The following is a 69,478-nucleotide window of genomic DNA, read 5'->3' on the forward strand; positions in this document are numbered from 1 at the left end:
ATCAGAGGTGGGCAAACTACAGCCCGCGGGCCACATCTGGCCCGCAGGACTGTCCTGCCTGGCCCTTGAGCTCCCAGCTGGGGAGGCTCACCCCTGGCCCCTCCCCTGCTGTCCCCCCTCCCCTGCAGCCTCACCTCGCCGCACCACCAGCACTCTGGCCCGCCGCTTCTGCCGGGCAGCATGGCGGCATGGCTGGCTCCAGCTGGGTGGCAGGGCTGTGAGCTCCTGCTGCTCTGAGCCACATGGTAAGGGGGCAGGGAGTGGGGGGGGTGAATAAGGGGCAGGGTTCTCAGGGGGCAGTCAGGGGACAGGGAGCAGGAAGCAGAGGTTCTGGGGGGGTGTGATCAGGCGGCGGTTGGATGGGGCAGAGGTTCTGGGGAGGCAGTCAGGGGATGGGGGAAAGGAGGGATTGGATAGGCATGGGAGTCCCAGGGTGGGCTGTCAGGGGGTGGAGGTGTGGATAGGGGTCGGTGAAGTCAGGGGACAGGGAGCAGGGAGGGTTGGATAGGGGTAGGGGGCGGTCAAGGGACAAGGAGCAGTGCAGGGTTGGATGGGTCGGGGGTTCCAAGGAGGGCAGTAAGGGGGCGGAAAGTGGGAGGGGGCAGATAAGGGGTAGGGGCCAGGCTGTTTAGGGAGGCACAGCCTTCCCTACCTGGCCCTCCATACAGTTTTGCACCCCGATGTGGCCTTCAGGCCAAAAAGTTTGCCCACCCCTGGCATATATGCTTTTGAAAGTGTCTCCCATTTTGTTTGAACTAAGAATCCCCACCCTGAAATTGTGTGACAGGGTAAATGATCTTGCAAACAACACAGGAATTTTGTGGAGGTATTTTCACAGGTATTTTCCTTTATACTGCCAAAATGTTGCTGATAACTAACCTCTTCAAAAAGAAAACAAAAATGTCCTGGCCCAGATCATATACATTGCAGCAGGGTCCCAATAAGTCATATTCATGCTCGAAGTAGTAGCAGTCAAGTCAGCGAGGTGCAGCGGTGGTTGATTTATCCCACTCTGTACACGTGTTTAATATTTCTAATTTGCAGATAGCTTTCCATAGGATAGAGCTTTGTTCTGACATTTTTATTCTTTGCAATGAGACATTAAAGAAAAATAGGTTAAAGAGACATCCTACCAATCTTGGTCCAACAGGGACCTTTCAATCTATCTCTAAGGTACCTGTCCTGGGGTTGGGATATTGGACTGGGTTCAGTTCCCCACTAAGCCAGGGATTTCCTATGTGACCTTGGGCAAAGTCACCGTGCCTTAGGAAAATGGGGGACATTGCACTGCCCTCCCTCACTGAGGTGTTGTGAGACTAAAATCCATTAATAAGTGTGCAGCACTCCAAGACTGTGGTCACAAGGGCCATAGAAGTGACCTAGGGAAAGATATCAAAATGCCACCCAATTCCTCTCCCCAGCACATTCACCAGGGCTGTGCAGGAGCCAGGTCTGTGAGTGTTTGTAGCTCCTTCCCCAAGGCCTGGCTCAAGCCTTCTCCCTGGTGCTTGCTATGTGTAGCAGCTTCTCCCCTCTCCTCACATGGGCTGGGTCCTGGGTTCTTCATTTTTCTGACTCCCGGCACCTCCGCCCAAGTCTTGGGCCCGGGACACAAGGGGTACTGGGATACGGCACAATGCCGCTAACGGGCAAGAAGTATAAAATCCAGTGCACAAGAAACACCAAAGTACATTAATACAAACCCCAGCAAAAGAATGACACCCAAAATAACAGTGTAACAAAGGGGCCTTTACCGGGAGCAGGAACATAGATTCTGGAGAAGAAAAGGGTCAGGGCTGACAGGTACTGAGCATCAATGCATTCCCTACCTCCCAACCCCACAACTCTTCCCAACCCCTCCCTGTCCCATCTGGAAGGTGCCAGGCAAATGGAACACTGGAGACAAGTGCCACAGGGCTGTGAACAGCTGAAACAAGAAGGGTCCATTTACTGTGTCTCCGCCCCTGGGTGGGGCAGGGTCTTCTTCTGGCTTCCTGGTCTCGTGTCCTATGGGGGTCTCATCTGGCTCTTGGTAGCTGGCCCTGGGTTGGTTCCCTGCCACTCTGACACTGGTCTCTGCTGGGCTGGAGCTGCCTGACCCATGCAACCGGATCCCACAGCAATGCAAAGATGTCCCCTTTGCACACAGGGTGAGGGGGAGTCAAGCAGAGATTCCCTGAGCTGCTTTGCTTCTCGCAGCTCCCAAACTCAGAGCTGAAACTTAACTAAACAGTCTCTTAGCCAGGCTGTTCTCTCACCCCAGGGGCTGAGCCGCCCTGGCTCATCGTGTGCCCAGCAAACAGCTTGTCCAGAGCACCCCATGCAGAAGCCTGCCTGTTGGCCTCAGCAGAAGTTTCTAGTCCATTCTGTCTCCATCCCTGATGCTGAGCTTGCTGGGAGATGGTGTCAGAGGGCTCTGGTAGCCATGACAGTTGTAACCCCTTTGCTAGGACCCCAAAGAGGCTCAGTCTGGCACTCCACAAGCTGGCAATAGGGTTGCCACCTGTCCAGGCTTTACCAGGATTGTTCCTTATGAGGTTGCTGTCCTGGGGAATCTGTGGGGGGGGCTCAGGACACACTGCCAGCTGTCTGGTTTTAGGGGCTCAGGATCATCATGGAGGTCCTGGGTTTTTGTACCTGAGAGGTGGCAGCCCTAGTTGGAAAAATCCAGGTGGGGGTGACATGAATATCAGTCTTCTTCCCACAGCAGCAAAGTAGCTTCAGGGCTGCCCCCTCCCCATACACACACATTCCACTGGATCCATTGGCTCCTCAGTTCCACATCCTACCTCTGAGCAAAGAATCCCTACGGAGACCATTGTCTGTGGTCTGTGCTGGGAAGCAGGGATGGACCCCTGGGGCAGGCTCCTTGAATCTTCCTTCCCCAGCAGCAATCCTGCTGCATCCAGTGCCTTCCACAGCTGCAGGGAGGACAGCAGGATTTCCCCCCAATATTTAATTCATACTAAGTTGGGAGAGAATCAGATGTTTGTTTCATACCATCCCTCTCCTACAGTTTAGCATGTAGATCCTTTCCAATCCCCAGCTTTGTTCCCCTTCTTGCCTCCTCCAGTGTTTAGAAATGTGAGGGCCCCAAGCCAGGCGTGTGCAAACCTCCCCACGCAGCTCAGCCCAGGCATCTCAATCCTGACCCGCAGCAAACCTGCTAATCCAGCTCTTAGCCTTTTGGAAGCAGAGGCTGCCAATTACAGTGAACTGTGACAATTTGCAAACTAGTGGGAAAACTGAGGCAAGGAGGAGACCACCAAGCTCATTTTCACTCACAGCCTCACTGGGATTTGAACCCTAGTCCTGAAGGGATGTTTGTTTAATTGCATTTCCCCATTTGTTTGCTCGTGTGTGGAGCCTTAGTTTATGCATGCAGCAGATTTTGACTTGGCAAGGTCCAGACTAATGTAGAGCATACTTGCATTGTGCTGAGTTTCAGTGTTGCACCATCATGTGGCTACTTAATGCTGTGAACTGCAAATTTAAACACACACAATGAAGGGGGGGGAACCACCCTCTATTTGAACTTTTATCCATTGCACCTTTGTACCAGCGATTGTGGTATTGTGCGAAGCATCATTTATTTTCTCTGTTGCTCTGTGGTATTTATATAGTGCCAATCACTGGAATTTACACTGCATATTGACACATTCAAATCCCACATGTGGACATGTGTGTGCTCCAGGGCAATTGCAAGCGTAAGTTCCCCTTTTCCACCCACAAATAGTAATTTGCTTGTTTTCCCATAAGCACTGCATTTTTGAAAGTCATAAAAACAAATTTCTTAAAGTACCAAATAGAATTAAAGCCACTAACCTGAGCACATCTGTCTCAAAGGAAAATAGAGGGAGACATTTTATGTCATTCTAACTTACCACTTAACAGAAATATATGAACAAGCTGGACAACCAAAAAGATTGTTTGTGTAAAGGACAAACTCTAACCCAAACACACAGCTCAAACCCCCAATAAACCATAATGGGCTTCTCACCTTCCTTCTCTGTATCACCTATTAATTAAGATATAAATTTTTAACAGTGAAGCTAATTAATCACTGGAACAATTTACCAAGGGTTATGGTGGATTCTCCATCACTGGCAATTTTTAGACCAAGATTGGATGTTTTTTCTAAAAGATCCATTCTAGTTCAAATAGGAATTATTTCAAGAAAGTCCTTATGGCTTGTGGTATCCAGGAGGTCAAACTAGATGATCACAATGGTCCCTTCTGGCCTTGGATTCTATAAATTGGTCCATTTTTTCAGATGATGCCAGTGAGAGGAGAGACTGTGTCCTAACAAAACCAACCCCCCCACCAGGCAACCTCCCTACCCAAATGAATATTCTTTATAAAGAGGTTTGTTTTGAAACTGAGTAACAGTGAATATTCTTCCTTTGCTTCTGCTGCTTGCTTGAGTAGCCTCCATATCCAGTTTACTGATGCCATCTTCTGGTTACTTACTTGACTGCTTTATGTAGTCCAAAGCTTTAGTATTTATCAGTGCTGTTAAAGAATTTTCTAAAAATCACATCCCAAAAATAGTTTTCCTTCCTTATTTTTAAGCATGTTGATCAAATGAAATATTAGAAAATTATTAGTAGCATGTAATCATATTCAGCATTTATGAATACTGTAATCATCATATTTTACAAAGACAGCTCTGAATGTATGAGTCCAACAATTTTGCTATGTTTCCCATCGTTGCCCATTAAGAAATGGTGCAAATTTGATAATATTTACAGTGTATCTTATTGATGGCATTTTCTCGGATATGACACCAGATTATCCCAAATCGCTGGACGTTCTATCCTTTGAGAGAAGGTGAGCAAGAACAAACCACATGTAACAGATGTCAGGTTGGTATAAGAACCTCTATAGAACAGAGTTGTTCTTTATGTGCGGCTGGGAATTTTAGGTGTGTCGCAGAGTTGGGGGTCTCTGTGCAGCTGCGGGTACTGCCTCTGAGGAGATGTGAAACTGAGACCCTGACTACTTGTGGTCATTAAAGATCCAGTGGGATTTTTTGTATTCTCCCTAGTGCCCTGGCCAAATCCTGCGTCAGGTAAATACATCCCGCCTATCAAAATCTCCCCCTACGGTTTCAGTTGGCTATACTGAACTTCACTTCCTGATCTAAATGTATGTGTAGTGTTGCTGAAATAAAGCGTTGATGATATTACCATTTTTGGCCTAAGTGGCTAAACAGCCAAAAATTCAGGGTCCAGTAGGTTGTTCCAATGGGAAGTAGAAATTGATGGAGTCTGGTATTTTCTTTGGTGCAGTTTTGTTTATTTCCAAAGAAGGTGCAAAGTCCTGTGTCTCTGAGCACAGAGGAACTCAAATGACAGGAAACAGCTTCTTTTGCTCACAACACCAAGAGCACTCATTCCAGCCTGCACCTCAAACCCAAAAACCTCTTTCCAGGTTTCTTCCTAAGTCAGCTACCATGCTTTCAGCTGCTCCTTTAGGTTGTCTGTCTCACTCAGCCTGTTCCTGTCTGATCTCAGTTTCTGTGTGATCTCTCTCTACACACACACACACTCCCCTACCCAAAAGAATACTCAGCCAAAAAACCCCATGGGTGGATTCTCACACTTCTTTTGTCTTAGGTAGGGCTCATGTTTACAGTGATCTTAACTGAAAGGTGAGTTTGCACCTACCCATCTCACTAGGGTTTTAACTCAACTCATCACAATAATTTCCACCCAGCTCGTAAGAATATGTTGCAAGCCAGAAGTGACTGCACTTCTGTAGGGGTGAGATGATCCTTCTATAGCAGGGATCGGCAACCTTTGGCACGCGGCCCGTCAGGGAAATCTGCTGGCTGGCCGGGACCGTCTGTTTACCTGCAGCGTCCGCAGGTTCGGCCGATCGCAGCTCCCACTGGCCGTGGTTCGCTGTGCCAGCAGCAGTCTGAGAAATGCCCCAGTCCCCGGTACAGTACCGGGGGGGGGGGGGGTTGTTAGGATACAGTTAAATAACGACAACAGGCATTTTGGAGCATTGATAACCGTTTACTTTGGAACAAGGAGGATGTGCCCCCTGTGTCACTGTGATCAAGGTCGGTGGGCTACGCTTCAGTAAGCAGAGTCAACATAGGGAAGTGGGAAGTTGCACAGCAGGCCAGGGGTAGGGAGTCCTCTCCTATCCCACCTAGGGTGCTGAGGGTCAATACTGCAACCTCATGGCTTAATTATTCTCGGATGCCCCCTTTTGTGGGAGGAGAGATCCCTGATGCAGTGTGGGATGAAACATCTCTCCAACTGGTAGTAAGACCGAGGCACAGTGACCAAGCAGGTTATTTACCTATTGTCTGTGTGACAAATTCCCAGCTGTGCATTCTCTGCGAGCTGGTTCCTGGCTGTAGTACCAGGAAGTCCCCTCCAGCCCATCAGGGAACAAACTTCCAGAGCCCGTTTGGCGGGTCATTTTGAACTGTGGACACTGGAGACTGTCAGCTCGTACATCCTCAGCCAGGCATTTCCAGCTTCAGTCAGACACTAATGATTTTCAAAATGCATAAAGTAAAGGGGAAGAAAAAGATCAGACAAAAAATGCACAGAGAAGTGATGTTACACCAGTGACTCGTATGTGGGCTATACTCCCTTACTCGCCAGCTTTGCAATCAGAATGCAATTGCACGCTAAGCTGGGAAGCCACATTTTTAATAACTTTCTCATTATTGTCAATTTTCAGCCCCAGCACACATGCAAAAAAGAAGAAAAAATGCCATTTTTGGTTTCTTTAAAGGTGCTAAATGGCTTTGCACTGAGTTGTGAATCTTTGCCACTAGCACAGTCGCTGCAAAGTCTGTTTGCCTCTTACTATCAGAAAACCCTTGGAGAAATCCTCACAGGCCTAGGTGTGCTTTTTATGCCACCCCTAATTCAACACTCTGTTGTTAAGTGTTTAATTATTAAGACAGTGAAATATGAAAACAGCCAAGATGTTAATTGAGGAAACTAATTACAGTTCACCACACACCTGGGTCACCCTCAGCTTAAAAACCCACCTGTCATTATCATCTAGTTGTCCTTTGGATGGCTCCTGATGTAGTAATCTCTTAATTTGGACAAATGGCTCCTTCAGAGGGGAGCAGATGACTCCAAGTTGATGGAGGAAAATCTTCGTCCTACAGCAGCACCTTAACGGTCCTAAGAGATCCCCTGTCTGTGCCACCACACAGAAAGGCAAGGCTGTGGGAGAAGAGCGGACAGGAGGAGCTTTTCCCTTGGAAGATCTGAGGAGCCTTATTATTGCCCTGCATCCCAGTGTGGAACATGTGGAATTCACATCAGCACATTGTAGGTCTTTGTCCCCCTGTAACGGCAGGACCATATAAGAGGTTTATGGATCAGCTGCTGCTCCTAGCTATTAGGCATAGGCCCTGATTCAGCAAGCTGCTTAAGCATGTTAAACACATGAACAGTCCTATTGCCTTTAAACATGTGAGCCATTTAATTGAAGTTAAGTGCATGTTTAAGTGCTTTGCTGAGCTGGGGTTTTAGGCCTTTGATTCGGTGAACAGCAGTGAATATAACTGACTGACCGTCTCACACAATGTGAGTTTTGTGAAAAAATGTGAGTTTTGTGTATGTAAATGTCTGGGCCAAAAAATATTTTAGGCACAGTTAAAGGAGACCTGCTGAATATGGAGCCCTGACTTTTAATGGGGAATGAGAAAGCAGGGTCTTGAACTTTAGATCTTGGGGGTGGACTTCAGTGTTTGCTTAAGGAAAGAAAGAAAGAAAGAAAGAAAGAAAGAAAGAAAGAAAGAAAGAAAGAAAGAAAGAAAGAAAGAAAGAAAGAAAGAAAGAAAGGCCTTTGATTGGAAGCTTGAAACAAAAAACCAGGAGATCACACCCAGCGCTTGGGAGACTGATGATCCTGTATCATCATTACAGGCAGCAGGACAGCCGCTGATGGTGCGAACAGTCTCACAGGCACAGACGGGGATGTCTTTCCAATAGAGCTACATGTATCGAGTGGCAAGCGACACAAGAAAATGTGCTGCCTCCAGGCGCCCCCAGACATGCCTGTCTCTAGATTCTTACTCGGTCTCCCATGATTAAGAGCCATTTCTTGACTGGCTTCCTGCCGTCTTGTCTGCAAAAGCGTGATGGATGTAAATGTGTCATGTGGGTGAGATGTGCCCTGATTTATGCCTCTTTCTCACTAGTTATTAATCATCATGTTGCTCGAAAGCCTCCAAATAATCCTTTTTGATTGTAGTAATCGAGTGGAGAGGACAGACCTCATCAGCTTGGGCTCCCCTGCTGCCAAACTATGCTAAAAAGCCACTCATGCCTTGAACAGATGTTGCTAGTTTTTAGACCAGTAGGAGATTAATGGAATAATTTAGACTCCCTTTTGAGAGCAAATGCCAGCTCAGTCAAAATCCACACATTGACTGATAAGGGAGGGAGTGTTGTCCAGGGGTTAGAGCAGCGAACTGGGAATCCCACTTCTCTTTAGCTTTGCCATTGTCATTCTATGAGCATTTGGGCAAGACACTTCACCTGTCTGTGCTTCAGTATCTGGGATGACGGTGTTCATTTGCTTTCCCTGAAATGTCGGGAGGCGTTTGTAGGTGTTTGTAATGTGATTTGAGATCCTTAGATGAAAACGTGGATGTCACTAGTGAGAGGCAGACAGCCACTTGGAAGAACACTGACAGATGTTCAAATAAATTGAGCATCGAATTATGCGATTAAATTGCACATGTAACTATCACAATTATGTGCACAAATCAGGGACCAGTGTGGCCAGCAGCATGCATTTAGGTGTGAAATTATCCAGTTTGTGATCAGAAATGGATGATAGCAGAGTAGGAATCCATTTTGCACATGTAACTGCACAAAACTGGCAGGCCTGAGAGGAAGGACGGTCTTGTGGTGCTGGTTCCTGGGTGGGAGATCTGGGCTCAGTTCTCCACTCTGCCGCAGACTCCACCTGTGGCCTTGGGCAAGCCATTCACTCTTGGGCCTCAGCTCCCTGCCTGTAGCATGGAGATAACCGCCCTGCCCTACTTCAATGGAGCGTTGCACGGATAAGTACACTAAAGATTGTGAGGTGCCTGGACACCACAGTAATGAAGCCCATGTAAGTACCTTAGACAGATAAAAAGTCTGGTTGTAAGAGGCAGCATTAGAGGCAAGGAATCTGCTCTAGTCACTGTGAAAAGGAAAAGAAAGGTCTTGTACTTAAAACCCAGGACTGAGGGTCGGGGGAGCCAAGTTCCATTCCTGGCTTTGACGCAGGCATGTTCTGTGTCCTTGGCCAGGGAAGGATCTGGTTTTTGCCTCAGTTTCCATTCTCTGTAGTAGGGGTGTTACTTCCATAGCTCACTGAGTTGTTGGAAGGTTAAATTGATTTAGCGTGTGTAAAGGGCTTTGAGGTCCTTTGCTGGGAGCACTGTAACACTCACTGGTATTATTTTATGGAGAAGGTAAAGGTTGGCATAGTACACGTGATGGTGAATGGCCTGTAATGGTGGGTCCCTGTCATTTATACAGCCCTGTACTTTCTCTTAGCTCAAAGATGGTGGGTTTGACCCCCTCTTATGCCCATCGAGTCTGTGTGTGTTATATCTGACTACAGTATGCTACACACCCAGTACATGTGAATAGTGACCGTACACACGCCTTTCTTTATTGTGTGTGTGTGTGGGGGGGTGTTTGTTTGTTTGTTTTTAATTTTATTTTAGTTTTCAGCACCCTAAACAGAAAAAGGACATCCCAACTCAAATCTCACTCCCAGGGGAACAGTTTGTAATAAAACAGCCCTCGTAGGTATTGATACTTTGCTGGAGGCTGACTAAAGCACTGGGCTTGATCTAAAGGCTCCCAGCTGCAATGATTAGTTACAGGCAAATTATCAGAGTAATGATTTATTGTATTAGCAGATCCTGCCTCGGGCATTTAGAAAACTTTAGCTCCTTGCCCATCAGTGAAAGTTCTTTGATCACACTGGATTGAAGGTTTTCAGTTTTGAATATCGGATTAATGGCATCTGAGCGAAGGGATTGATAGGTGGAGTAAACTCTGAAATGAGAGTGTGGGATCTGAGATACTGGACTTCAGATCTACTTCTGATGGAGCATTTTGCTTTTCTCATGAAGAAAGAACACAACAGAGAAGTGAGGTTACAGCTGACTCCATCTTCTGCACATGTTCATTCACTCGTGGCTGTGGAGTAGCTTTTGCAGATATCCTCCCTTTCCTCATTCATGAACATCAGTGTCATAACACAGCTCCACTGTCATGTTAGAGTGCGTGTGTGTGTGCACGCATCTGTGTACACTGCACACTGTTATACAATATATACTATCAGTGTAGCCTGAGGAAATCTCCATGATCCTTTTCTTGCTTTCCCATTAGTATCAAGAGTTTTGCAATGATGCATGAGGAAGCCTATTGCATTTTTTCTCCATCACAATTAACATGTAGTTTCTCTCTGTGTAAACAGGTGTTTTGGAGAAAGCGGACAGTCATGCCCACTGCTGCTGTTCATGGTTCTTAGCGTTAAGAAAACAGCAGCTTTAGCAAGTTTCAGAGTAGTAGCCATGTTAGTCTGTATCCGCAAAAAGAAAAGGAGTATTTGTGGCACCTTAAAGACCCTGGAAATGGCCTGCCTTGATTATCACTACAAAAGGCTCCCCCCACCCCCGCTCTCCTGCTGGTAATAGCTCACCTTACCTGATCACTCTCGTTACAGTGTGTATGGTAACACCCATTGTTTCATGTTCTCTGTGTATATAAATCCCCCCACTGTATTTTCCACTACATGCATCCGATGAAGTGAGCTGTAGCTCACGAAAGCTTATGCTCACATAAATTTGTTAGTCTCTAAGGTGCCACAAATACCCCTTTTCTTTTTGCAGCTTTAGCAAGTCACTTTTTACTAAGAGCGTTACATTCACAAAAGTGTAACAACATGGACAACCACCAGGTGGCAGCGTACCTGTGACATCACAATGCAGAAAGTGCACATTAATAGAGTCCTGCACGGATACAAAATTTGTATCTGCATCCTATCCACAGACGTGGTCTATGGATATCCATGGATATAAAGCAGCTATCCACAGTTTTGCAGGGCTCTAGATACAAAATTTGGATCTGCATCCATCCACGATCTGCAAACATGGTCAGTGGATATAAAGTGGATATCTGCAGATTTTCAGAGCTCTACGTATTAATATGTTTCAGAGTAACAGCCGTGTTAGTCTGTATTCACAAAAAGAAAAGGAGTACTTGTGGCACCTTAGAGACTAACCAATTTATTTGAGCATGAGCTTTCGTGAGCTACAGCTCACTTCATCGGATGCATACCGTGGAAACTGCAGCAGACATTATATACACACAGAGATCATGAAACAATACCTCCTCCCACCCCACTGTCCTGCTGGTAATAGCTTATCTAAAGCGATCATCAAGTTGGGCCATTTCCAGCACAAATCCAGGTTTTCTCACCCTCCACCCCCCCACACACAAACTCACTCTCCTGCTGGTAATAGCCCATCCAAAGTGACAACTCTCTTCACAATGTGCATGATAATCAAGGTGGGCCATTTCCTGCACAAATCCAGGTTCTCTCACCCCCTCGCTCCCCTCCAAAAACGACACACACAAACTCACTCTCCTGCTGGTAATAGCTCATCCAAAATGACCACTCTCCCTACAATGTGCATGGTAATCAAGGTAGGCCATGTCCAGCACAAATCCAGGCTTTCTCACCCCCCCCCCTTTTTCCCGGGGGGACACACACAAACTCACTCTCCTGCTGGCAATAGCTCATCCAAACTGACCACTCTCCAAGTTTAAATCCAAGTTTAACCAGAACGTCTGGGGGGGGGGGGAGAGTTGTAGGAAAAAACAAGGGGAAATAGGCTACCTTGCATAATGACTTAGCCACTCCCAGTCTCTATTTAAGCCTAAATTAATAGTATCCAATTTGCAAATGAATTCCAATTCAGCAGTTTCTCGCTGGAGTCTGGATTTGAAGTTTTTTTGTTTTAAGATAGCGACCTTCATGTCTGTGATTGCATGACCAGAGAGATTGAAGTGTTCTCCAACTGGTTTATGAATGTTATAATTCTTGACATCTGGTTTGTGTCCATTTATTCTTTTACGTGGAGACTGTCCAGTTTGACCAATGTAAATGGCAGAGGGGCATTGCTGGCACATGATGGCATATATCACATTGGTGGATGTGCAGGTGAATGAGCCTCTGATAGTGTGGCTGATGTTATTAGGCCCTGTGATGGTGTCCCCTGAATAGATATGTGGGCACAGTTGGCAATGGGCTTTGTTGCAAGGATAAGTTCCTGGGTTTGTGCTGGAAATGGCCCAACTTGATGATCACTTTAGATAAGCTATTACCAGCAGGACAGTGGGGTGGGAGGAGGTATTGTTTCATGATCTCTGTGTGTATATAATGTCTGCTGCAGTTTCCATGGTATGCATCCGATGAAGTGAGCTGTAGCTCACGAAAGCTCATGCTCAAATAAATTGGTTAGTCTCTAAGGTGCCACAAGTACTCCTTTTCTTTTTACATATTAATATGTTGCAATTTGATACTATATGGCAGAGATGCTACAAACCTTTCAAATAATTTTTCGAAGATGCTGCAAAGGCATCGGATAAAATTAATTGTAATTGTAGTAGCAGTAGAAGTACGTTGCCTTTTAGATAGTCATACACTTCAAGGCCAGAAGAGACCATTATGATCCTCTAAACTGACCTCCTGTATAGCACAGGCCACAGAATTTCACCAGTGATTCCTGCATCTAGTCAATCACTTGTGATTGAACTAGAGTGTAGAGTTTTAGAAAGGCATTCACTCTTGAATTAAAAACTCCCACTAATGGAGCATTTATCATATCCCTGGCTACTAGATCCAATGGTTAGTTACCTTCTCTGTTCAAAACGGTGTCTTATTCCCCGTCTGACTTCTGCTGCCTTTGACTTCCAGCCCCTGGCTCTTCTTTTGCCTTTGTCTGCCAGATTAAAAAGGTTCTTTGGTGTCAGATAATGCCTGACTGTGATCAAGTCATTGCTTATGCTCTCTTTAATAAGGTAACTAGTTTGCGCTCCTTTTGTTTCTCACTATAAAGATGGGTTTTCCAGATAACAGATGATCTCTCTTGCTGCAGAGGTGCAAGCAGTGAGTGTAGGAACATCAACAAGAGGCCTGGGATTTATAGGGGTAACATACTACCATGACATAGTGTTTTATTTTTTAGCACTTAGTGTTGCAGCAGACTGAAGCTCTGAATGAGACACAACACCACTGAGCCATTATCTCTATGACTCATGAGACTAGATAAGAGGATAGAAAAGCTTAAATCAAGAACACAGAAATGGGTGTGTGTAAAAGCCCTATAGCAAAGTAGCCAGCCATTATGTTCTGTGGCTGTTTCATTTAGTGATATGCCCACGTTTGGTAGAAATTGAGTCTCTGCAAAGCGACACAGAGGTGTGCTAGCATATGGTGTTCACTTCAAGTCCACTCCACTGTCACCTGGTGCTAAAACCGGATGGGAATTTGAGAAACAGATTTGTAAACAGAAGATGCCAACCCCTGGCAAAATGGAAGTGAGATGTTGAGTCCCTATTGTGTGGCCCCTCTGCACCCTCTCCAGCAGGTGTGCAGGACAGTCGGACCTAGAGTAAACAGCATAAAGACACAGGACAATGTGAACAGGAACATAAAGGGTTGAGTCTTGCCCTGAAGTGTAACAAAGGTGGACCTGGGTGGGTATCAAGCAGAAGAGAATTCCACATGGGGGCACTTGTGAGAGGAGGTCAGGGGTCGTGCACGAGCAGGAGCATATGTTTATTTTAGATACATAAAAAGCCCGATTCAGACTGCTAGGCTCTGATAGAGGCCTCTCTACAGGATAGGGGAGCAGGCAGATACTGGACACAGTGTTCGTATATAATACTCTAAATACTTTTATTGGTTACAATATAAATCTCACTCACTCCACATTCACACCCTAAACATACTGCACCAGAGTCTGAAGATTAGAACCAAGTCCCAATGGCCAGTTGAGGTCCGCTCCAATCAATCAAGGCATGGGGAGCAGGCTTGCACACCTCTTCAAAATTAGGGCTCTGGATCGATGTCTGACTCCAAGTTACAGATGTATATAGATGTATAGTCCATTCCATCATGTCAACAGCCCTTTGTTTCTGTTCACTGGGCCTTTCACCCACAACTCCATCCTGGGCATAATCCAAGGTGTTTCATTTCCCCCAATTTTTGTCCACGGCTCTAACGGATACATTGCTATGACAACACCACCACTGTTATTCCCTTTTCTGCTGATTCTTTATCTTTCCCCTGGACACAACAAATTGTTTCACACGAACAGTCCTTGGCCGCTCACAACCTTAAATCCTTGCTTCTGTTGCCAGCACACAACTCACGTACTCATGTCAAGCGCACTTCACTCACACAAGGCCTCAAATAGCCTATAACGTATTACAACATATTTATATATGTGTATACATACGTGTGTGTGTGTGTGTGAACATATGAGGTTATCTCCCAACAAGACTCCCCAAAGTATATGTACAAAAGAAAACATCTAAGTCATTAACAAACTCACTAGTGTCAATTAAAATCCACTTCCAGACTCAGAAAGTCACCTGCCCCAAAAGAGTTACATGTTCCCCACCCAGGCAGATCCTTGTTCAGACAGGACAAGACGCTGTGCTCATCTGTCCATAACAAGACTAAGTTCTGCGCTCACTGTTGTCAGATTGTAACAAGTCACATACCCGCAGCAATCAACCACCAGCCATGCTGCACCAAGCAGCACAGATCAGAGCTTTGTTCCTCCTGCTCCCAACATACAGGCTATCCAACAGGAGCTGAAGGAGAATCCCCTACTCCCCTGACTGGCTGCTGATATATCCCCTGTGAGTCTCCAGACCCTGGAGGCAACACATGTATGTACGTTCAAGTGGGTCTCCCACACACTGGCCAGTCCATTACACTCTGACAAACTAGCATTTCACTGAATGGATGTATTTTTACTGCAATCTTTGAGAGACCTTTCTCCCGCACCCTCAGATCATCTTATGCATGTACCAAGATTCCCATTTCACCAACATGCATCTGCCCCAGCGAAGAGCTCAGCATGTCCCTGGAACAGTGCAGCCAGAAAGTTACTCAGTTAGCATGCTCTGGTTGGGAACCTTGTGGGCACTTCCGTCTGTTTGCTCTGCCAAAGCAAACCACCCCAGGTACTGAGCCACTGCTAGGACTTTGCTCCTCTCTAGCCATACAGGGGAAACTTTCAGGGCCCACCTCCAGATTCTGCATGCTTGCTTATGCAACAGGCCTGGACACACAGAAGTGAACTGATGCCTATTTTGAATGTACAAAGACAGGCTTTGCCCACACAAAATGGGTGCGAGCCAGCATCTGTGGGTGGGAGATGAGCCAGCTGCCTCTCAAATTCAGGACTAGCTGGAAACAACCTTTGCTTTCTTATTAATCAAAAACCTAGCATTTACCAGAATTTGTGCTTGCTTTGTGATCTGAACTCCCAGCAGATCTACTGTAAATATCATCAGGATGGTGGCTTTTCATCCATTTCTACAGCCCTACATGGGCGTCAAACACCATGGATTTTAAAACACCTTCATATTTCTAGATTATTTCAATCTCTAGGTCTCTGAGGGGTGAGATCAAATACCTGCAGGACTCAAGAATGATACAGGGCCCAAACAATTGGTGACCTGGTTTCCTCCGACATTCCAATTCGTGGGCTGCCCTAGCCCCTCCACACAGAAGATGAAGACACAATATTCAGCGCTGGCAAAACAAGGGAAGGCTGATAATAATGACAGGTCTTTCTGTATCTCATGGGGGCAGGAGGAAAAAGGTCCCCACCATTCCATTGTTCCTATGAGACCGGCTGCGACTGAAATCATTTCCGGCAGATTTCATCCAAAGCAGCAAACTTTGGTCCCAGGGTGTCCAAGAAGTCCTTGGGCAGTTCATCGTCAACAGTGAGCAGGGAACTGAAGGAGCCGCTTATCTCTAGCTTTCCCTCCTCGGCATATATGTGAGGTTGGTACATGACCATGTTCTCCTCCAGGTTGCTGAGGTGATAGAGCCTCTGAGGAAGGGAAAGGGAACACATAAGAAAACAAAATCTCCCTGGAGACTCCGTCTTTCACACCCCTTTGGAAACCAGTGGGATTCATCATAAGTAGCAGGTCAGCAAGAAGTCCCATGGTGATACTATAAGAAATACTCGTCACTCCCACCCAACCAGCCAGCCCCTTTAAGGCACAGTATGCAGACAGGCACATCGGCTATGCCAAAGAGCGCCCTGGGAGCAGCGCTGCAATAGAATAGCACAGGGAAGCTATCATAAGAAATACAAAAAGCATGAAAAATTACAAGTTCCCCCGCCAGTACAGAACGGAAAGAGCAAGGAACCTGGCTTTACCTATGCACCTGCAATGGGAAGCACTGCAGTGCCCAGTGCCTGTCCCGAAAGGAAAAGGTGCACATGTGACGGACAGACAAGTGTCCAGGTAACTTGTAGGTGACCAGAATGGCACAGAAAGAAGTGCTGGAGACACGAACTCTTCAGCAAAGGCTCAGAGAGCGTTGTAAGTAGCCCCTCCTCACACTCCCCCCACTTCTGTACCTTGCTCCTAGCCAGGGGTTTGGATTCTGCTGCGAGTTAATGCCCGTTTTACATACCCTAGCCCCTTTTGCCATTCCCGGCAGGTGTGTCTCCCCTACGAGCGGCTTCAGCCAAAGTGGAAAGTTCCCACGGCAGCCCGTGCTCCACAGCCAGGACCCACGGACAATACCACGGCGTTCCAAACCAGCCATTCCCTACCTGATTCAACATGTCACCCGCTGTTCGTACCATCTCATTGCGGGGTCTTCTGTGGAGTGCTTCCACGTGCCTCGAATACTGGACCCCCTGAAAGAGAGACAAACCCTTGGACCTCGGCAAGGCCATAGCCCCTGCATCAAGATTTTACAAGTGTCATTCTGGTCTGAACAAATTCCTCGGCACTCACTGTATGGTATAGCCATTTCTCCTGTGCATGTGTAACCCACACACCTCCTAGGTGTGGTGTCCTGTCCCATCTAGTGGCACCAAGACCACTTCGACAGAGAGGGGTAAAAATGAGTCTGCTCTACAGCCTTAGCTAACAGGCAGTTGGCTTTTAGCTCATGCAGTAGAGGCTCATGTACTAAACTCCAGAGGTCCCCGGTTCGATCTTGCCTGCTGATGACAGGGGTCTGTCGGCGTTACACGTGTCTTGTCTATTTAGATTGCAAGCTCATCTGGGCAGGCACCATCTGCTACACTGTGTTTGTACAGCACCAAGCACGATGGGGCCCCAGTCTTGGTTGGTCCTTTGGGACGACTATCATAAACATGGTGAATCAAAAGAATTCACTGCATTCCTTTTAGTTAAAGACACCAAAGGCAGGACCTGATCCTGCCAATATTTACTCACACAAGTAGTCCTTACTCACAAAGGCCTAGTGTTTTAAGTGAAGTTTACCAACTCAGGGTTATGCTATCCAAATAAAGGCGTTATGCTTTGCATTTTTTTTAACCTGTCCCCAGACAGAGATAGTTTGTGGAGCCCATTAGTGAGCATAACACAGTGAAAGGCATTCTACTTACATGGGAACTGTGGTTGCCGCTTACTGGTCTGGACTGGACCATTGTGCTGGCACCCTTTAAAAATTAAAAACAGGGAACTGTTGCATGATTCCAGGAAAGTTATTAGGGGTAAATACAGGGGTCTCAAACACGCGGTTATTTCCTGCAGGCCACCAAGCTCCCCCGGTCTCCCTCCCTCCAGCGCACTGCGTCCCCGCTCCTCTGCCTGTCTCCAGGCACTTCCCACTGCCAAACAGCTGTTTGGCGGCACTTAGTGCTTTCCAGGAGGGACGGGGGAGGAGCAGGGAGCTGTGTGCTCAGGGGAGGATGCGGAGAAGAGGCAGGGCAGGGGTGGAGATTTGGGGAAGGGGTTGGAATAGGGGCAGGGAGGGGGTGGAGTTGGGGTGGGGACTTCGGGAAGGGGCTGGAATGGGGATGGGGAAGGAGTGGGAAGAGGTGGTGCAGGGGTGGATCCTCATGGAAGGGGTGGAATGGGGATGGGGCCGGGGGCAGCGGGGGCGGGGGGTGTCAGTGATGCGGCCCTCAGGCCAGTGTACTAGTCCTCATGTGGCCCTCCTGGTGATTCGAGTTTGAGATCCCTGGGTTAATAAAACCCACCACAGTTAACCTCTCATCCCCCCCGCCCACCCAACACCCACACACACACAAAATACTCTATGCTAGTTTGTAGAGTGTACTTACACATAGACCTTGGTCACAGTGTCCTCGACTGGATGTAAGGGAGGGAGATGGTGCCATTACATTTACATCCTACAATGACAAACAACAATCTCACATTGCTAAACTATCCGGCTGGACAGGTAAGAATCTTGTAAGGGGAAATAGTTTTATTCTGAATGGAGACTAATCTTGAGAAACGTCAGCCTCAGACAATGATCAGTGACTAAGCACAGTGCTTCGAATGGCAGTGCAATCTCATTTTAGTTAAAGGTTTATTATTTTCAAATAGGGGCTGTCTTAAGTTATTCTTTTCACTGCGGTTCATGTCATAGGCCGCGTGTTAGGCACATCTGTGATGTTGGCAGACCAGGTGCCAGCTCATGCCAAAGCCCCACGTCAATTCACTTGTGTATTAGTATTGATCAAAGTAATTGTTAAATGTATAAGAATGTATTTGGTGTTTAAGCATTATGAAAATGGGATGTTACATGCATTTTTTTAACTTATCTGTAGCCTGTTATAATGTAATAGCAAACATTTACATTGTAAATACCCCTGTAACTAAATAACCCTTCAAAGAAGCTTTGTGGAATGCTAATGAAGGACTTTAACAGAAAAGTGCTAATTTCAAAGCAAGTGGCCATAGTATGTGATGACTGGAGGTCAATGACTCAAAATTCATTCCTTACTCACTGTCAGAGGAAAAGCCCAAATGGGTAGAGACACTGTCAGCTTGTTTTGTGTCAGAAGCTATTAAAGATGGATTCAAGAAAAGATCCTTGATCTCTGGAGTACAGAGAAGTGTACCAGATGCAAAGCAGAGATCGCCACAGACTAATGAGGAGAGGCTGAGGGAACTGGGATTATTTAGTCTGCAGAAGAGAAGAATGAGGGGGGATTTGATAGCTGCTTTCAACTGCCTGAAAGGGAGTTCCAAAGAGGATGGATCTAGACTGTTCTCAGTGGTGGCAGATGATGGAACGAGGAGTAATGGTCTTAAATTGCAATGGGGGAGGTTTAGGTTGGATATTAGGAAAAACTTTTTCACTAGGAGGGTGGTGAAGCACTGGAATGGGTTACCTAGGGAGGTGGCAGAATCTCCTTCCTTAGAGGTTTTTAAGGTCAGGCTTGACAAAGCCCTAGCTGGGATGATTTAGTTGCGGAGTGGTCCTGCTTTGAGCAGGGGGTTGGACTAGATCAGTGGTTCCCAAAGCCGGTCCGCCGCTTGTTCAGGGAAAGCCCCTGGCACGCCAGACCGGTTTGTTTACCTGCCGTGTCTGCAGGTTCGGCCGATCGCGGCTCCCACTGGCTGCGGTTCACCGCTCCAGACCAATGGAGGCTGTGGGAAGCAGTGCAGGCCAAAGGAAGAGCTGGCCGCCCTTCCCGCAGCCCCCATTGGCCTGGAGCGGTGAATCGTGGCCAGTGGGAGCTGCGATCGGCCTAACCTGCGGACGCGGCAGGTAAACAAACCGGTCTGGCCTGCCAGGGGCTTTCCCTGAACAAGCGGTGGATCGGCTTTGAGAACCACTGGACTAGATGACTTCCTGAGGTCCCTTCCAACCCTGATATTCTATGATTCTATGAGACAATCTGGGTATCCTGAGAAGACTTTTGGGAAACTGGCGGTGTGGTTAGTTGACTATAGAATTGGCTGCCAGTGTTGTCTTTGGTGTATGATCTGGAGTACCTATTGATATGGGGTAAGTGACTGGTCTCTTGGGACTGGGAGCAACCTGATGTGGTGTATTTTTGATTTGTGACCTTTTAATCACAAAGTCCAGTTTGTCTGGGTGGCAAGATAGACTGGAGACTCTATGGGGACTGTCTATGACTCCATGGTAATACTGATGGTCATTTTCCTGCCACATTCTGCTGAGAAAGGGAGGAGTGTTCTGCTCAACACCAAGTGACAGGTGACATGAGTGATAAGACCAGGTGGTTGATAATCTGGGCAGACAGGTATCGAGTTGGCAGGATGCTCACAATAGGAAGGTGGATACATGCTCAGTTGCTCACCTGAGACAAAAAGTTTTCACTCTCTTCATTGTACTTGATTAAAGTCTGGTTGCCTTCTTCAAAAGGGAGATTGGCTTGGCTTTTCCTGCTTTCAGACCCACGTGAACACTGCAGCAGAAGACAGCCTGCCACTGAAACAGGAAAAGAATGACCAGAATTGCCACTGACACCTCACAGCCTTTCAAAGCAGCCCCACAGGCACCTCACTGAGCTCTATGAATATAGAGATCAGATTTCAGATCTTTTTTATTCTGAAACATGAATGAATGAATGGTGACATAGAAAACATCAGACTGGACTAGACCAGGGGTCCAGCTAGCTCAACATCCTGTCACTGACAATGGTCAGCTCCAGATGTTTCAAAGGAAGGTGCAAGAAACCCCACAACAGGCAATTGTGGAGTAACCTGCCGCTATGGGAAATTTCTGTCTAATCAACTCTCCAACAGCACCTACTATGAAGAACTCAAAGAAGACCCCACACCACAGTTTACCCAGGAATTTACGGATATCATCAAATCCTTTCCCCAAACAACTTCAAGAGAAACTCTACAAACCCATCCCCAGAGAACCCACCACTGGGACCTTCTGCATGCTTCCCAAGGTACACAAACAAGGGAACCCAGGCCAACCCATCATATCTGGCAACAGTACTCTCAGTGAAGGAATACTGAGACTCCTAGAAACCATCTTCAAACCAGTCACCACACAAAAAGACTTCCTCCAGGACACAACCAACCCACAAACTCCACAACATTAACAATTTCCCTCAGGACCCCATCTTTGCCACCATGGATGTCACTTCCTTGTACACCAACATCCCCCACAATGACAGCATCGCTGCCACTGGACAACACTCAGATCTCCAACCTGAACCCATTGCCAAACTCATCCATTTCATCCTGACCCATAGCAACTTTACATTCAACAACAAATGTTTTACCCAAACCATAGGAACAGCCGTGGGTACTAGGATGGCTCCCCAATATGCCATCCTCTTCATGGGCCACTTGAAGAAGAGTTTCTGGACAAATGCATCAGAAAACCACTGATAAACCTAAGATATGTCTATAATATTTTCATCCTCTGTATAAATGACTTAAACTCGCTCATAGATTTCCACCACAACTTCAACAGCCACCATCTGTCCATTATACTTTCTTTGCAACACTCCCGCACTAGCATCAACTTCCTGGACACCAGAGTCAGTTTCAGCAATGGAACCCTACAGACAACTATGTACAAGAAATCCACAGATTACCTCCACAAATCTAGCAACCACCTCAAATACACCAAGAAAGCTGTTATCTACAGCCAGGCACTCAGATACTACAGAATATGCTCCAAGGAGAAAGTCCAGGATATACACCTTAACGCACTGAAAACTGTCTTCACCAAACAAGAACACTCCACCAGAGAGGAGGATCACATCGTTGAACCCGCCCAGAAAGAACCTGCTTCAATACAGAAATAAAACACCCTCTGACCACACAACCCTTCCTGTCACCTACCACCCATACTGGAATCCATAAGAGGCATCAAATAACTACAACCCATACTCAGTAGGACCCCATCCTAAATTAAATCTTTCCTGAAAGCCCTCTTCTGGCCTTCAAACAATCCCCCAGCCTCTCCAAGCTCATCATCAGAAGAAAGATCCCCACAGACTAGGACACACCAACTCACAGCTGCACCAGACCCTGTCAGAACAGATGCAAAACCCACAGACATATCTCCGCTGCTGCAATGATCAACCCCTACCTCCACTGATATCATAATATGTCGTATACCTCATTCAGTGCACTAAAATGCTCAGTAATAACACTTTTCACAAATTTCAGAGTGGTAGCCGTGTTAGTCTGCGTCAGCAAAAAAAAAATGAAGGGTACTTGTGGCACCTTAGAGACTAACAAATTTATTTGGGCATAAGCTTTCGTGGGCTAAAACCCACTTCATCGGATGAAAGCTTATGCCCAAAAAAAAGGGGTTACTTTCACAAAGTGATCACGCTATACCTGACTTCTCAGTCCTCATCTGCGAAGAAAACCTGCACAACACCATCTAAAGACAAGCCTGGGAGCTTTAATTCATAACTTTGCTAGACACTAAAAATCATGGATTGAACAGAGACACTGGATGTATGGTTTATTAAAACAATCTCTAACCCACCAACAAAACCTACCCCACTCCCAGTTTCCCCCACTTTTCCTTTCCCCCTGTGATGGGAGGTCCCTTGAAATCTGTGTTAACTTAGGCTAAACAATCTGTTCCACCTTGTACTTAGCTGTGACATTCCGTATGTTTCCTAGACCTCAACAAAAGTTCTGTGTAAGGTCAAAAGTTCGGCTCTTTCACCAACAGAAGTTGGCCCAACAAGAGATATTACCTCATCCGTGTTTTCTCTCTAATATCCTGGGACTGACAGAGCTACAACAACACTGCATATCTATTCCCAATTAATTAGGGCTTGGCGAATGCCAAAAGTTTTATCCTTATACGTTTTAACTTCATCCAGGAATCTTCTCACTGTCCTTATAGGTGCCTATATTCTACTGAAACTTTCTCTCTCCCTACAGAATTCTTCTTGGCCTCAACGATATCAGTGGCAGTGAGTTCCAGAGGTTAACTACATGCTGTAAAAGAGAGAATTCCCTTTTATCCATTTCAAGTGTCCTGCCTTTCCATTTCGTTGGATGTCCCCTCATACTAATATGAGAAAGGGTCAGCAGGAGCATGTGACATACATTTCACACTCCGCCTTCATCTCATCTCCTCTCTAAAATACGCAGCCCTGAGCTTTTCACTCTCTCCTCAGATGGAAGACTTTCCAGGACTGTTCATTTCCACTGCTCATCTCTGGACCCTTTCTGTTTTCATTATATTTTTGAGACGAACACACTATTCCAGATGAAAGTGTCCAAGCTCTCTGTGTGATGCCATTGTAGAACTGACTGTGTTACTCTCTAACCAACTCTTCATACAGCCGAATATTGTTTGCTTTTCCGATCATGACTGCATGCTGACCCAGGTTTCCATTGAGCTCTCCACAATAAAGCCCAGGTCCTTCTCCTAAGATGCTACAGTTAATTTAGAGTGCCCCCTCCCCATCCATATGAGCCATTACCCTTCATTTGTCAGCACTGGATATCATCTGCCATTGTGCTGCACATCATGGCATTTCTGCCAAATCATTTAGCAGACTATTCTCTTGGTTGCTGGAGATGAAGACTGCAGTGGTCATTACACGAGCACAGCTATGGTTCCCACTGCAAGGCAAAGGTGGCTCCAGAATGTAATAAGACTACTGAATAGTGGTGACACAAAAGAGCAGTTATTTAGTTCCACCGCTACAGCACTCACACATATTGAGAGAGTCAAATGGCCATTTTACTGCCACTTGTTTCGTTTAAAGGCAGGTGCAATATGCCACATATTAATAGGTTGCAGCTCCCATGAGGTCTTATACCCAGGTGATGAGTAAGTGAGGGGTAAATTTTAGGAGGTATCTTGCCTAGAAATAACAGGAGAGCTGCCAAAATCACAGCAATGGCGCCAAGACTCACTGACACGGAGTTCGGTTCTTCACATACACGTCCATCTGGGCAATGGCAGAGCCTCACAGACAGATTCTGCTTCATTGAAAATCCCTGCCTGTCCAGAATTAGGAGAGGCACCAAATACTTGCCACGTGGGAGGCTTCTCAACATTAAAAGTTCAACTGAGTCACCTAAAAGAAGAAAGGCAAGAACTCCTGAGCCTTACATAAAAAAGCAATAAACAGCCTGAAAGCACAGTGTTGATGGAGGAGTGGCTTTTTTCCATTTTGAGCCCTTCTGAATTATACAAACTGAGTGGGGAAATTGATTGGAAGCACAAAGGGACAGAATGTCAGTGAGGTTAGGTTCACTATTTGGTGTTTAATTTGCACACACCGCTACCCAGACAGCGAGCACAAAGTGGATAACTGCATGTGCCAGTTCTTTAGTGCCTGCCTGTACCTGATAACGCTATCCAATAAAATAGATCACTTTCCAATATGTGTAATGCTTTCAGTTCCACAGTGACGGTGTCAATGATCCCAGCAGAAAACTGTTTCTTGCCATATGTGAGATTTTAGAGGCCTCAAAGCAGGAAGTTGAATGGTACAAAATCCTATTGAGCCTATAATCATGGACAATTGTATTAAAAGACAGATTCTGACCTCAGTTTACTCCAGTGACTCCACTGAAGTGAGAGTGGACTTACTCTGAATCTATTCCGAGGTAGGAGTGCAGAACTGAAAACACTGAAGTGAGAATAAATAACAGATGGTAAATATGACTATGCCTGTGTTAAACGGTGACAGGCTGACGAAGTGAGCAGGGGTTTCACAGCGTGTGTTGGAGGAAGAACTTACCAAAACTCTTTCCTAATCTCCAGTTTTGCTTTATATTTTTTGAGTCATCAGCGAGTTTAAATGTAAAAGGACCAGAAAACGGATGGGAGTCGTCATCCTCCGCCTTTACGATGAGAGGAGTCAGTCTCGCTTTGTCACAAACTTCCAAGGAACGTGTAACTAATGTTGGCATGCGGTCATTGGTGTCAGACAGATAGAGCAGAATGGTACCAGTGCCCGTCTTTGGCGGGACGCCTAGGTGGAGAAAACAGAGCTTGGCCAAGATATTGGCAAGAGTCTGACATGATTCCCCCACCCAATTCGTTTCCTATTAGTCCCTGTATAAGTAAATACATTAGCAAGATGTAAGGACATTAGGATTTTCTGTACTGATCCTCCACTCAGATTCATGGTCAGTCATTTCATAGTGTGTCTTTGACCTGAGAATATGCTTTATTAGTAATAATCAATTCGCCAGGAATAATCAATTAACCCTTGATACTTCTGTCAAGTAGATACATATCATCTTCCTCTTCTTCTTAGGGGAGATACCAAGGAGTTAGATGCATTTCCAAAGGCACACAGCAAGGTCACAGTCAGGACTAGAACATATCCTCTCTCTCATTCCCCCAATCTCCTGCCCCAGTTATGAGATTACAGAAGGAAGTACAAAAGGAAGGTGGAGGGTGCAGTACTTAGGACACCTGCTCTGCCATAGATTTCTTGTGTGAGCTTGGACAAGTCAGTCCATCTCTGTGCCTGCATTCCCATCAGTACATGAGGGATTGTAGCACTGCCCTACCCTGTAATCCATCACCTGTACTGCAGCAGATTAGTGTCTGGGTGAAATCAGAGGTGTCGATTGAGACCTGCAATGCCCTACCTCTCCCCCTGTAAGATCCCAACACAGTTACAATCATCTGAGGTGCCTGAGCTGACAGCAACCTTGTCTGCTAAGCGAGGGTAGAAGCGGGCCGTTCTCACTGAGGGGGGCCTCCACTTGTCACGTTCCCTTGGTCCTCTAGAGCTCAGATCTGGTGAACTTTAGGGCACAATACAAGTCTGACCTGTTTTCCCAGGTGCTCACTTGAGGCACTGATTAGGAGACAGAGTAGAGCTCATTTTAGAGCAGGAAGGGTTTAAGCGGGAGGGTGTTGGGAAATTTCTTTTCTTTGAATGTTTATTTGCCATATTGTGATGGTAGTTGTGCCTTTATCCTTCACACATGTGCGTGGAGAATTTGACAGGAGTCACTGAAAATCTGATCCTCCGAATAAATATGCAAATGAGCAGCATTCTGGATACAAAACAAGCAGGGAGTCCTGAAAAGACAGACTTAGGGCTAGTCTACACTGGCAACACTAAAGCCCTGCCCCGGCAGCGTTTTAACATGCCTGGTGTGGTCGCGGTGCAGCGCTGGGAGAGAGCTCTCCCAGCGCTCTAAAAAAACCACCTCGATGAGGGGCGTAGCTCCCAGCGCTGGGGCACTGTTTACACTGGCGCTGTTAATTGCCAGTGTAGACAAGCCCTTTCAGACACATATCAACAACTGAAGACCTTATCACTGTGCAACTGACTTGAGTATCCCCACTCTTCCTCTACGGGGACTATTTTTCCCTCTCTACAGTGATGCTAACACTCACAGCACATACTCAGAAACTGTCTCATTTGCTACCATCTGAGCAGAAACTCACCATCATCTATGGCATGAACAATGATGAGGTAAACACTGTTGTTCACATAGGAGGATTCCCGATCAAGTTCTTTCACAGCAGTAACAATGCCAGAGTTCTCATCAACAGTCACCCACCCTGACGGATCATGAACTAGTTTGTATCTGAACAAAACAAGACAAAAAACCCAAGGCCACACAATTATTTAAATGTCTTAGGCACTCAAATAAAAGCTCCATTACATCTCCTGGTATCTTTTTAAGCCTCAGGTATTTCCACTCTGGGACTTTACTTTTTTGTTTGTTTGTTTGTTTAATGTTTCTTGTTGATGAAAAGTGATGAGGTGGGGTGGCTTCACTAGGGACTCAATTTTTTTTATCAGCCAAAACATTTGCAGTGTAGCTGGTGGCAATGCAAGATTCCCCACACCAGTGCTAATATGCCTCACCTAAGAGCCTGGAGGGACCACTGTTAAGGGTGAGACGATAGTTTAGTCTCCATTCCAGTTCAATTGTGAGGAAGTCAATGGGAGTTTTGACCAAGCAAGCACTGTATGATTTGAATCATTCTTTTTACTTTTTCAAAAGCAGAACTAGATATTTCCTGTCTAAGGACTTGTTTACACTACCATGCGCGATCGATCTAAGATACGCAACTTCAGCTACTTGAATAGTGTAGCTGAAGTCGACGTACGGAGATCTACTTACCGCAGTGTCTTCACTCACTCTCCCGTCGACTCCGCTTGCACTCCTCATTCTGGTGGAGTACCCGAGTCGACAGGAGAGCACTCAGTGATCAATTTATCGCATCTATACTAGATGCGATAAATCTACCCCCGCTGGATCGATCACTGCCCGCCGATCCAGTGGGTCGTGTAGACAAGCCCTAAGTCTGGAGGGTTGGCTGTATCCAGTCAGTCTAGTGATCCAATATACAGTTTAGAACAGCTGCACTAAGTAGAGATTTCTTTGTTAAAGTTAAAAAGCTCTTTCCTTTATGTTCCTTAACAATTTCCCCAGCTCAGAATTTATAGTGTCTCCACTCACTTTATCTTATTTGGCACCACATCTGGATCTACAGCAGAATATACTCCAAGCCTTGTCCCAGGCTTCACGCCTTCTTCTTTTTGAAAAGCAAGCGTGGGAGGGTGAAATTCAGGAGCATCATTTGTGTCTAGGACTTTCACAGCCACAGATGCACTAATGGGGAATACAGGAGGGCTCCTCGGTTTTCCTTTATGACACGAAGATAAAGGTTCTTCGTTTTCAACAGAAATGACAAGTCTCTTCTCTGAGTCACCTTCATAGTCCACAGGCTGCAAACCCCAAAGAGAAGCTTCCATTAGAAATTATGGCTTTTCCTGTGGAAAGATCATCTCTCGAAAAGTGAGAGCAGTAACTGATCCCAAATTACAAGCAGCTCCAACTACTAACATTGCAATCAATCTGTACATGCTCCAAAATGCCATATTGTAACAAATCCATGGCTTCAGTAACATTACCTTAATGAGACTTAAAATGCCCTCATTTGTTTCAGGATCAGTCTCAATGATGAACTGTTCCTTTTCATTGCCTTTCACTATTTTGTACTTTGCTCTCCAAGCAGGTGTGTTTGGAGAATCTTGATCTTCCACCTGGAGCCTTAACACTCCTGTCCCTACTTTGCCTTCTGCAATTTGCAGCTGATACTGAAAAAAAAGAGGATTGTCTCAGCAATGTCTAACCAGGAATCATCACATTGAACTAGTCTATCAATCCAGGTTCCCATCACACTTCCAAGCCCTGAAGATCCACTTCACAGAGGCCTTGTTCCTCTGCCCTAGCTTTAGGGTCCTACTCCTTGGCAGTGCAGCTCTAGTGTAGACACAAAACTAGGGCCTCTCCTACAGCTTCCTCCAGGACCCCATTCCCCAGGATGGCAGCGGCTCTGTGGATATGGCCTGAGGTTGAGTAATCTCTGAAGATCTGGGTGGGGACATAATTCTGCACAGTGTAAATATCTCCATGATAATAGTTACTTCCATCAGATTCTGTATCTTCTGCTGGTAATTTTAATTTTTTGTTTAGGGCTCAATGATGCCTCCCTTACTCACACAAAATAGCATTTTACTCTGCAAGCTGACTCACTTATATCAATTAAACTACTCATGAAACAAGGTCCTACTCAATGTGACTAAGGGTGGTAGAATCTACACTTGTATCCTAGAGCTTATCTAAAGCACCATCCATTGCCAGAGACCATTGCAGCTTCTCCACCCCCATGTACCCCACAGTGCCTCTCATACCATTTGAAACCACACATAAATACAAACCCTGTTACCCATTTGGAGTGAACAAATCACAATGGCTACAAAGGACCATAGAACTTAACCAGCATGTTTTACCCCCACAAAGCCCAAACCTCACGCAGAAACCTGCTGGAACAGGTGCATTTTTGCTCTATGCCCTGAAGCTTTCAAACTCTAGCAAACAATCCTGGGAGAGTGAATTACATAGGCAGAGGTCTGCCATGGCTAAGTCTTAGTCAGATGTTTCTTTTGTGCACTTTGTGGCCACTGCAGCAACGTAAGACCCTTTTCTCCTGGTCTGCACCTTAACTTCTTAATACCCACACATACCCTGTCAAGCCTCCCACTTTCATTCACTAGAACAGGCAAGTTACAAAACCAGTTTTAACCTTTTCTTATTAACTGGACTAGAACCCTAAAATCCTCAGCTGACTCATAAACTTTTCAGATTTCTTTCCCCAAAACCAAACAACAAAGGAGGAGACAGCAGAGGGGAAATGGAAACAGCGTGCTGGTTGCAGATTGGGTGGCTATAATTACTGTCAGCTCAGACTAAAGTCATGGCTTCTTCTCAAGCAGAAGAGTATTTCTGGTCCCTTAGAGGGCAGGAAGCCTGCTTCAGGAGAAGAATTCTGGACTTCCTTAGTTCTTGGACGAGGTAGCCTCTCTCCCAGCCTCAGGTCCAGCAGAGAACACATTTGATGCTTTCCAGATCCACAACAGTGGAGGATGCATTGTTAAACACAAATAACATTGAGCCTGCATGCCAGTAGGTTGTAATCAGCCTGGTAAAACTCGTAACTCAGCAGAAAGAAAGAAGAAAAAAAAACAAAGGAAAGGGAAGATCCTGATTCTGAAACAAAACAATAAGCACCCAAACTGGCCCCACTCTCCTCAAAATCACTCTGGGTTTTTTATAAAGCCCTCAGGCTAGGCTGTGCACTATGCTCCTTCCAGAGTCTTCCAGGAACTACGTCTACCTAAAATAATCTTTACTCAGAAACCAGCCTAGATACATATCAACACGTCCAGTTCACAAACAAGGTTCTCATCACACATCAGATCTTCCTCAGACTAACTCTGGCCATAAGTTTGAGCTCTTTTCCAGAATTCTAAGGTAATTGTTCATTAATCCATAGCCCTTTTAACAGTCACTTTCCTTTAGGCAAGCTTGGTTCATTGGCCCCACTGTCATAGCAAGCCCCCTCCTGAGAGCACCCTGCTGCTGGTACTAGAGAGAGTTTTATCCTCTGAACTGACAGTAGAAACAACTCGGCAAAACTTAACTACTACAATGGGATATACAGAGGGTTCATAAGTAGCCAGGGGTACAAGGCATTATGGATCACAACCAGAATTGTTTTATGTAAGCAGTTCACAATCAACATTTCCGGTTCTTGGCTATATTAAAATTAATTGACTCTATAACATGCATTTGAGAATGTAAACCCCACACTGGCACTGAGTGGATTAACAAGAGCCTGGGAGCTGGAACCAAGAGGGGTGCTAAGTAGGTCAATTAGCAGATCCACCTGGAAAAGAGTCAGGACTGAGAAAACTCAGAGGGAGAGCCAGGAGAGAGGAGGCTGGGAGTTCCTGCTCTCTGAGAATGGTTTGATAGAAGTCAGGAGAGAGGAGAATTGGGAAAAGCTGCAGGAGGGGAGTTAGTCTGTGTGGTGCATCTCAAAATGGAGGCAAGATTCCTGGGAGGCAGCGCTGGGGTGTCAGTGTTCAGCTGAAAAGTAAAGTACCAGGGAAGACCTGTGAAGGACGAACGTTCAAGCCTGGGAGAGATGGAAGTGAGTCAGAATGTACTTTTGGTTTGGGATTTGGTGAAGAACTCCAGGGAAGAATCCTACAAGCCACAGCCCTGAAAGAAGCGGGTGCCTGAGAGGCATGCAAGTGTACAGTGAGCGCAGAAAGGGGCTGGTGGGAAAAGTCTGTGGACAGGCTAAGATTGGAAGTGGTCCTGGGGAAGCAGCAAGGAATCTGAGTAGATGGAGCTTGGCTGCTTTCTTCAGGGTCCCTAGACTTGAACCCAGAGAGGAAGGAGGGTCTTGGTTTCACACTGGCCCCCAGAAAAGGTCCTGGAGACCACGTGTGGAAGGACTACTTTGTTAGGACTTGGGACGGAGACTTGGCTTGAGGCTGCCGCTCCGTTGTTTATCAGACTTTCTGTTACTCCAGAAGGCATGGGACTAAATGTGGCCTGGCCAGAGGGCTGAGTCACAAGAAGACTCAGACTGCTGCAGGGTCGGAGAGGCTGTTGGTAAGGGGTAACAGATGAGGAGAGCCCGCTATGCCATGCCCAGCCAAAAGAGGGCGTGACAGCAGTGAGTCCACTTTTCTACAACATGTAAATTCTGTTTTAATAGCACCTAATTACAGAAATGGCACAAAAACTTTTAGAGGAGCCAATATCAGTACACGGGAATCCATTGAAATTGATGACATCCTGTCAATTGTCTTCCTGTCAACACTTATGAGATTTCTATTGCCATTCATAGATGCCGAGGCCAGAAGGGACCATTCTGATCATCTAGTCTGACCTCCTATATAACAGGCCCAAAATAATTCCTAGAGCAGATCTTTTAGAAAAACATCTGATCTTGATTTAAAAATTGTCAGTAATGGAGTGAATTGTTCCAATGCTTAGTTACTCTCATCAATAAAAATGTATGCCTTATTTCCAGTCTGCATTTATCTAGCTTTAACTTCCAGCCGTATCATCCCTTTCTCTGCTAGACTAAAGACTCCATTATTATATACGTGTTACCTCAGATAGATACTTATAGAATGTAATCAAATCACCCCTTAACCTTCTCTTTGATAAGCCAAATAGATTGAGCTCCTTAAGTCTATCACTAAAGGCTGGTTTTCTAAGCTTTTAATCATTGTCATGGCTCTTCTCTGAACCCACTCCAATCTATCAACATCCTTTTTGAACTGTGGGCACCAGAACTGGATACAGTATTCAGGCAGCAGTAACACATTGCCAAATATAGAGGCAAAATAATCTCTCTACTCCAACTCGAGATTCCCCTGTTTATGCATGTCATTAGCTTTTTTGGCCACAGTGTCGCACTAGGAACTCATGTTCAGCTGAGTATCCATCACAACCCCCAAATCTTAGTGCTGTTGTGTTAATAACCCACATCCATATATACTTTAGCTTGATCTTGCAAGGTGCCAAGCACTCTTAATTTGCCATTGAGCGTATTCGGCACCTGGCAGGATTGAAATTTCCTCATCTTGGAATGGTTCAGTAAAGTAGCTGCCCTTTTTCCTTACATTTTCCTTGGTAAACACAGGCAGGTGGTTGTTTGTATCTTCAATGGCAATGTTAACTGTTGCAGGAGATGACATTTGTGGGGTACCATGGTCTCTGGCTTTGATCAGAAGTTTGAAAGAGCTGGCAGTCTGAAAAACAAGTTAATTAACTTCCAAAATATAGGTTAGGAAAAAGTGTCTGGTCATTGCTACAAAATTGATCCTTTAAACTATTTATACTTGTGAATCTCTCCCTACTCCACAGATTCCTATATGAACCTAAATTTACACATGGCAAGTATATATCATATTATGTACTTCACCTGATAATCCAAGCATCCTGAAATCACTATCAAACCACTGGTAGGATCGATGTTAAATCTGGGCTCTTTCAGATTGGGTGTCTGTGTAGTAAGAGAATAGGTCACCCGAGAATTAGCCGTGTCTTCTTCATCTTTGTCAAGGGCTGTCACTTGGAAAACTGGCTCATCTAGGATGACGAATTGAAGCATTTATTACACGAGCTCACTACTGACAGGGATGTGCTTGGACCTAATGACCTTTATCCCTCTCTACTACTTCCCCTCTCCCCTCATTACCCCAGGCCTTCTGCATATCCAGTAGACTCCTCTGTGCCTCCACAAATTCTCTCCACATTTGGACTGAGATTTGCCACTTATGTTTCTCTCCCTCTGCAGCTCCTGCCTCCTCTCCCGCTGTTATAATTACTCTAGCTCATTTAGGGACACAAATTTGAAGGAGAGATCTATACTATAAAGATATTTATTGAATTTCTGTATTTCTTTACAAAACATTCATTAGTTTCTAACCTAGCAGTGCTGCCAGCCAGCCTCGCACTGTGTGTTCACATCACTGTTCTTTCCAAGCACACCGCATTCTGTTTTTTGTTTATCATCTGGTTCATTAGTGGAACTGGAAAAGGTTCAGAGATGGCTTCCATGCAAGGAAAAAACTACAAATATTAGGGCTGCTTAGCTTTGAAAAGAGATGACTGAGGGAGGATGATAGAGATCTATAAAATCAGAAATGGCGTGGAAGGAGTGAATAGAGAAGTGTTATTTATCCTTTCAAACAACACAAAAACCAGGGGTCACCTGATGAAGTTAATAAGCAGCAGATTTAATGCAAACAAGAGGAAGTACTTTTTCACATAATGCACAACTAACCAGTGGAACTCATTGCCATGGGATGTTCTGATAGCCAAAAGTATAACATGGTTCAAAAAGAACTGCATAAGTTCATGGAGGATATGTCCGTCAATGGCTATTTGGCAAGATGGTCAGAAATGTAACCCCATACTCAAGATGACCTTAAATTTCTGACTACCCAAATCCAAGAATGAAAGACACGATGGATCACTCCATAATTATCCTGTTCTCTTCATTGCCCCTGAAGCTCTGGTACAGGCCACTATCAGAGAAATGATACTGGGCAAGGTGGACCATCATATCACCCAGTATGGCAGCTTTTATGTTCTTATCTGTAAGGATGAAAGGGTCCAATCCTCCAACATGCTCAGCACCTCCTGTAAGGAGCAGGGCCCTATCAGCTTCCAAGTCCTACAGCAGAAGTTAGCCCACTAAATGCCTGCCAGGAACACTGAAAGCTCTACTGCTGAAAATGACTGTGTAACATATGGAGATAAGGGATATTGGAATTATGTACAAAGGATCTAAACCTGTTCCCACTAATCAATGTGAATTTTGCCATTGACATCAGCAGTGTACGACCTGGGATTTTTATTTCCAGGTTGGAGCTGGCCCTGTCTACTTCCCATCTCTTTAAGTTCTCTACAATTTTGTGCAAGTTTTGACTGATAAAAAGGTACCAGACCCAAGGACTCTGGAGGTTTTGCTAAAGATATTTGGTGTTTATGTATAACGTGCTACCATTGTGTATTTAAAGTTAATGTAGACAATAACTTTGGCATTATAGCTTCTCAGATGCAAACTAAGACACTTCATGCAGGGCTTTCATTATGAACCTTCTCTGGTCTAGGAAAATAGCTGACTTTAAGCCTCAAGCTTTGCAACACCATTTAAGCTGCATGATAAAAATGACTCCCCAAACTGCATTCCCTTTTTTGCTGCATTCTTGACAAGAAACTGATTTCAGACCAATTCTTCCTTTAGGTAAGACTTAAATCCGATTGCCATACTGCAATCAGAGGTGATAGTAGCAAAGGGATTACTATAGGGCCCAAGCCTGAAAACAACAGCATGTACCATGGTACTGAAGGCAATGTGATAATGATAGTCTGTAGGTACCTGTTATTAGGTGATTACAGAATTTGGACCTGTCTGTACATTACTTATGATTCCAACAGAAATGGAAAATTGTTCCTTCGATCCCTAAACCAATGTATATTGGAATAAAAACTATAGATGAGGAAAAAAACCCACAAGCCACTAAAAATTGCTTCTTTAGATAGCACTTACCTGTATTGTGGTTTTCTTTTATAGTAATGTTAAATTCCTCCTTGGGAAACTTGGGTGCATTATCATTAATGTCTTTAATCTTAATAATGAAAATTAAAGATCTGTCCACTATCTTCCCAGTCACTCTATGTGCAACATCAAAACGTATCTGAGTAATGGATATCAATACAGAAACAAAGTTAGCCATCAGAATTGCACAGGAATAAACAAGGGGAAATAGGTTGCTTTTTATACTGAATCAACCATTCCCAGTCTCTATTCAAGCCTAAGTTAATTGTATCCAATTTGCAAATTTAATTCCAATTCAGCAGTCTCTCATTGGAGTCTGTTTTCGAAGTTTTTTTGTTGAAGGATAGTCACTTTGAGATCAGACATCGAGTGACCAGAGAGATTGAAGTGTTCTCCAACTGGTTTATGAATGTTAGAAATGGTGTAGATTGTGGACCAGGCTTGGCAGGCTTCTTTCTGGCCCATTCAGAGTTGCTGCAACTATGCACCAGCTTGGCCTGGGTTCCTCTCCACACTGTGCTTATGGGGCAGCACTCCAGACAATAACTCATGTGGTAGAAGAGGGCCCAACTCTACATCTGGAGGGTGGTTCACAATGCCTAGCCTCCCTGCATACAGAGGCCATCCTTTGGTTATGGTACCTAAACACTGAGCTCTGACATCTGCATACAAGTGGAGAAGGAATTTTCTGTTGACCAGTATCAATTCTTCCTTCAGTGGTGAGCTGGAGCCGGTTTGCACCAGTTCCCTGGAACTGGTTGTTAAATTTAGAAGCCCGGGACAACCAATTCTAAAAGGGCTTCTAAATTTAACAACCGGCCAAAAGTGGCACCTTAGGCACCGACTCTGTGGGTGCTCCGGGGCTGGAGCACCCACGGAGAAAATTTGTTGGGTGCAGAGCACCCACCAGCAGCTCCCCGCCCCACGCCCGGCCCCAGCTCACCTCCGCCTGCTCCCCTGAAAGCGCTGTCCCGCTTCTCCACCCCCACAGCTTCCCGCGAATCAGCTGTTCACGCGGGAAGCCTGGGAGGGCTGAGAAGCAAGTGGCAGCTTCACGCTCAGGCCCAGGGAGGCGGAGGCAGAGCAGAGGTGAGCTGGGGCGGGGGGTGCGAGGAGGGCCGCCTGCACCGCAGCAGGGGGGGAAGGGGGGGCAAGGGGAACTGCTCCCCGCCCCAGCTCACCTCTGCCACCCTGGACCTGAGCGCAACACTGGCGTCTCAGCCCTCCCCGGCTTCCTGCGCGAACAGCTTTCTCGCGGGAAGCCAGGGGAGTGAAGAAGCAGAGCAGGGCAGCGCGTTCAGGGGAGGAGGAGAAGGCGGAGCAGAGGTAAGCAGGGGCCAGGCATGGGGCAGAGAGCTGCCAGTGGGGGCTCTGCACCCACCAGATTTTCCCCGTGGGTGCTCCAGCCCCAGAGCACCCACAAAGTCAGTGCCTAAGGCGCCACTTTTGATGTGATCAGTCGGGAGAGCAGCTGCTCCCCCTGCTCCCCCCCAGTTATGCTATCCCACCCCTAGGAGCCAGAGGGACCTGCCGGATGCTTCCTGGGACTCCCCACCTCGCCCCCTGGCAGGTCCCTGGCTCTTAGGGCCAGGGTGGGCACCCACTACGGTGGCCCACGAGACCCTCCTGCCCAGTTATGGGGGCAGTCAGGGGACGAGACGGGGGGTAGATGGGGCAGGGGTCCCGGGGTGGGGGGTGTCAAGGAACTCGGGAGGTTGGATGGGGCAGGAGTCCCGGGGGGCGGGGGTGGGCCACGAGCCCCTTGAGGGGTGAAGAGGGAACCGGTTGTTAAGATTTTGGCAGCTCATCACTGACTTCCTTTATACATCAGCAAAAATTTGCTTCCAGAAACAGTAACAGTGCAATAGGATTGTACTACAGGCCAATAGTTTATGGTTTTACAACTCATACTTTGCTGCTAGAATTGATATTTATCATGAGGTGTACAACAAGAACCTTAGACTTCAGGACGTTTGTTCAGCCATGCTTCCTTAGAACTGCTTATGCTGCTTCATAGCAATACCACTGTAGCTATGCAAGGAGTAAAATTCTGGGTTTGCAGAACTTCAAGCATGACACAAAGGCTAGACAATGACACTGATCAATGTTTAGATAATTTAAGCAATTTTATGGAGATCATTGGCCATGCAGATATTTATTGACATATTTATGGTAACTCTTATGATATTTATTATCATAAGCGTTAAGCTAGAAAGTAACAAACAAATACAGACTTGAATTTACTACTGGATTTTCGCCTTCACATGAAACATTTAGCACTAGGAGAGTAATTTAGAGTTGCCATATGCTTAACTGTTCTTCTAAACTCTATTTACCTTAAAATAGGGGGTGTTCTCTCTGTCAACGGTACGATGTACGTACACATGTCCTTTGGCATCGTCTCCTATAGAAAACAACCCAACCTCAGGAGATTCATTTACACCAGGTCCACTGATTAAATATCGTATGGACATATTATATGACACATTGTTGAACAGCTACAAAAGAAATGGAGTATTAGTGAAATGCTAACTGTATCATAAGGATTAAGTTTCAGCACCAGGATTCAAAGGTTTTAAAGAAATACTGCTAAAAGTTCAGGACAACATATTGATCTGGTACATTTCTGTAGTCATGGTTATATGACTCTACATTCTGGGAGAGTAAATATCATTGGATGTTTCTAGCTACTATGTTAATTCAAATTGTGATGCCAATTTTTGAAAAGAAGCAATTTTTACCAGAAGTGGGAGATCTTCAAAGTAATTATGGAGTCTTTGTAATTAAGGGTTTGATCCAAATCCTATTGAAATTAATAGAAAGCCAGCTGGATTGGACCCTAATATATTAAGAGCAAGGACAAACTCATAAATTAAAGAACAACAAATCCCCAGACCCAGTTAACTTGGACGCAAGTGTTCTGAAGGAACTGAAGAACAAAGGGTATGAGCTGTTACCAAAATTCTATTATCACTCATCAAAAGCAGCAACTGTAAAAGCAGATACTGAGGACAGCAAAAAGTTATGCCTATCTTTAAGATATGATCACTCTGAGAACCTGAGAATTACAGACTAGTGAACCTTACTTCATTATCAAGTACTCTTGTTGAAAATACAATTAAAAATAGATGAATACTATAAAAAATGCCTAGATGAACATGATACAACAGGGACAAACCAGCACCGCTTCTGTAAAGGAATATCAAACCTCTCTACCACAATTCTTTTAGTGTGTCCAGAAAAAAAAAAACAGCAGATAAAGGAGAACCAGTTGGACGTTCAAAAAGTCTTTGACAAAATCCCTTCAAAAGGCTATTAAGGAGACTAAGTAGCCATGGAATGAGAGGCAATGTCCTATCATGAATTAGAAACAATTTTTTTTAAAAAAGACCAAAATGTTAATCAAATAAGGAACAGACAAAGACTTTAGTTTTCTATTGGACTTTCTCCTCCATGTAAACTCTAATGTACTTAACGCTAACTCATAGGAAGAAACAACTCCTATGGATACTTTTTCCTGAGTTTTCCATGGGTTTCTTCTCTTCCTCTGAAGCAGCTGGGGATGATCACTGTCAGGGAAGGAATACTGGCCTAGATGGACCACTCGTCCAACCTGCTGTGGCAATTCTTATGTTTCTATCTTATGTGGTGTGGAAGGAAGGTACCAGTCTCTCGAATGAGGACCAATCATGCTCCACAGTGGAAGAGTGGCAGCCTCTACACCCCATTACATTGGAGGCCCCAATCTCCAATGGAATGTATTCTATAGAGGAAAGTAGGAATATCCTTGCTAAGAGCTTTTGTTTTACCTCTCCAACAAGTTTGGGGAATGGTTCTTTGTCCTCCTCTTCAAGTTCAAAGGTGGTTATAATCCATCTCCTTTTTGTACGCCGTAGAGGACGAAGATTGTCTGACAGATAAAGATCCAGCCCCTGTTGGTATAACAATGTATTCAGGTCACAAAAGTGGGAGATGACTCTCTCAATAGATTGTGAATTGCAGATTTTGTTTTTATGATTAAACTATTTTATAAATGTAAGAAGTCGGAGTATAAACCTAATATTTTAAAATCATTAAAGTTTTCAACAGAACTGTTTAACAGATGCAGTTGTAAAATTTTAGACAGGTAAGGGGGGTGTCAGAGGGGACAGAGAGAGGGTGGGGGTCCCAGGCTGGGAGGAGTCACATAGAGGCTCACGTGGGGAGGTCATGTGCGCCCCTTTGTGTCCCTCCCATAAGTGCAGTATTGGCAAGAAATGATTTCTACTTGCATCACTATATGCATATTTCCACGATATGCATCTGATGAAGTGAGCTGTAGCTCACGAAAGCTTATGCTCAAATAAATTGGTTAGTCTCTAAGGTGCCACAAGTACTCCTTTTCTTTTTGCGAATACAGACTAACACGGCTGTTACTCTGAAACCAAGCATAAAGGGTTCACCAAAGAGTGTGACCTGGCCTTTTAATAATGCAACTAATTCTTCCTTGTCTTTTCACATCATGTTGATTTCTTGCAAGCCCAAGACTAGCATTGCAAATCCTAAAAATTTACACTCTACTCCCAATTGTAAATACATTATTTATTAAGTAAATTAGTAGATTAACAAACCTTGCTGCTTGTCTTGTGGATGGTCTTTATTAGACTGACACTGTCCTTTTCAAGAGAGGTGTCGCCAGCAGCAGTAACCTTATAAAACAAAATGGTTTTAATTAGGGAGATGGCTAATTATAAAATGTCTGTGAGACTTATGTAATATTGTACTTACCCAACAGAAAGTACATTGCCTTTTCAGACAGAAAAAGGAACCAAAAGACATCTGACTCTAAGAGGAGTTCTGATCAAGCATTTCCCAAATTGTGAAGTATAAAACAGAGTTTGATTTATAGTGGATTCTGTTTCTTTACTCTCCAGAGCTTACTAAAAGTTGCTAGTATCATAAATTTGTTTATCTTCTTTTAGTAATGTTGCTTCACACCTGACCCCATAAATGTGTGTTTTTTTTCAAATCCAAATGAAGACTAGGAAATACTAATATTTTGATACGCAGTCCTACAATATACCAGTACTTAACCTAAAAGGATAATTGCCATAGGACAGGGTACTCTTACGCAAGCAAGTGGTCAATTATTTCTTTGCTTAAAGAGTGAGCTTGTTGACTTTTATGGCTTAAAGTGTTAGGTCCTAAAACAAGGACTTATTAGGTAGGATTTTCAAAAGCACTCAGGGGTGGTTCAACTCTCTTCCCACTGATGTCAGTATTGTTGGGAGAACAACAACACCAGCCCTGAACAATTTTGAAAATCCCACTCTATTTGGTCTGCAGTTGAGATTTTCAATGGAGACTAAGGGAGTCATGACCCCAACTCCCCTGGAATTTCAATAGCTTTCTAACTCCCTTGGGCTCCTTTGCAAATTAAAGGAAAGCAGTTCCACAAAACAAGTTTCACAGCTGTGGCATTTTCAATGTTGAGCTCACAAGTGGGGGTATGTTTTCAACAAAGCTGAGACTTAGGCTCCATTTTCCAGATGTAATCTGTACCCACAAAACTGGAAATTTTAATTCTGTGCCTGCAAAATTATTTGCAGAGGCAGTCAAGGCCACTAAACTACTTGATTTGCAACTGCAATGTAATTGTGGATTAAGTGTTGTGAGTGCAGTTTATGACCAGAAAAGAAAGCCCATCCTTTTGAGAGCTTTCTGTCTCTAGAGTTGTGACACTCTGTACCTCGGGGGAACGCCCAGCACCCCCATGTTCATTCTTGTAAAATGACTGAGTGGTATCCAATGCAAAGTGTCATGTTGGGTGTCTTCAGAAGCCTCAACATGTACTGAGCATTGTCGTTACAGTGATGTTATAGTTATGTTATGGGTTATAATTTCATGTATATAGTTATGAGGCTGAAAATGTATCCTTATGGCTCAAAGCAAGCCCAGACAAAAACTCTCCAAGAGCAGAGAGGCAGTTCACATCTTATCTGGGCAGGTATGGGGCAAACCCAGCCCAGCCTCACAGGAACAAAAAATGCTGGCCTAGGCAGCAACAAAAGAATCTGTTAGGGTATGTCTACACTGCAAAGTTATTGAGAAAACTTTTGTCTTTCACGGGTACTTTAAAAAAGCCCTCCCTGCTAAAGACAAAAGTTTTGCTGACACAGGTGACCGTGTGAATGCAGCTTTGTTGGCAGGAGCTCTCTCCTGCTAACAAAGCTAACACAGCTCGCAGGGCTGGAAATATTTTGTTGGCAAAAGTGCCGACGAAGTACCAACAAAGAGCATTTACCCATGCTGACTTTTAGCGACAAGGCTGTGTCAACACTGCCTTGATGCCAAAAGCTGCATGGTGTAGACAAGCCCTTAGACTCTCGAGAGAGTCACCTCCCTTCCTTTGGTCAGTTTGGAACTGCGATGAGGAACTCACCTGACGCTGAAGGGAGCGGGGGGGCAAAGCCAAGAGAGAAGAAAGGACATGATAAATGGGAGAGACATTTGCCATGCTCTCTTTCTCTCTTCCACCTACATCTACAGACATCACACCAAACGACTGAAGTGCTGATCAACGGGGACAGCCTGGCTGAAGAGCAACCAGCCAGCCTGTGGTGAGAAGCATCTAAGTTTGTAAGGGCATTGAAAGGGTTAAGATCAGCTCAGAATGCGTTTTGCTTGTATTTCATTTGACCAAATCTGACTTATGCTTTATGCTTTGACTTATAATCACTTAAAATCTATCTTTATAGTTAATAAATTTGTTTGTTTATTCTACCTGAAGCCGTGCATTTGGTTTGAAGCATGTCAGAGGCTCCCCGTAGGATAACAAGCCTGGTAGGTATCAATTTCTTTGTTAAACTGATGAACTCATATAAGCTTGCAGCGTCCAGCAGGATTAACTGGACACTTCAAGACTGAGGTTCCTAGGGTTGTGTCTGGGTCTAGAGATATTGGCTAGTGTCATTCGGTTGCAAGTAGCTGGGAGCAGCTTACATGCCAGAGGCTGTGTGTGAACAGCCCAGGAATGCGGGTTCTCACAGCAGAGCAGGGTAAGGCTGGCTCCCAGAGTCAAGGATTGGAATGACCTAGCAGACCACCCATCCAGATGACACCAGAGGGGAAGTCACAGTGGCTCAGCAAGCAGGGTGTATGTATGGCTTGTTACTCCAAGTGAAGTTCATGCTTTAAGCACTGATATTTGTGATTTTAAGTGAGTCTTAAGTGCAGTGGCTAAGAACAGTCAGGAGGAGGTCACAGTTTTATTATTTTCTGTTTATTTCCGGTGAAGGAAATAAGCACAAGAAAGCAGAAAAATGGCTACCAGTGAGGCTGCTACAAAACTAGAGCTGGCCAGACTGGAGGCAGAAGAGACGGCAAAGGCACGCGAGTTTCAAATGTGGCAGGCAGAAATGAGGCTCAAAGAAGAAGAGGCTGCACACAGAAGGGCTATGGAAGAAAAGGAGAGAGAGAAATGTGTCCCAGGGGAGAGCCCAGAGAAGGGGCAAGGAATCTCAGAAACCTTGGGTGGGTGAGGATTGCTAGGACTCTATAACACAGGGAAGCAGTGTGCTTCCAGCTGGGAGGGTGGTTGAGACCAACTTCTGCACTGCAACTGGAGGCAACACCACATCAGGAAGGGATGGGGGTGTTATGCCTGCCAGGGAGAGAACTGTCCAGGTTGTTAGCTGCCAGCAGGTTGCAGCTGAACCAGAGATTAACCCCGCTCTAGGGAGCATAAAGAAATGTGTCCCAGAGGAGAGCCCAGAGAAGGGGCAGGGGATCTCAGAAACCACTGAGGTGAGTGAGGATTCCTGTGACTCTGTAACACAGGGAAGCAAGTATCAGGGGGTAGCCATGTTAGTCTGTATCCACAAAAACAACAAGGAGTCCGGTGGCACCTTAAAGAATAACAGATTATTTGAGCATAGGCTTTTGTGGGTACAAACCCCACTTCTTCAGATGCATGGAGTGAAAATTACAGATGCAGACATAAATATACTGACACATGAAGAGAAAGGAGTTACCTCACAAGTGGAGAACCGGTGTTGACAGGGCCAATTTGATCAGGATGGATGTAGTCCACTCCCAACAATAGATGAGGAGGTGTCAATTCCAGGAGAGGCAAAGCTGCTTGTGTAATGAGCCAGCCACTCCCAATCCCTATTCAAGCCCAAATTAATGGTGTTAAATTTGCAAATGAATTTTAGTTCTGCTGTTTCTCTTTGAAAGTCTGTTTCTGAAGGTTTTTTTGTTCAAGTATAGCTACTTTCAAATCTGTTATTGAATGTCCAGGAAGATTGAAGTGTTCTCCCACTGGCTTTTGTATGTTACCATTCCTGATGTCCGATTTGTGTGTATTTATTCTTTTTCGTAGGGACTGTCCGGTTTGGCCAATGCACATGGAAGAGGGGCATTGCTGGCACATGATGGCATATATAACATTAGTAGATGTGCAGGTGAATGAGCCTCTGATGGTGTGGCTGATGTGGTTGGGTCCTCAGATGGTGTCGCTAGAGTAGATATGGGGATAAAGTAGGCAATGAGGTTTGCTACAGGGATTGGTTCCTGGGTTAGTGTTTCTGTGGTGTGGTGTGTAGTTTCTGGTGAGTATTTGCTTCAGGTTGGGGGGCTGTTTGTAAGCGAGGACTGGCCTGTCTCCAAAGGTCTGGGAGAGTGAGGGATAGTTTTCCAGGATAGGTTGTAGATCGTTGATAATGTGCTGGAGAGGTTTTAGCTGGAGGTTGTAAGTGATGGCCAGTGGTGTTCTGCTATTTTCCTTGTGGCACCTGTTCAAGTATGGGAGGGGCTGAGACTAGCTCCTTTCCAGCAGAAGGCAACATGCCCTCAGGCGCAGGGGCAGGAGGGTCAGGGATTAAGGAAACTGTCCCAGTTGGTAGCCGGCAGAGTTCTGCATCTGAACAAATAACAGAACCCTTCATTTCTTTTGACCAAATCTGACTTGGTATGCTTTGACTTATAATCTTTATAGTTAATACATTCGTTTGTTTGTTCTACCTGAAGCAGTGTGTTTGGTTTAAAGCATGTCAGAGGCTCCCCTTGGGATAACAAGCCTGGTAGGTATCAATTTCTTTGTTAAACTGATGAACTCATATAAGCTTGCAGCGTCCAGCTGGCATAACTGGACACTGCAAGACGGAGGTTCCTAGGGTTGTGTCTGGGACCAGAGATATTGGCTAGTGTCATTCAGTTGCAAGTAGCTGGGAGCAGCTTACGTGCCAGAGGCTGTGTGTGAACAGCCCAGGAATGCGGGTTCTCACAGCAGAGCAGGGTAAGGCTGGCTCCCAATGTCAAGGATTGGAGTGACCTAGCAGATCACCGGTCCAGATAACACCAGAGGGGAACATCAGAATAGTATATGAAAGTACATTATTTAGAATAGTATATTATGCATCCGATGAAGTGAGCTGTAGCTCACAAAAGCTTATGCTCAAATAAATTTGTTAGTCTCTAAGGTGCCACAAGTACTCCTTTTCTTTTTGTGAATACAGACTAACACGGCTGCTACTCTGGAATCTGTAGAACTAGTTATCTGCAAACACAAACAAGCTTTTCCATGGAAGACCAAGTTTTTATTATAAAGGGCATTAAGCACAATCGGCACAAAGGTCTGCTTTATTGCAACTGAAATTAACCAAATTACTCCAAGGTCCACACTCTTAAACACCATACAAAGGTGTGAACGCCTGTCAGAGAAATATTGTTCCCCCTTTCATGGCATGTTATCAGGTCATCTAGTCTATCCCCTGGGGAGAATGCCGGATTGGTCCCCAATGTATACATTCTAATGCTTCACATGCTAATTGTAAGTGTCTCCCAGGGCTATATTGTGCTATGCATTATTAATATCAATTGCTGTTCATTAACTGATTGAACAATATGGCCAACTGGATGGGGCTTTCACCATTTTCCATGGGAAGTTATTCCACAATCTTGTAAAGTTCAGCTCAGCTATGTGCTCCCCTGGTTACCCTCCTCTTCATTTCATCCCATTATTTTTAGCTACAGCCACTTCGTACCATGCTGATTTGTCTCTCTCTTCCAGTGTATGTCGCAGGCAAGTCATTCTCTGCCGTTTCAACAGGACCAAATCCTGAGAAGTGCTGGCTTCAGGTGTTCAGCAAGCAGGAACAGAATATGGCCTTAACTCAATCTGTGCCTGGTAAAGCCATAATCGTTCCAGCCACACCCTTCCTTTCACTCTACAACACAGACTCAGGCTATGGCTACACTTGCAGATATACAGCATTCTGTTTCTCATGGAGGTGGATTACCAGGAGCGCTCCAGCTGCAGAATCCAGGCGTTCTAAGTGCCTTGCCAGTGTGGACACCTCAGGAGTTATGGCTCCTGGAGCTGATTTAACGTACTCTCACTTGCAAGTGTAGCCAAGCCCTAATTGACTCAGGTCTTTAATTTCTGCCTTTCCTTCTCTGTAAACATTTCCCTCAGACTTACTGTATCTGCTCCTTCTGAGAGAAGACTTAGAAATTCTGCTCTGTTTGCTGAATATATCTGTATTATTATTCCTCACTACCACCCACTCCAGACACTCTCGCAGAGTAGGGTGGCATTTAATAGATTTCACACCACAGATTTGCCAAACATTTTCTGATAAGCTGTGAGAAGCACTTCCAGATCCCATCCTCAGCAGGTGCCATCTTTAACAATCAGTTTGCTCTGCAGTAAGCACCAGTGCTGTGTCCTGTTATTTGGCAGAGCTCTCCATTTCTTAAATATTCAGGTAACACAGCTATTCAATCGTTTCTCACAAAATCTTACAAGGGGAAGAAAAAGGGAAAAACCTTTCCCCCTCTAGAGAATCAAGCCCAGATCCTGCATGGCTATACAACAACAGGGCTTCCTTGACTTCAAAGATGAGGATTTGAACCTTAAATACTGTTTAACAAATTGCTCTTCTGGAAAATCCATTACAATGCAAATAGACATTCACTCACAGTCATTTTAAAAGGGACAGGCACACTGGAGGAGCTGACCGAGCTGGGTACTGGCTTCTGCAAGTGGCAGCCCAACATACTTCTGCTTTCACTGCTATGGTTCCTGGCCTGGTCGCTGGCCATGGCCCTGCTGGTCTCTCTCGTTGTCGCTAGAACCCTGCAGCTCTGCAGATATCTGCTTTATATCCATGGCTATATGCACCCAAGGATATCAATTGTGTATCCAAGCAGGGCTCTGTTGCACTGAGATCCAACCCACAGATTCGGTCTGGGTTACCCTTGGCAGCTCTATCTTCTCCCTGCAGAGCTGGACTGGATCTGACTGGTGCTCAAACTGTTCACCAGTTTTGTACCCCAACAGAACTCAATATGGATTGGCTAGGAGCTTCTAACTGTGGGGGGTATGTGTACATGCAGGAATGTCTGCCCTAATTAATGGGGGGAGAGAGAGATGTGTGTATATGCAGGAATGTCTGCCCTTAATGAAGCCTTCTACACCAGCATCAAAACAGCTACCAGACATGGCTTTTAACTTCCTGCACTCACTCTAGTGTGATGAAATAACAATTACTACTTTGCAGTCACTCAAGGCTCTATACTAACACCTTGTTTGGGAACGTTTCCATATCAACTCAGAGCAAGTAGAAACAGCAGCTGTAATTACACCATGAAATTAGAAAATAAATGGGGGTTACACCGACACTACTAATGAAATTAAGACTAACACTAGTGTTACAGAACATCATGTCATTGATGCATCCCCTGAAACCCTGCCCAGGAAGAGTGTAAAAATAACTACAGCTTGTGAATTATTTGACCCACCATATTTGAAGGTCCTGAACCCATGAGCCAAGTATTTGGGGCATAGCTGAACTACTTTTAATTGAGAAACTTCACTGAAGACATTTTTAAACACCAGAAAATAATACACTAGACCACTGGTCCATCTAATCAGATGTCCTAACTCTGACAATGCTAGATGCTTTAGAAGGAGATATAAAACAACACACCTAGCTAACTTATTTCAGTTACCTTGCACAGGATCAGCTAATAAGAACTCCAAGCACAAAACCATAAATATGTATAGAAGTATTAGCATCAGTGTTCTACAAAAAGGGAATGGACTTCATTATTATTTTTAGACAGGGGTATATTTTATACTAGTCTTTATGTTATCCAAATAGTATGATAATGAAATTATAGTATTTATATCAGTGCATTTTTATAACAGCATTATAGGCAGTATATATACATGTGAAGATTATAAAAAATATAGGTTGTCTGTCTAATTGGTACAAGTATATAATATATATATATATATATTTACAGTAGTTCTAAGTATGAATTATTAAATTGTACTGTTTTTTCTATTAATGCTAGTAGTTTATAAATGAACAGGTGTGAAATACGCATGTATTTACTAATTGATAATCAACTGATTTCGCATTCTGTGGGTTCTCCTACATGCACTTGTGTTTAAATAAGGCCCTGATTCTGCAGAGACTTTCACAAATGCTTAACTTCAAGCATGTCACTACAGTAGAACCTCAGGGTTACGAACACTTCGGGAATGAAGGTAGTTCGTAATTCTGAAATGTTCGTAAGTCTGAACAAAATGTTATGGTTGTTCTTTCAAAAGTTTACAACTGAATATTGACTTAATACAGCTTTGAAACTTTACTATGCAGAAGAAAATGTGGCTTTTAGCTATCTTAATTTAAATGAAACAACCACAGAAACAGTTTCCTTACCTTGTGAAATCTTTTTTTAACTTTCCCCCCTTTTTTTTTTTTAGTCATTTACCTTTAACACAGTACTGTACTAGATTTGCTTTTTTTAATTTTTATTTCTGCTGCTGCCTGATTGTGTAGTTTCGGTTCCAAGTGAAGCATGTTGTTGACCCGTCGGTTCGTAACTCTGGTGTTCGTAACCCTGAGGTTCTGCTGTAGTTCCACTCAACTTAATGGGACCATTCATATACTTTACAGTAATTCTTTGTAGAACTGGGGACTGAGATTGGTACCAACACTTTTTATGTATTATTTCCATTGTTTTACCTTGTAGCAATATCCTTCCAACTTGTTTGGTTATGTTTTGCACAAAGGAACCTATTTCACAGAATCATAGAACTGGAAGGGACCTCGAGAGGTCATCTAGTCTAGTCCCCTGCACTCAAGGCAGGACTAAGTATTATTTAGACTATCCCTGACAGATTTTTGTCCAACCTGCTCTTTAAAATCCCCAGTGATGGAGCTTCCACAACCCAGTGCCACCCAGAGGATTCAGGGGACCTAGGGCAAAGCAATTTGGGGGGCCCCTTCCATAAAAAAAGTTGCAATACTATAGTATATTGCCCCGGGGCCTGGGGCAAATTGCCCCACTTGCCTCCCCTCCGCCCCCGGGGTGGTTCTGCCACAACCTCCGTCGGCAATTTATTCCAGTGCTTAACCACTCTGACAGGAAGTTTTTGCTAATTTCTAACCTAAACCACCCTTGCTGCAATTTAAGCCCATTGCTTCTTGTCCTATCCTCAGAGGTTAAGGAGAACAATTTTTCTCCCTCCTCCTTGTAACAACCTTTTACGTACTTGAAAACTGTTATGTCCCCACTCAGTCTTCTCTTCTCCAGACTAAACAAACCCAATTTTTTCAATCTTCCCTCATATGTCATGTTTTCTAGACATTAATCATTTTTGTTGCTCTTCTCTGGACTTCTCCAATCTGTCCACATCTTTCCTGAAATGTGGTGCCCAGAACTAGACACAATACTCCAGTTGAAGCCAAATTAGCACGGAGTAGAGTTGAAGAATTACTTCTCGTGTCTTGCTGACAATACTCCTGCTAATACATCCCAAAATGATTGCTTTTTTTGCAACAGCGTTACACTGTTCACTCATATTTAGCTTGTGATCCACTATGACCCCAGATCCCTTTCCGCAGTACTCCTTCCTAGGCAGTCATTTCCCATTTGGTATGTGTGCAACTGATTCTTCCTAAGTGGAGTACTTTGCATTTGTCTTATTGAATTTCATCCTGTTTACTTCAGACCATTTCTCCAGTTTGTCCAGATCATTTTGAAGTTTAATCCTATCCTCCAGAGCACTTACAACTCCCCACAGCTTAGTATCAGCGGCAAACTTTACTCTCTATGCCATTATCTATATCACTGATGAATTGGAGTACTTGTGGCACCTGCTCAAAAAATTTGTTAGTCTCTAAGGTACCACAAGTACTCCTTTTTGTGGATACAGACTAACACGGCTGTTACTCTGAAATCTGTGGTTGATGAATTGATCATTTGTAGGCTTGGAAGGATTAGATTTTTGTTGGTAAACGTTGAGTTCACCGTACCTACACAAACAGACACATTTCCATCCATGATCATTTAAATATACAGCTAGCCAATGTAAGAAAAATTCTGATTCAAAATGTACTAGTATTTGATTTAAGGATATTTACCTTGTATATTTTGACATATACTGTTGTCAACTTGTGTTTTAATGGTTATAAAGCCTTAACTTTTTGAATCTCATCTACTGTCATTAAATAATTAGTGTCTGGCCCCTCCTTAACTTCCCACAACTATGAAAATTTAAATTGATTAACAGTCAAAATGTTTTAAAAGGAAATTATTGAACAAAAAAACCAACAAATTCTGCCAAGCCTACCTCTTGGAGACCAGCACATCTTTGAAGAAGGTAGGTTAACAGGCAAACAATTTCAAGGGCAAAGATTTTGATTTCCAAAGGCTTCCCCCCTCTAAGCGGCGTTCCCACAGTGGGGGAGTTTAATGCCGGGTGGGGGGGTTGCTGGTGGCACTGAATTAACTCATACCGGTGCGGGGGAAGCCGAGGCAGACTCCGTGTATCCTTTCCACGGGGGGAAAGGGAGACCCATCTGCAGGCTGCGGAGCCTTTCTCCGGAGCTTCCCCAGCTCCCGCATCCGCTGCCTGGGCACAGCTCCAGCCTCTTCCAGCGCACGGTGCCCGAACCACCACGGGGCGCCCTGTCCCCCACGGACACCCCCGCACCTACCGCCAGGAGAAGCAGCAGCGCCAGACCCGCCATGGCCAGCAGAGGAGGCGGCGACCGGAGCGCGAGCTGGGCTGAGCCGCGCCACCGCAGCCTCCCCGCTTATGAAGCGGGCTGGAGGAGCCGCCTGGGCGGCCAGGTGCCGCCCCTCCGTCCCCTGCGGGGATACCGCGGCCGCTCCCCGGAGAGGCGGGGGCCCGCGGAGCGATGGGGGGGGGGCGGGGAGCTCCCGCCTCCCCCTACCCCCCCCCCACACACACACACGCTGGCTCAGGGGAGATGCCCGCGGCCCTCGTCAGCAGTTGCTAGGGGGGCAGGGCAGCTCCCCGCCCCCGGTTGCAAAGTGCGGGCAACACGCTCCGCTTCGGACGCAGAGTTTGGGGCCGGGACCCATCGGTGCAGGGGCCAGCGCCGGGAAGAAGGGGGTGGGCGCGCTACACAGCGCCCCCGGGGAAAGGGGTGCGGGGTCGGGGGAAGCGGCAGGGCCCCTGCCGTTCTTCTGGGGCGTTGTCCGAGCCCACGCCCCACCCCCGCGGCGTGATCCTGCGGGCCCCCCCCCCCACACACACACTTCCCCTGGCTGTAGCGGGGCGGCTGAGAGTGAGGAAGGGAGGGTGGTGGGAGTCAGCTGTGCCCCTACCGGCAGGCTGTGCCCAGGCATCTTGTGGACAACAGCAGGCTCCGCCCCGGGGAGATGATGCAGATGTTTGAAGTAGGCTCAGGCAGCAGTCTGCTCTGCTGGGCTCCACCTTGGCTGTGCTTGAGTGTACCCATGGGCTCTGCCTGGCTTCTTGAGTGTGGCGGAATAAGTAGCGGAATCTCTAAAGCGCTACCCACTTGTAGCGCTAAAATGAGACACACACCCTAGGTGCATGGGTGCTGGGGCGGGGGGGACACTTTTTTGTGGTTTTCTTCACAGCCACACCAGGTGGAGATTTCTTTGAAGAAGACTGAAACCTGAGATTCTGGAGAACAACACAGTATCTACAGAAAGGTGGAGTGTGTTGTCTAGGCTGGTACCAGCTTATTTCGAGCCTCAGTCAAGGGCACGCAGCGCCTCGGGGAGAGCTCAACACCTGCCAGGCCCTGGCCCACAGTGTCTAAGGCAGGGATCGGCAACCTTGGCAGGTGGCCAGGACGGTTTGTTTACCTGCCGCGTCCGCAGGTTCAGCCGACCGCAGCTCCCACTGGCCGCGGTTCGCCGCTCCAGGCCAATGGGGGCTGCGGGAAGTGGCGCGGGCCGAGGAATGTGCTGGCCGCTGCTTCCCGCAGCCCCCATTGGCCTGGAGCAGCGAACCGCAGCCAGTGGGAGCTGCCATCGGCCAAACCTGCGGATGCTGCAGGTAAACAAACCGTCCCGGCCTGCCAGCGGATTTCCCCGACGGGCCGCATGCCAAAACTTGCCGATCTCTGGTCTAAGGTCTTGTCTGCATCAGGGAGTTTTTGTACCATTGTAGCTTAACAGATGTAGCTCCACTGGGGCAAACCCCTCGTGTAGACTCATTTCACCAGCGTAAAACAGGGTTGTCACCAAGCTGCCCTCCTCAAAATGTCACTTCCAATAGAGTGCAGGTAGATCAGGGTGTGCTGCTCTATTACAGCTACATCAGCGTCACTGCCACCCTCTGATGCAAACATTCCTGATGCTGACAAGGACTAGGTGATTTTCTTTAATATGCTCTTTCACTTCTAATGTCAAGCTAAATTGAAATACAGCAAATCACGTTGTGAGCAGCTTGACCCATGTCAGTCCCACACTGGCTCTAGCCTTTCTCCACTGGTGGTTTAAATGAGCACCATTTCTGCTGATGCTACAATTCTAGCTGGTAACTCTGAGCTCATTGTATCAGTGAGGTATGTACCAGGACAGTAAAGACCACAACGTGTTAATGCATCATACTGTCTGTCATTTATCAATCAGACCCAGAACCAAAGGAAATGAAACACTACCTCTCCTCTAAGAACCCAAGCCACAAAAAAGGAGACCTGCTGTAGGCAAGGAAATGCCCCCATTCCCCATAGTTCAGTGCAGGAGCAAGTGTAGTGGTAGATGAATCACATATTACATTTACTGAGTAGCCTAACCATTCACACATGGATACCCAGTGTCTGTTCCTGAGCTTGGATTCTGGTGCCTTCGCCAGCAGAAAGGGTGAAAATACGACCCTCAATTTAACTGGCCAAAATCATAGAAAAAATCTGGGTTTATATGCAAAGAGTCTCCTAGGAAATTAAGATGATTTCATGCAGCTGCTTTGGTAAATACAGCCTATAAAATGAGGCAAAGCTCATATCATCAGCTCCTTACACTGAGTTTCTGCAGCCATTGCATGCCATGTGTGAAATCCAGGGATAATTGCAGTCAAGGGACTGTAGATTGCCTCCTCAGTGCATGCCTGTGGACAGACGTCCTCAAAGGGTTGGGAAGGTTATGAGAGCATGGTCCCTTGGTACTGAAGGAAGAAGTCTGCATCACAGCATAATCTGTGAACCCCCTGTGTACAGGTGAGCTCAGGAAAGGACTGTAGCCCAGTTGCCGGCCCTTACAAACACAGTTGAGCCCTCTGTGACTTTGAGTAAGTCATTTAGACCAAAGGTTCTCAACCAGGGGTACACGTACCTCTGGGGGGACCAGAGATCTTCCAGGGGGGTACATCAACTCATCTAGACGTTTGCTTAGTTTTACAACAGGCTACATAAAAAGCACTAGTGAAGTCAGTACAAACTAAAACTCCATACAGACAATGACTTGTTTATACCACTCCATATACTATACATTGAAATGTAAGTACAATACTTATAATCCAACTGATTTATTTTACAATGATATGGTAAAAACGAGAAAGTAAGCAATTTTTCAGTGATAGTGTGCTGTGACACTTCTGTATTTTTATATCAGATTTTGTAAGCAAGTAGTTTTTAAGTGAGGTGAAACTTGGCGGTACACAAGGCAAATCAGACTCCTGAAAGGGGTACAGTAGTCTGGAAAGGTTGGGAGCCGCTGATTTAGACAAAGACCTAATGGGAGTTAGGTGCCTAAATACCTTTGAGGATCTGGGCCTTTGTCTGTTTCCTCACTGGTAAAATAGGGGCAATACTCACTGTGAGAGATAAACGTCAATATTGACACAAAAATGGTTATTATTAAAGTTATAATTTATTCATATCATGTTAGGTTGTTACAAACTTTTCCACACCTTAACTAAATTTGAAGAAATAGCAGTATTTGTAAGTACTTGTATACACATGGTGCTTGGAAAATAATTTATATACTTACGTTTTCAGTTGATTGTTTTATTAAAGTGTTCAGGCTAATTAAAAAAAAAACAGAAGAAATCTCTGATTTCTCCCAATAAGTGACAGGCACAAGCAGCTTTGTTTTTGCAGAGTTTGTTGCATAGGAGTTTTTAATTGTGAACTGTGGGTGAAGTTATTGTAGATCCCACTTTTTGGAACTATTTAGATAACAGGGCAACAAAGAGCCAGGCACCGCCCACTTGTCAAGAAACATGAAGATGTTCTTTTTCTCAGATTTGAGAGAGAAGTGGTGTGTAGCACCTTGTTGGTCAATGCCACAAAGACCAAGGCTGGAGCCTCTTCTCTTCTCCTTCTCTCTTCACAGAGGAAAAATTTCAGTTTAAAACTCATACAAAGAATTCTAGGAATATTTTAATTAAAAATTGATTCCTTCTATAAACACTCTGAAATCTTTACATAACTTTAAGGAAAACAGGTATTGTTGGGAAATGTAGAAAATCATTTATTCCTTAAATGCTTAGAAACAGCTTAAGCTGCTCTGAGATGTTTATTTACTAAAGTTTTGTGTTTATATAAATATAGATAGATGTTTTATGCACAGATATAGCAAGGTTACTTGGTCCTATCACTGGTTACTAATATATAAAAGCCATTTGCATATAAAATATTGTTGTTAATTGGGGAATTTAATTATGTATCTGGCAGTGCTTAAGCAACTTCCCTATCAAACTTAAAAAGACAAGAGCCCCCTCTCAAAAGATTAAGAGAAGGGACAATAATTTATTTGATTGTGTAAGTGTAAAAGACTTTATTTAACAATTATTCAAGTTTGAAGAAACTATTTTGAAAGCTAATAAATTGCTTTTATAGATGATACAAGGGGTTTTGGACTTACATGAACAAAACCTCAACTCTCATGAAAGCCTAATGAAACTAAAGAGTATTTCAGAAAATGGACTGAATATGAGAAAGAATTAAAACTCTAAATTTAACAGATGTTCTGAGATTTCCCTCTACTAAACAGACAGTTACAACTCTTGTTGCATTTACATTAACAAAATGCATATTCATGAGCTAAAGAGGCTATCTGTACCATCCATCAACCAATGAAAGGGTGAAATCCAGCCATGCCCCAAAGGAGGAGTCTTGCACCTCCAGTGGAATTATGAAATAAGATTATAAACCTCTCTGAATTAAGAAAGCAGCACACTGCTCCCATCTCAACTTCAACATCACGAATGTCTCAACACGCTCAACTCAGCCTGTTCATCTCATCTCCTTCAATTAAGCAAACAACAGCAAGAAGACAAAGAAGCCACTTACTGCATCAGAAGCACTACTTCTGCAGCATAATGTTGTCACCAAGACCCCAACGTGAGGGGTGAGAAGAAGTTTGCCAAAGCATGGCCAAGGAACTAGGTTTAATTTTTTCTTGTAATGATTTTAATGGGACATTGAAATGCTATTGTAATTTAAGACAGTAATAGCTTCTCTTTAAGACCAAAAAGATTTAGACTGTATTCCTAACAAGGAGACATAAGCTAACTCAGTAAACCGAGAGAAAAGTGGATTTAATTAGAATATTAAGATTCTTAATTCTAATTAATATGTCTGTCGCAGGACAGTTCCTGGAATGACGTCTTATAAGTAACTGAATTTAAATTTAGATACTTTCTCTAGTTCCATAAGACTTAATTAAAATCAGAGATAAGGCAGGTGAGGTAATGTATTGGACCAACTTCTGTGGTGGAAGAGACAGACTTTTGAGCTATACAGAGCTCTGTGATCTGAACAAGAGCTCTGTGTTGCTCAAAAGCTTGTTCCAATAAAATATATTACATCACCCACCTTGTCACTCCTAGACACCAAAATTCCACACAAAGATGGACTACAAGCTGTCAGGAACAGTATCCCTGATAATGTCACGGCAAACCTGGTGGCTGACCTTTGTGACTTTGTCCTCACCCACAACTATTTCACATTTGGGGACAGTATATACCCTCAAGTCAGCGGCACTGCTATGGGTACCTGCATGGCCCCACAATATGCCAACATTTTTATGGCTGACTTGGAACAACGCTTCCTTAGTTCTCGTCCCCTAACACCCCAACTCTACTTGCGCTACATTGATGACATCTTCATCATCTGGAGCCATGGAAAAGAAGCCCTTGAGGAATTCCACCATGATTTCAACAATTTCCATCCCACCATCAACCTCAGCCTAGACCAATCCACACAAGCGGTCCATTTCCTGGTCACTACTGTGCTAATAAGCGATGGTCACATAAACACCACCCTATACCAGAAACCTACTGACCACTATACTTACCTACATGCCTCCAGTTTCCATCCAGGACACACCACACAATCCATTGTCTGCAGCCAAGCTCTAAGATACAACCGCATTTGCTCCAATCCCTCAGACAGAGACAGGGAAACACCTACAAGATCTCTATCAAGCATTCTTAAAACTACCATACCCACCTGCTGAAGTGAAAAAACAGATTGACAGAGCCAGAAGAGTACCCAGAAGTCACCTACTACAGGACAGGCCCAACAAAGAAAATAACAGAACGCCACTAGCTGTCATCTTCAGCCCCCGACTAAAACCTCTCCAGCGCATCATCACAGATTTACAACCTATCCTGAAAAATGATCCCTCACGCTCACAGATCTTGGGAGACAGACCAGACCTCGCTTACAGACAGCCCCCTAACTTGAAGCAAATACTCTGCAGCAACCACACACCACACAACAAAAACACTAACCCAGGAACCTATCCTTGCAACAAAGCCCGATGCCAACTCTGTCCACATATTTATTCAAGTGACACCATCATAGGACCTAATCACATTAGCTGTGCCATCAGGGGCTCGTTCACCTGCAGATCTACCAATGTGATATATGCCATCATGTGCCAGCAATGCCCCTCTGCCATGTACATTGGCCAAACCGGACAGTCTCTATGCAAAAGAATAAATGGACACAAATCTGACATCAGGAATCATAACATTCAATAACCAGTAGGAGAACACTTCAGCCTCTCTGGCCACTCAGTAAAAGATTTAAAGGCGGCAATTTTGCAACAGAAAAGCTTCAAAAACAGACTCCAATGAGAAACTGCTGGGCTTAAATTAATATGCAAACTAGATACCATTAACTTGGGTTTGAATAGAGACTGGGAGTGGCTGGGTCATTACACATACTGAATCTGTTTCCCTAAGTTAAGTATCCTCACACCTTCTTGTCAACTGTGTAAATGGGCCTTCTTGATTATCACTACACAAGTTTTTTTCTCCTGCTGATAATAGCTCATCTGAACTAATTAGCCTCTCACAGTTTGTATGGCAACTTCCAACTTATCTGTATGTATATATATATCTTCTTACTATATGTTCCATTCTATGCATCCGATGAAGTGGGCTGTAGCCCACGAAAGCTTATGCTCTAATAAATTTGTTAGTCTCTAAGGTGCCACAAGTACTCCTGTTCTTTTTCCTAGTTAATACTGTAATTGTGATTATTTTGCTTGTTTTTCTTGTGGTGTCCACTAAGGCATGGCAAGAACCCCATGTGACTAAAATAATGGGAGTCGCATTCTTGACTGGGTATGAAGACAGACAGTTATTAAGATTTGGCCTGACCGTTTCTTGTTTCTATAGATCATAAATTTAGTAATTTTGCAGATACAGTTACTTAACACTCAGCTAAAAAAAAAACCCCTTTCTACCCTACTTTCAGGCCTTCAGGTGTAAGGTACTGTGTAAGTGCAAAGGACTGTTATCAAAGGGAGGGAAAATAGTACAGAAGCCATCTGAACCGCAGCTGAGAGAAGATTTCAAAAATCTGTGTCTGTGATTTGAAATAAGCACTTGTGCATTTCAGCACAAAAGGATATTTGTCAGCCTTCCGGTGCTGGCTATTGGCAGCTCCTCCAATCCATGGGCAAAAAATAGTTTTTTAATTAAAAAAGCTCCCTGGCAGTATGGCTTCACTAGAGCTGTATTAACAGAGACTTCCTGTGGTTATGACTGACCCCAAAACATGGGGGAGGCTGTGGAAAATGGCTGTATTGTCTTTCCCAAGGAATCTCCATGGTGCTGGAGAGGGCCCTCTACTGCTGCCATCTCCTGCTTGTCAGCTCGCCACCCCTTTCCATTCCCCTCCAGTGCAGACCCTGGATTCCACTGAGATACAAAGGGGTGTGGGAAATGATGCCATCGAGGTGTTTGAGCGTCCATTCTGCACAGAACAATGGGAGACTTGTGCATGGAGGATTCCATACTGTGCTAATCTAGGGGACACATACTTGGGCCTTCAGCAGTTACATAGCGATTGGACTGTCCCCAAGAAGTTCACACAATGGCTCATAAGGAGCAGGTAGTTCTTCAGTAACTAGTTCACCACAGTTCTGTGGTTGTTAGAGCTGTTTTGGGCAATGAGCAGACATTTCTGACTTGGCAGATTTCTTATCAAATAGGAATTCAACGAACAATGATTGAGATACTGTTAAATGAAAATGGATAAAAAACCAAATCACAACTACTAGTGTGGGTAGCTCTAGTGTTTTGTAACTTCATTGCACCTTGTACATAAGCTTGAGTGACAGAAAAAAACAGGTGTCTTCCTCCACAGAGTTCTTTGGAAATTCGCTTTCCAAACAACTTCACAGTAATTGTTTTGTAAAAGATAGACAAACATGATTTGATGTCACAGGGTTTTTATGGTAGTTTTAAGTAAGTTGTTTCCCTTGAACTATTTTTTTATCTGCCCACATGGAAGGTTACCTCATCTGCTCAAGTGACTGATTAAGTCATACATTAATGCAACATAGCCATAAACAACACTGGGATTGTGTTGCACTTCAATGAAACATAATAATGCACCAATAAAAACAATGAGAAAGTCCTTGGTGCTTCAACTTCTGAAATACTTTAACTCAACTGTTAATATAGGGAAATACGAAATAAAACAATTTTTGTAACATCACTGTAACGGGGCCCTTTTATGCGCATGTCCTTTTCCCTGCAGAAACTGCACGGACTCTCCTAGGTGTGCTCTCCGTGAAATTTTATTTCAATTCCCCTTCACCAGTATCACCACAGTCTCCCATGTTCCCACCTATTTACAATATTTGCTGACCTTTAGGCCCTCTCAACAAGACCTGAGGGGAATAGGGGTCTCCTAACTCTCAGCCCTCTGTTTTTCTAGACTCAGCTAGCCCTGTTCTGTTCCTTTCCCTTCCCCACTTCCTTCCTGTGCCTCTTTTATCAGCCTGGTGCTGATGGGGCCAATTAAGTTTTTCCCCCATCCAGCCCACCAGCCTGAGCAGATTATTACCCCCAATCAGCTTCTCCTGGGGCACTAATTAGCATCTAAGTGATCAGAGTGCAGGCTCACTTACTCACTCCCTGCACTCTGTCACAATCATGTAAAATACAAGAGACAATCTGAATAGTAACTAAATAAAACAGGCACTGAATAGTTCAGATGCAAGCAATAATATTTGAATTTTTAACAAACATAATGATTTGTTCTGACATTTATTCCAGTGCATTACGATTTTTGCCAAAGAAACTCAAATGTGATGGCTGAGTAAGGCAAGAAAACATCTTGGTATGTGATTTATTGAAAACAACTATGATTTGTATTGTGACAATGCTTACTAGGCATAATAATGTTTAGAGCTCCACTGTGTTAGGCACTGTGTACACTCAGAAAAATATTCTCTTCCTGGAAAAGGGAGTCGTCATTTTTCTGTGGTTTACTTCCTTGATACAAATAATACTGAGATGTAAGGTAAAGTAGGTCATATATGTGGTTAAAAACATCTTGACTGCAACGTGCCCTGTAAAAATGATTTTTCACTACCCCTCAGGTAAATCATAGAATTTCTGGATCTTCCTGTCCCCTTTAGATTTCCAATTTCCATGGAAAACCTGTTACATTTTTATCACTGGTAATAGAGGGACTGTGTTAGCAAGCTTTTTCTAATCTCAACAACTTCTAATTTTTCTGATATTTCTAACAAAACCTCAAGAGACTTCTTGTTTCAGCAGAAGAACAGGATTCATTTTCCTTGAGGTAAATATTGACTTCAGCTTCATCTTGGTATGCTTGACATTTTTATTTACTCCTTGTATGAATAAATATTAATACTTACCTCAGCAGAAGTCAGTAGACTCATAGACTTTAAGGTCAGAAGGAACCATTATGATCATCGAGTCTGACCTCCTGCACAACGCAGGCCACAGAATCTCACCCACCCACTCCTGTAACAAACCCTTGACCTATGTCTGAGCTACTGAAGTCCTCAACTCGTGGTTTAAAGACTTCAAGGTGCAGAGAATCCTCCAGCAAGTGACCTGTGCCCCATGGTGCAAAGGAAGGTGAAAAACCCCCAGGGCCTCTGATTAGGGGTTTGGAATGGGTCCCATATGAGGAGAGATTAAAGAGGCTAGGATTTTTTAGCTTGGAAAAGAGGAGACTAAGGGGGGATAAGATAGAGGTATATAAAATCATGAGTGGTGTGGAGAAAGTGAATAAGGAAAAGTTATTTACTTGTTCGCATAATATAAGAACTAGGGACCACCAAATGAAATTAATGGGCACCAGGTTTAAAACAAATAAAAGGAAGTTCTTCTTCACTCAGCACCCAGTCAACCTGTGGAACTCCTTGCCTGAGGAGGTTGTGAAGGCTAAGACTATAACAGGGTTTAAAAGAGAACTGGATAAATTCATGGAGGTTAAGTCCATTAATGGCTATTAGCCAGGATTGGTAAGGAATGGTGTCCCTAGCCTCTGTTTGTCAGAGGGTGGAGATGGATGGCAGGAGAGAGATCACTAGATCATTACCTGTTAGGTTCACTAACTCTGGGGCACCTGGCACTGGCCACTGTCGGTAGACAGGATACTGGGCTGGATGGACCTTTGATCTGACCCAGTATTGCCATTCTTATGTTCTTATGTTAATCTGCCCTGGAGGAAAATTCCTTCCCGACCCCAAATATGGCAATCAGCTAAACTCTGAGCATGTGGGCAAGACTTACCAGCCAGACACCCAGGAAAGAATTCTCTGTAGTAACTCAGATCCCACCCTATCTAGTGTCCCATCACAGGCCATAGGGCATATTTACCGCTAAGAGTCAAAGATCAATTAATTGCCAAAATTAGGCTATCCCATCAGACCATCCCCTCCATAAACTTATCAATCTTAGTCTTGAAGCCAGATATGTCTTTTGCCTCCACTGCTCCCCTTAGAACGCTATTCCAGAACTTCCTCCTCTGATGGTTAGGAACCTTTGTCTAATTTCAAGTCTAAACTTCCTAACTTCCATTTGTTCTTGTGTCCACATTGGTACTGAGTTTAAATAATTCCTCTCCCTCTGTGGTATTTATCCCTCTGATATATTTATAGAGAGCAATCATATCTCCCCTCAGCCTTCTTTTGGTTAGGCTAAACGAGCCAAGCTCTTTGAGTCTCCTTTCATAAGACAGGTTTTCCATTCCCTGGATCATCCTAGTAGCCCTTCTCTGTTCCTGTACCAGTTTGAATTCATCCTTCTTAAACATGGGAGACCAGAACTGCACACAGTAGTCCAGGTGAGGTCTCACCAGTGCCTTGTATAACGGTACTATTATCCTTATCTCTACTGGAAATACCTCGCCTGATGCATCCCAAGACCGCATTAGCTTTTTTCACAGCCATATCACATTGGCGGCTCATTGTCATCCTGTGATCAACGAATACTCCGAGGTCCTTCTCCTCCTCTGTTACTTCCAAGTGATGCGTCCCCAGTTTATAACAGAAATTCTTGTTATTAATCCTTAAATGCATGACCTTGCACTTTTCACTATTACTATTACTCCAGTTTACAAGGTCATCCAGATCTTCCTGTGTGATATCCCTCTCTGTATTGGCAATACCTCCCAGCTTCGTGACATCCGCAAACTTTATTAGCACATTCCCACTTTTTGTGCCAAGGTTAGTAATAAAAAGATTAAATAAGATTGGTCCCAAAACTGATCCCTGAGGAACTCTACTAGTAACCTCCTTCCTTATCCACCTTTCAATATGACCCGTTGTAGTCTCCCCTTTAACCAGTTCCTTATCCACCTTTCAATTTTCATATTGATCCCCATCTTTTCCAATTTAGCTAATAATTCTCCATATGGAACCGTATCAAATGCCTTACTGAAGTGAAGGTAAATTAGATCCACTGCATTTCCTATGTCTAAAAAAATCTGTTACCTTCTCAAAGAAGGAGATCTGGTTGGTTTGACACAATCTACCTTCTGTAAAACCATGTTGTATTTTGTCCCAATTACCATTAACCTCAATGTCCTTAACTACTTTCTCCTTCAAAAATTTTTCCAAGACCTTGCATACTACAGATGTCAAACTAACAGGCCTGTAGTTACCAGGATCACTTTTTTCCCCTTTCTTAAAAATAGGAACGATGTTAGCAATTCTCCAGTCATACGGTACAACCCCTGAGTTTACAGATTCATTAAAAATTCTTGCTAATGGGCTTGCAATTTCATGTGCCAGTTCCTTTAATATTCTTGGATGAAGATTATCTGCGTCCCCCGATTTCATCCCATTAAGCTGTTCAAGTTCGTCTTCTATCTCGGATGTGGTAATATCTACCTTCATATCCTCATTCCCATTTGTCATCCTACCATTATCCCTGAGCTCCTCATTAGCCTCATTAAAGACTGAGGGAAAGTATTTGTTTAGATATTGGGCCATGCCTAAATTATCCTTAACCTCCACTCCATCCTCAGTGTTTAGGAGTTCCACTTCTTCTTTCTTTGTTTTCTTCTTATTTATATGGCTATAGAACTTTTTACTCTTGGTTTTAATTCCCTTTGCAAGGTCCAACTCTACATGGCTTTTGGCCTTTCACACTTTATCCCTACGTGTTCTGACCCCAATGAGGTAGCTTTCCTTGCTGATCCCTCCCATCTTCCATTCATTGTAGGCTTTTTGCTTTTTCTTAATCACCTCTCTGAGATGCTTGCTCATCCAGCTTGGTCTACAACTCCTGCCTATGAGTTTTTTCCCCTTTCTTGGGATGCAGGCTTCTGATAATTTCTGCAACCTTGACTTGAAGTAATTCCAGGCCTCCTCCACCTTTAGATCCACAAGTTCTTCAGACCAATCCACTTCCCTAACTAATTTCCTTAATTTTTTAAAGTTAGCCCTTTTGAAATCAAAAACCCTAGTCACAGATCTCTTATCCTTCCATTTAGTTTGAACTGAATTAGCTCATGATCGCTCGAACCAAGGTTGTCCCCTACAACCATTTTTTCTATGAGGTCCTCACTGCTCACCAAAACCAAATCTAAAATGGCATCCCCTCTTGTTGGTTCAGCAACTAGTTGGTGAAGGAATCCATCAGCTATCGCATCCAGGAAAATCTGAGCCCTATTATTATTACTAGCACTTGTCCTCCAGTCTATATCTGGAAAGTTAAAGTCTCCCATGATCACACAATTCCCATTAGTAGCTACTTATTAGTAAATAACAAGGAGTCTTCAGCAGTTTGACTTTCTCTTAAACTCAAAAGGAGGACATCACTGGGATGGGGATATACATCAAGTCTCAATCAGGGGGAAAAGATAGATGGAGGATCAGCTACCAGGAATCATTACAACTAAAAGCCCTGGGGTGGCCATCAGTTAGATTAATTGGTGTCTGGGTTTTGCTGGAACATGAGATCAGTGTTGGGACCAAAAGAGTGGGTGGGGTACGCCCGTCCAGGAAACAAAATGTGAAAGAGTTACAGCAATTAAAAAGTATTACCCTTCAGCCAGCAAATGTTCCCTTCTGAAGGGCCCAACTGCTCCCAAACACGTATTTCAGCCAGTAGCTGGATTTTCAGGTCTTCTAAAATCTTAAAACTCCATTAAGACAACCATTAATCCAGCTCACAAATACTTGTCCTGGCTTGCCAGAGCACAGTTCTGGTTATTGTTTGCTTTTCTTTCTTTTGTGACAAAATCAACAGTATTTTCTGTACCACACAATTGCTGTGGGCACGGAGAGGGAGAGAGAGAGAGCTTTGTATTTATCTTGTCACGCTCATGTGAAACACTTTATTATGATAAACCCATTTAAGCAACATAGCTGTATGCGGTAAATGAAGAACATTGCAACATAAATGAGTAAATTTAGGAAATGCACTTGTACACCTGGAGAGAAAGATAATGTGTTCAATTTACATTTACAGTATTCAGCATCTAGTTCTCAACTGAAATCTCATGACAAAGTTTGTTTCCTGCATTTGACAAGACAATTATGGGACAGGCAAATAGTAAATAGAAATTCTTCTGCTTTGCTATTATGCAGAAACATCGTATGGCCCGGATGGTATACAAAGTTTTGAAATATAGTAGATGCCGTTTGCCTATTCAGCAGCAAGCTGGTCAGTGTCCAGTTACACAGACGGTCATAAGTGGGTGAACCTCTAGTCCCCATGTATTTGTCTTACTGCAACTTATTACTAACTTGTCCTGACAAAAGCCATTTCTTTTGCAAACCTAGAGACTGATTCTACAAATCCTTACTTGCATAAGACAGTTCTTCAACTTTATATGAGTAAGAATGGGTAGAATTGGCCCTTACTCCAGCCAAAGAATAAAAACGTCAGTGGGAGTCAGGCTTATGGGAATGCAGTGCATAGCCCCAAATTAAGGCCCAAACTTGCAAGGTACTGACAGCTTCTCCAAACGTACTGAGCACACTCAACTCCTGCACCTCCCAGGAATAGCTCAGCAGCTTGCAGGATTAAGCCCTAACAATTGGCCTCATCCTGTTGCCATTTATGTCTATGGAAAAAACTTCCATTGAATTCAAAAGAGCAGGATCATTTGTGGAAGGGCCACTTTAACAGCATGGGGGCTGATCTTGCTTGCATCAGAATCAATGGGAATTTTGCCACTGATTTAACTGGGAATAGGAACTGGCCCATAGTGTTCCAATGACAATCCTGTCCCTGCACAAATGTACCAGCTTCCCGGTATAGGGGCCTTCTGCAGGGATCTGGATTTGTCCCTTTGTTAAGTGAGTTAAGTGAACAAACAAGATTTTAAAAATCAGCACCACATACTAAGATGTACTGAACTATACACAGCTATCAGTAGTATGAAGGCAGAGTCTTAGATCTGAGTGCAGCGCTGTTTGCTGGAAAGAGGGGCTGCATCTCTCGTTTAAGGGTTTATGGAATTAGCAAAGTGAGGTTCAATATGAAGCTGAAGGGGGGATGATTTTTCAAAGGGGAGTTTGGGTGCCTACTTCTTTGACCTATTTGAAAATCCCATCCTGAAAGAGCAGAGCAGATCAATGCAGAGCCTGGTGCTGTTCTCAGATATCTCACTGACTTGGGACCTCCCCCCCCAAAACACTCACACCTGCTTGCAGAAGTTGGCTCAGCATGGGTAAAATTACTGTAAGAAAATCCTTTGATCGTGAAGAAAGAGCAGATTTTTGCCCTTTGGTACCCCAGTATTAAACCACTGATGTCAATGAATTTATATGGATATGAGGTCAGAACTTGCCCAAGTACTATGAATTTTTTTGCCGTAGGATTGTCACCCCATCTTGTCATTAGGAAGCACGTCCATTTTAGGCCTAATTTTTCTCAACCTCATGCAAATCTGGTATTTTTTCACTTTTACAATTCAATTATTTACATCCCAAATACCCAGTCATGAGGCTGATGTTATAGACAGGTTTCCTGTTGATTTCACACCCACGCTACCTATAGGGAGCCAGGGTGGCTTCCCTCCGAACCAGAGGATAAAGAGCCACCCTGTCAGCCTGAGTGGGCAGGGCCAGACCAAGCTTACGCCAATCCCCGGAAGGGGAAGGGTGGGACAGGAAGTACAAAGGGCGGGGCCCTTTGCCCAGTGAGAGAAGCACCAGGGAGGGAGACAGACACAGGCTGCTCCCTCCAGACCCTGCTGCCGACCCAGGGGAGGGGCCAGGAGGAACCTGACCAGGAGGAACCTGACCAGGAGGAAGGCCTGTGGCGACCAGGACTGCCAGCCGCTGAGTACCCGGGGGACCTGGAGGGGCCCGGCTGTAACCCAGGCCAGCGTGAGCCTGACACAGAGGGGGAGCTGGAGCTGCCAGCAGCTGAATACCCGGATGAGCTGGAGGAACCAGAGAGGCCCGCTTGAGAGACCAGGTAGGAAGTAGCCCAGGGGCAGAACTGCACCGTGGGGTGGGTGTATTTGGTCAGCAGGGCGCAGATGGCCCCCCGCTGACCCAGCGGCGGGACCTTCGCCTCCCGCTGCTGTCAGGGCCCTGGGCTGGAACGCAGTGGAGTTGGGTGGGCCTGCGTTTCCCTACCCCGGCCAACCTGCCTTGGGTAGCAGACTCGCGCCAGCGTGCCCCGGGGCTTGAGGGGTGCGCTACGGGCTCCGGCCGGCACACCTTTTCTGCTAATTCCCCAGCGCCTGAAATGTGTGACTAAGGCCTGCCCGCGGGACCCTAGCTCTCCATCGCCCCCTTGGGGCTCGGTGGACTGATTGAAACCTGTCACACTACCCTATTGACTTTGATGTGACTTCCCTGTGGCACTTAGGGGGCTAACTTCCAGTTTCGGGACTACTTCAATTCACAAAACTCCTGCTGAATCCTATAGGCATCTAAACTCACTTAGTGCTTACATTTTTGCAGTAAAAGTTCCTAGGTACCTATGTTTCTGCCTGTGGACAGATGCAGTGCTGCCACTAGGTGCCTGTAGGTTTATTTCCCACCCAAGTCCCGAGCGATTCACAAACTGGGGGACGACAGACGTTCAGCTGCCAAAGTTGTTTGCAGGACCCGATCCAGTAGTTGCACTCTAAGCATGCCTACTGGATCAGGCCCCACAGGCAAAGTCACACAATATGGCAGCAGTAGGCCCTCCCTCATAACTTCTAGCCTAGTGGTTAGGGTAGTCACCTGGGATATGCCTGAGGGGAAGAAAGGATTTGAACAGGGATCTGCCACCTCTCAGGTGAGTGCTCTATCCACTGGGATAAGGCTGATGTGGGGCTGTCTCACTCTCTCCTGTTGAAACTGTTCCACTAGACAAAGACTTAAAGAGTCACTGGAGTAGGGATCCTGGATCTCCTCCATCCTGTTGAATGCTCTAACCAGGTTAGAGAGTCAGTCTCATGTGTGTGCTGTCACTCACTCACTCTCTGTGCCTGGCCCAAATGACACCAAGTATTTATCCACAATGCAACAGCGTCAATAGAGATTCAGGGCACACACACACTGCCATCAGGATGTTCCATAGCCCAGTTGTTCAGGCACTCACCTGACAGGGGATAAAGTCCATCCTTTCTCCCTGTCAAGTGGAGGGGGACTTGAACTGGACATATCTCACTGGCTGCCTTAGACAGCTCCCTGCCTAATGTGCTGGCTTTTGTGAATTGCAGCGTAAGGCACCTATCTCTCCCTATTCATTGTACATGAGTCTAGGTGCCTGACTCAGGCTTTGTGAATTGCAGGGATTTTCTAGACATTAAGGTGCTGTGATACTCGGAGTCACAACACCTAACTCCTTTTCTGCGCCCTGGCATATGTGACTTCTGTAGGAGAATATAGAACGTAAATGAGCACAAATGTTGGCCCATTGTTCTTTATATTAAATTAATTCCACCTCATTTACATGTTCCTGTTTCTTTGGTGTCTCTCATTTTGGGTGTTTGTCCTCTCTTTGGACACTAGCAGGCGATGCTGGGTTGCAATCAGCAGACACTCTGCCAGGATTCACAGTAATGAGCTTTGCATCTTAATTAAAAATATTACTAACAGACCAAAAATTGTATGGTGCAGCTCCCACTATCTGACCTCATCATTGTCAGTTCAGGCGGGAAGGGACTGACAGTTTGCAAGGCATATGGGTCAGAAAAGGTGATATATCGCAGTAAGCACTTATTAACCCCTCACACACAATTTGGTTTTACAATCTTGTGCAAAACATACTAAAAATCACACTTCCCCAACGCTTCCATCAAAATGGGTTCAAGTGTAATATGCACAAGAGCTTTGACCTGGAAACAAATGTTTGGTCATTCTACTTATAACAGTACAAAGAACAAGGATTGGTTAAATATTGTGGACTTTTCCAAACAGCTCAAATGGCTTTGGGAATGTGAAAAAATGTTTTGAGTTTACAACCATTTTTCAAGCCCAAATTCTAACCCTCAAGCTTTCCCCACACTTCAACAATGACTCAGTTTTGAGAGACAAAACATTTTTGCTACCTAGGTGAAGTTTGAGCTTTATATGACCCCCCACCCCCAAAGCAATCTAAGCTCGCATAAACCACAGAATTATATACTTGCTGAGCCTGATTCTACTTTCAATTCACTGGCATATGTCACTAATAACTCCACACTGTAAACTGGCATAAGAGAATAATCAGGCCCAGTGGATTTATTTTTTTGCATTATAATTTCCTCTCTTTTTCCCAAATAATATACACTCTGAGCAGAAGTTTTGAACCCACAATGCTTGAATGGGTTTGAAATTAAGCAAAACAAGTTTGTCCACACCTAGCAGCGGCTCCAAACAACTGTTTTTAATGCCTTGCAAACGCTTATACTTCACTTGCTTGCAAGATCAGGGCCTAAGTATCTGTGAAGCTATCACAGAGCATGTGAAGGCCATTGGATTGGGTAGTATATTTTTCAAGTTCAATCAACACATTTTCACAATACTGAAACTAAATTCCTCCTACTGATTTGAGGATCTTCAGGTGGACAGGCAATCAAAGATTAACTTGTGGTTGCCACCTTGTGGCTGACGAAAAAAATACATAAAAATGACAAAGGTACAGTATCACACCTTTTATGTAAATAAATGGACAGTATATATATTGAATTAGCAAGATCATTTTCCTATTACTAGCAAAACCAAACATCTACTAAACCCAGGAAGCTAGGCTACAAAGTTATCAGAAAGTTAACATATTACTATTGTTTCATATACATCACATTTATGGCCTGATTTTCAGGAAGCCTGAACACCCACACATCTCCCTGATGTCTACGGGAGCTGCAGATATTCGAAACCTTTGAAAATCACGCCATTAAACGACATCGTAGAAATTTTATCTATTTTACAGACATAGAAAAAGGCACTGTACACTGAATATTACAAACCCCTCTCATCAAAAACACCATGAAAAAGTTCTGTAGCTAGTACTAGATCCTTGAAATAACAGCGTCAAGATGTAAATTGCCCCAGAAACAGCAGTGACCATCACATACAAAGGGAGCATGCAGGGGTTTTGATTTTTAAGGTAAAGTTTAGGAAATATGAAGTTAAGTGGGCAAAAATAGCCAGGTTATTGAAGGATATATATATAAGGGCTACTGTACTTGTTTTGTGGCCATTTTTCTTATATGACAGGTCCAGCTCACAAGGTTGAATTAAAGTTAAAATCAGATCCTATATGCAGTACTATTTATGAGCCAAGTCACTCCTCTATCTTATAAAAACAGAAATTCCCACAGTATGGGGTCAGAGGGAAGAAAACATCAATGAGATCATTCTGCTCGGGAGGATGGGATTATTCCAAAGCCTCTGCATGTATCCCTTGAGTCCCATGTTGAACATGATGGAGGCAGGGGGACATTCACACAGATGCTCCCACTCCATTCTGCTTCTACACCTCCTCCATGCTATTCTTCACTGCTCTTCTATCAGTACCGTGCTCTTCCCTTGTGACCCCTGCTCTTGGGTGGGGGTTCTACAGTGTGAACATTCTTTATTCAGAAGTTGAACTCCAGGCTGTATTGACTTCCAGGTCAATTTCCTGCCGAGGTGTGTGTGATGTACAGGAGCCTAGAAAGTGTGTGTGGTTGGGGGGGGAAGGTGGAGGAAGGGTGCTGATAAGGCATCTGACATCCTCCATTCCACATGAGAAAGAGGAGATCCATACATAGAGGATTTTCTTTGCATATAGATCCTTGTGAGATGTTCTGGCCTTTTCACGTTGACATGCTCTGGTGTGACTTTTCTGCTTTTAAGGTCAATATGGTGAGGTGTTATGCACCTTCAGGTCCCTCTGAATCCAACAAGAATGGAGGACGCTCAGCACCTTGTAGCAGGTATTCAACATCTTCTAGGACTGAGGCCATATCTAAGAAATCTTAATGATATAAGGCTTGATCCAAACCCCATTCAAGCCAATAAGATTTTTTACATTGACTTCAATGTGCTTTGGATCAAGCCCATACAGAGTTATTCTATGTGGTGGAGAGTAATTAGGGGAGTGAAGGCTGGGGCAGGATACAGAGTTACAAGTGATTCTTGTTAGCTGTGATCTAGGTCAGTGGTTCCCAACATTTTTGGGCAACTGTACCCATGTAGCAAATAGTTCCATTGCGCCAGTTAGCAATTTCCTCTTCTCCCTAGCCCCACGACCAGCATCAATCTTCTCTGACAATTTTAAAGATAATCTCCAGTCTCTATAGTAAGCACTGCCACTGCCCACTCCCATGTAGCTCTGTGCCCTCTAACCTGCAATGTCCATTACACTCTAGAGGACTTCAAATCCCAGAGTATGCTAAATTTTGGAAGATTGGGATTTGGACCTCCACGGCTGGTTAGCTTGCCCATGTGATGGGAGAGGGATAGCAGTGCCATCATACTTATATAAAGGGGTTAGGCTTTGAATTCACTAGTACAATAAAAAGCAGGGACTACTAGACTGGAACATCAATGTTAAATTGATGGGAAACTGACCACAAGCAAAAGTTAATTTCATTGCGCAAGATGA

At 44.6% G+C, this 69,478-nt stretch overlaps 1 protein-coding gene across 1 annotated transcript; it reads right to left on the bottom strand.

Annotated features, from left to right (window-relative positions):
• Positions 1-13,940: 13,940 nt before the first annotated feature.
• Positions 13,941-49,577, bottom strand: CDH26 (cadherin 26). The gene is made up of 17 exons (XM_084645794.1): positions 49,434-49,577; positions 39,048-39,125; positions 38,247-38,369; positions 36,774-36,935; positions 34,429-34,576; positions 32,293-32,459; positions 31,991-32,119; positions 27,914-28,099; positions 27,459-27,727; positions 26,434-26,576; positions 24,761-24,994; positions 23,876-24,091; positions 20,366-20,496; positions 18,371-18,439; positions 17,690-17,743; positions 16,883-16,969; positions 13,941-16,144 (listed from the first exon to the last, which is right to left on the bottom strand). Exons 1-17 carry the CDS (start codon positions 49,464-49,466, stop codon positions 15,953-15,955), a joined length of 2,421 nt encoding a protein of 806 aa, XP_084501920.1. The 5' UTR covers positions 49,467-49,577; the 3' UTR covers positions 13,941-15,952.
• Positions 49,578-69,478: the final 19,901 nt, after the last annotated feature.

Source organism: Lepidochelys olivacea (assembly GCF_965140295.1).
Source record: "Lepidochelys olivacea isolate rLepOli2 genome assembly, chromosome: 13".
Lineage (NCBI taxonomy): Eukaryota > Metazoa > Chordata > Testudines > Cheloniidae > Lepidochelys > Lepidochelys olivacea.

Excerpts from the sequence above, each read along its gene's own strand:
- CDH26 (XM_084645794.1), bottom strand. The coding sequence starts at position 49,466 with ATGGCGGGTCTGGCGCTGCTGCTTCTCCTGGCG. Across the intron at positions 34,577-36,773 it reads AGAACACCCCCTATTTTAAG|ATACGTTTTGATGTTGCACA; the intron begins GTAAATAGAGTT and ends TCCATTACTCAG. Across the intron at positions 26,577-27,458 it reads GTGGTGCCAAATAAGATAAA|ATACAAACTAGTTCATGATC; the intron begins GTGAGTGGAGAC and ends TGTTTTGTTCAG.